General features: G+C 37.3%; 1 protein-coding gene and 1 pseudogene across 1 annotated transcript; both read left to right on the forward strand.

The window, feature by feature from the left end:
* The first annotated feature begins 2,203 nt into the window (after positions 1–2,203).
* On the forward strand, positions 2,204–23,509 carry LOC113062404 (protein capicua homolog). Its single transcript, XM_026232234.1, is given in 21 exon segments — positions 2,204–2,415; positions 2,417–5,945; positions 6,873–7,004; positions 7,156–7,306; positions 8,257–8,350; positions 8,625–8,807; positions 9,653–9,785; positions 9,899–10,186; positions 11,940–12,037; positions 13,906–14,746; positions 15,761–15,900; positions 15,989–16,149; positions 17,296–17,483; positions 17,567–17,827; positions 17,830–17,946; positions 18,785–18,960; positions 19,077–19,201; positions 19,785–19,936; positions 20,235–20,366; positions 20,458–20,583; positions 20,882–23,509. Coding segments are annotated over 21 exon segments (7,341 nt in total). The 5' UTR covers positions 2,204–2,373; the 3' UTR covers positions 21,154–23,509.
* An 828-nt stretch (positions 23,510–24,337) lies between these two features.
* On the forward strand, positions 24,338–40,431 carry LOC113062405 (glycogen synthase kinase-3 beta-like; annotated as a pseudogene).
* The last annotated feature ends 31,658 nt before the right edge of the window (positions 40,432–72,089 follow it).

Genomic DNA, 72,089 nt, shown 5'->3' on the forward strand with positions numbered 1-72,089 from the left:
ATGGCAAGAGTGCACCTCAAAAACCTACATCATAACAGGAGTTCTGACCTTTGTCTAGAAAAAAAGAGTCGTCTTTTGTTGCCTTTTTCTCTATCACACTTTAGAAATCATCAGAAACTATATATCACTTGAAAACTTAAAATCGTCAAAATTCATCATTTTAAATTCAAACATTGCATTACCATAAAATGGTGCATCTAAATCATGTTACAAAATGTGTCAGGTCATGAATTATAAAAATATCGTTTTGGATCATGCACTTTCAAGTCTATGTTCAAAAATGTGAGTCACAGCTAACAGGTTTAATTTAATGTATTTTGCTGACCTTCGTCAAAATTGACTTACAGCGCATTAGTATACATTTTACTAGTTCATTAATTTTTCTGGGGAATCAAAATCATAATCTTGATGTGCTGGTGTCATCTCTATGGTTTGAGTTTCAAAATCATTAAATATATATAAAATCACCATGAGCGGGTCTCCACCTTATGGAAGCATTGAGCATTGTCATGTTGACATCACATGACACATTGTGTCATGCAGAGTTGACTCTACTATACTTGTAATACATTAAAAAGCATAAAAAGATAGTAAATAACACAGTTGATGTATAAAATATAAAATATGTTTATTTTAATTAACATATAAACAGTTTTATTTTATGTATGGCACTTTAGAAGCACATATTGTTGGTGTGTAAGAGCATGGAATCTTGCAAGTCCATAGGGAATAAGGACGCATTGAGTAAAAAATAGTGATGTCAGTATTATATCGAACAAAGTGGTACTATTGGGATAAAAACTGAGTGCCCTTTTTAAATAGAACCTATCTATTAATTACACGTTGTGTTATCTTATATGCACTGGAATAGTTTAGTGACCCAAAATTTTACTCAGCTACACGACAAAGCAATAAAAGTCTTAGCAGGTCTTAGTACACTGTTTATGGTATAATTTTTCTTTACTGGAGGTAATATACTGCATATCTTCGATTTGCATATTGCCTACAAACTTGTCTTACAGTGCAAATGGCCAGTGTGGTTACTGTGGTTTCTGCTCACAAGAATAGGACAGTTTTTCATTGCGGACCTAAAATGATCTGTTACGTCTTCGTCAATGGCACCATGCATTGGCTTATCAAAAGAGGTCATTCATGTTCTGACCTTTAACCATAATATATTACCCCAGATAGTACACATACATCTGCAAGCTCGCTTCATCTGGGAAAGCATCTGCTGTGTACAAACATCTGATAGATGTCTTTAAAGATGTCAGTTTTCATCTTCTAAACGTCTGTTTGATGTCTGATATGAAATGTCCTACAGATGTATTGCAGATGAGCAAACACTTTAAAAAAAATACATCTTGTAGATGTAAATGCAGATGTCAAATAGACGTCTCCATGTTGTACATGTGCTATCAGGGTAGATGCACATCTGTAATTAAACAAAGACCAGTCAGTCATATTTTATATTCATAAAACCTGCATGCAGTTTTTTGAGATATTCAAAGTTTTAAATTAATTGTCATTGTGATTACACTGAATTATTTGTAATATGTAAGGCGTATATAAAATGGTTTGTGGCAAGTGTATTGAAGTGTCTAAATATATTTATACAAACGTTAAGGTTGATAAGGTTTTAAAATGGGCTTTAAACACAATCCACACTGTAAGATGTTTGGATGGTGAAGAAAAGGGTGTTTTGGTAGGAGGAACGAATGTGTAAGTAGTAATGTGTAAGGATGGTATTGTACATTGAGATGTTGTAGTGCTGTGACAGGAAGTGAGGACTGTAGGGGTGGATTGCCTCTGTAACGAATGCAAAAAGGTCATTTGAAAGAGCGAGTGAGAGAGAGCCTTAGAGTCACAAAAATACCACTGAACAAGGAATTCCCCCGCCTCCTCTGATCCAGCCAAAAAACCAAAGTGAGTGTGTGACTTGTCTGGGCAAGCATTTTTCATTTGTGTTCTTTTTTTTTTTTTTCTGTGTTAAGTTGTTATATCCACTTTTCAGGGCTATGTTTTGCATTTTCACACTTATAGAGATGTTTTGATAAGATTAGGCACTAAACATACAACTTTATTTTTGTGCACTAATTGTTTTTTTTATTGTATATGTTGTATTCATACTCCCTTCTCTATATGAGAACTGTAGTTCTGTATAACAGACTGATCCACCTCATGTGCTGTGTTTCATTGCAGGCTCTAATTTAAGAAGGAAAGCACAGCGCAAACAGGAAGAGGCTTGGACAAGAACAGAAGAAAAAGACAGAGAAGGGGCGGGATGCAAGAGGGAAACAGAGTGGAAGATATTGATAGGCTGGGACTCGCAGGAAATCAGGAGGATTAGAGACTCTCTCAGAGCAAGAAAAGATGAAGCCCATTAAAAAGCAAGAAAGGCGGTCGCCCCCATCCCACTCGCGCCAAAGGAGTTAAGAGGAGGCCAGCAGATAGTAGCCCACAAGAAGAGAAGAGAGAAACTGAAGAACAAACCCAAATTTCACCTACCTCTCCCAAGAGACATTTCTCCTCAAATTCTGACTCATCGCAGGAAGGGCCACTGAGAAAAAGTGGGTCTCCAGAAAAGGATGGCGTCCTCAGTATAGCAGTGGATTTTGGGAAAACAGAGGAATGCCCCGGGAGCTCCAAGTCTGGCGGAACACAGAGTGACAGCAACAGTAGCACGACCAGTGCCAGCAATAGCCCCAACCCTTTGTTTAGTCGTAAGACGGCCACTTTTAAGACCCGTGTGCCCAAGAAAAAGTACATCTCAGAACACTGTGCAGGAAACCATGGCAACGTCAGCACTCCCAGCACACCCCCACAGAGCAGCAGCAGCTCTCATAATGCAAGTGGTGCTAGCCAGGGCCCAGCTGCCTCTGCTGCGTACACAGACCTACAAGGTCAAAGCCAGCTGGTTGAGGACAGCATCACTGGGTACAGACACAACAATGTAACTGGGCCTACAGGTAGAACTGCAGGTGAGTGCAGAGAGAGGGATGGGGTGAGCACATCTAGCCCACAGCGTTGCTCCTCAACTGATACAGCCAGTGAACACTCAGCCGACCTAGAAGTGACAGCTTCAAGACGAGATTCTCACTCCAACTCCCAAAAGCCACAAGCACATAACACTTCAGCATCCTCACAGGAGAGCCTGTCATCTGGGTTAGCTGGAGTCCTTGCCAAAGGTCTCAAAAATCAGAGAGTTCTGGCCCGACAGGGTCCCAGATTAGGGGAAGGCTGGCCTCACGATCGGGGCCAAGAAATGTCTGGAGTGTTTCGTGCTGGAGTCGTGCGGAGAGTTAGCGAGGAGCATGGGACTGTGGAGGTGCAGCTGAATGGAGAAAAGACCATATGCAAGTACCCTTTTAGAGTGGCTTCTGATTCTGTTGACCTTATTCTTGATGCGTCACTTCCAGGTTTGGCACCGGTGGCTATAGGCACACGAGTCTGCGTCCCCTTCGGAGGTGACGAGGGCAGTGAGGGAGCGCAACAGTGGTACAGAGAAGGTATAGTCACTCAAGTCGATCCACACCCGGCAGTGTCTTTCCCGTACCGCGTTCAGCTACGGGAGGATCAATCTGATGAGAGAAAGGAGAGGAGAGGTGTAGAGGATGATGGAAGGGCTCAGGCTATTTGGGTCTCACGACAAAATCTCCGCCTCCTGGTTCCTCCATGGGACCTAGAGCCACCCCAGCCAGCAGAGCCAGGGGTTGATGGTAGGCAGGTAAGAGAAAGAGAGTGGGAGGAAAGAGATGACATGGAAGTGGAGCAGGAGGTGGTTCAACTGACTAGACCAACATTTGTTCAGAGTTTGTTGCATCCTGTGACTGTACCTTTCAGCTCACCCCATTCTTTGTCTTCTGCCGTTAACCCTGCCATCACATCTGTACTCAGTGTAGCCTCAAACAGAGACTGGGAACAACACAGAGGGAAAGACCAGGAGAGAGATTTGCATAGGCACTTAGAGAGAGAAAGGGAACGAGATCGAGATAGGGAGAGGGAGAGGGAGAGGGAGAGGGAGAGGCAAAAGTCTCATCCTCTTCATTCATCTACCCCAGATGGGGTGGACTTGGAAGTCAGCTGTCTTAGCCAGCTAAGGGATGGTGGCATTAGTGCAATGGGAAGCAAAGGTCTGGGGGCTCCTTCTCAGCATCGGCCCATTCTTTCTAAACCAAACTACCTCAGCCCTCACCTTTCTGTGGTGAGAGGGCTTAGCACCCCGATTGCACCCCATCTGCCGCTTGCTCCTCACCCAAATCACCCCCCTATGCTCCTGGGCCTGGACTCAGCCACAGGTGCGCCAGTCATCTCTTCCACATCCCAGCTTCCTCCCTTGCCCCAAACTTCTTCTCGAGGGTCCCTGGACAAGACCCCCAGCTCCAACTCGCATGGTGCTTCAGGGGTTGGCTCTGGATCCTCGTCCTCTTCTTCCCGTTCCCGCACACCCCTCACAGCCGCTCAACAGAAGTACAAGAAGGGCGATGTGGTATGCACCCCTACAGGCATCCGCAAGAAGTTCAATGGCAAACAGTGGCGCAGACTGTGCTCACGTGAAGGCTGCTCAAAGGAGTCACAAAGGCGCGGCTACTGCTCGCGGCATCTCTCCATGCGCACCAAAGAGATGGAAGCTGGAGGCGGGGTTGGCCGTGACCGGAGTGGTGCCAGTAGCACTGGCACTCTCACACCTGACCTTCGTTTAAGTGGACGCACCAGCAGCGAGTATGACTGGGATGACAACTCACGAGACAGCAGTGAAGCAAGCAGCCGTGGCGGGGACTCTCGACCACGTCTGGTGATGACTTCTCTTATACCACAAGAACTTCCACGTGACATGTCCCGTTTTGACTTTGATGAGTGCGAGGCTGCAAATATGCTGGTTTCACTTGGCAGCTCGCGCTCATGCACACCTTCATTTTCACCTGTATCCAATCAGTCACCATTCTCACCTGCGCCATCCCCCTCACCCACACTATTTGGCTTCCGCCCAGCTAATTTCAGCCCCATCACAGCACCTCTGACCCCTCGCCGCCCTCGACATCTCAGTGGCACGAAAATCCCTGGCACTCCCAGCACAGAACGTGAGCGCTACATCTCTGGCATCATGCCCACCTTTCAGACCAACCTGACATTCACTGTACCCATGAGTCCCAGTAAACGTAAGCTGGATGCCCCACCACCCCCGCTGCCCAGTGCATTAGACTATGCGAAATCTGATCCCCAGTTAAATGACCCCAGCCTCAGCCTCAACACAGCAGCATTCAGGGTTCTGTCCCCCCAAAGCCAGCCTACCACCCCCTCATCTCTCTCATTCCCTCGACAGAGGAGTGTCACAAGTCGACCCTCATCCTCTGCCGCATCCACTCCACCCCCTATGCTGGTTTCTCCCACACCACCCTCACCCCTGCCACAGGATCCCAGCTCACGTCGTATTGTTCCCCTACGTGATTCGCCTGTCATCGTTCGTAACCCCGATGTACCACTGGCAAAATTCAGTGATGGCCCCCTGAGCCGTAGAGGAAGCTCACGCTCTAGGGAGCACAGCCAGCCCCCTCACCATGCCATGGGCCTCCAGGCCCCTGTGCCCATCAATGGCGCTGCCACCAATGGAGCCGTTCTCCTTCGCAATCCTGCTCCCACCTTAGTCTTGGTGACTTCCTCTCAGTCATTGACACCTGTGGCTCCTGGACATCTCGCTCATTCAAACTCTGCCACTTTGAATGTGTCCACTTCTAATGCAACCACTGGACCTGCCCTTGCACTATTAGGCTCGGGATGTAAAGAGCAAGAGAGGAAGTCAGGTGGACCTGCAGATGCAGGTGGTGCTCTCCCACAGCCTGTGGCTTGCCATCCTTCACCCACAGCTCTGTTGCCCCTCATCCTTCCAGCCGAGTCCCCTCACCCTGCTCCTCGCAAAGACATCATCATGGGACGACCTGGCACTGGTAAGAGACCTAACATATAAACAAAACCAGTTAGAGCACTAACATTTGTGAATTATTGATTACCAATGCCACTCACAATTTAAAGTATGAATGAATCCAAAATGTGAACATGCCAACTTTTTATTGTGTGTACACTATGATTCAAAAGTTTAGGGCATAATAGGTGTAATCAGTATGGTTTAAAAAAATAAATTGATATTTTTATTTATCAAAGATGCATTAAATGAATCCTTCTCCCTGAAAAAGATTCTCACATGTTTCAGAACCAATCTCAATCTACCAAATTCTTCCAATGCCAAATTATTTAGGCAGTTCTTTTTACATGTATTTTATCAAAAATTAATTTATTGCACATTTTGTTATATATATTTTTTTTATTAAAGAGAAGATAAAATTTTTTCTGGATTAATTTGTGGTGGCCAGAATATGTTGTTTTGTAAGTTGGAGAACACCAGTAAACACTTTCTGTTTCTTCTCAAGACTGACAAACTGTGAAAATAAGGGGGCTCAGAGTGACTTTGGTATGCTGGTCAGCAGCAGGTGTGTTTGGGTGTGTGTAGTGAAGAATGAATGCACTGTGCTTTCAGGGTCAATGTTTCTTTAGACAGTTGCAGCATGTCTAAAATGATACACAGGAACTTGCCCAGGCATGCATGGCTAGAGGTTGATTGGACCGCCCTGATTCTAATGAGTACTTAATCTGAGATACACACTTTACTGGAATGACAGATGCCTTGGACAGTTACACACTTTCTTTGTTTTACAAATCACTGATGTACTGTATGTATATGAATGGCTTTCATTCAGGTTCAGTCTGACACAGAAAGTTGCTTTTTCACCAGTTCCTTCTTAAGAGAATAGAGAGGCTGTAGGTTTTGTGAAACAGTTTTGCGTGTATGTAAAAGGTTTGTCTGTCTCTTCATTTAGTTTGGACCAACGTGGAGCCCCGTTCTGTGCCAGTGTTTGCGTGGCATTCGTTGGTTCCTTTTCTGGAGACCAACCAAACAAAAATGTCAATGCAGCCTGCAGATGGCCAAACACTTGTAAATCAGGGCAAAGGTAACATTTGCAAAAAAAACAAAAACCAACCCAGAAACACTATAATTAGACATTACAGCATTTTCCTGTATGAAACTGCATAGACTATACACAAAATCATATTCACAATATATGTTTTCAGTTGAAGTTTTGAAACTGAATAAACTTGCAGAACCTCGCTGTGGAGTTGCCCTTGTGACTGAGGGACCTACTGAACACCCAGCACCACAGAGAGGTTCGCCGTCTTGCCCCCCTCCTACTGCTGAAGACCCACCCGTGGAGAGAGGAGGTGACAGTGAGACCGAGAGTGATGCTGATGACCTGTAAATATCTGTTTGCATCTCACCTCTTGACAATAAAAGCGAACATTAAAGGGATACTCCACCCCAAAATTAAAATTTGTCATTATTCACTTACCCCCATGTCGTTCCTAACCTGTAAAAGGTTTGTTACACAATTTAAGATTTTTTGAATTATAATCGGGAGGCTTGTGACTGTCCCATAGACTGCCAAGTAAGTTACACTGTCAAAGTCCAGAAAACTATGAAAGACATCGTCAGAATCTGCCATCAGTGATTCAACCATAACATTATGAAGCGAAGAGAATACTTTTTGTACACAATAATAATGGCTTTATTCAACAATTCCTCTCCTCTGTTTCTCTCCATATCATCGTAGCGTCATTTTGAAGATTATGAGCTGAACGCAGGTAGCGTACGCTCTTCTAAGTCAGCCCTGCCACAAGGTTGCGCTGTTTTCTTTCAAATCAAAGCATCAATATATGTAAAAAAAAACGTATACTTGTGGCGCCGCTGATACAGAAGAGTGTACACTGCCTGCGTTCAGCTCATTATATGTGGAGAGAAACAGAGGAGAGGAAAGTCCATGACAGATGGAGTATTTGGATGACGTCTTTCATACTTTTCTGGACCTTGACAGTGTAACTTCCTCGGCAGTCTATGGGACAGTCACAAGCCTCCCGGTTTTCATCCAAAATATCTTAAATTGTGTTAGACGAAGTTAGCTTTTACGGGTTTGGAACAACATGGGGGTAAGTGATTAATGACAAAATTTTCATTTTGGGGTGGAGTATCCCTTTAAGATTACAATATTTTCAAAAATATCGGTTCATAATGAAATAGAATATAATATACACATATGGGAAAAATATTTATTAAAAATAAATCACAATAATTTTCTCTGGATACTGTTTTTGATACAATTTTCTCTCTCTCTCTCTCTCTCTCTATTTTATTTTTATATTGTTTTTCAGTTTTTTTCCAGTTCAAGACAATGCTCCATCCATCAGCCCAGTGAAAAGACGCACACAATCTCTCAGTGCACTCCCAAAAGATGGTGACAAGAAGGTACGTTTTTATTTGTAAGTCTATTCGTGTCCAGGTCGGCTGCAATAGTGACAAACAGCAAGACATTTTGTCAGTTGCTTGGTTTGCTTTGAGTAGCACCCGACAGTCTACTTTCTCGATTTTAGTGAGAGCAGAAAAAATTACCTTGGAAACTTGTCAAGGGTTTCAGTTTACAATCATTAAGCATTGCAATCATTAATTTCCCTTATTATCTTCTGTTAAAAGTGCTATAAATATGTACACTCTCTGTCTCTTTCTCTCTCAAACCACAAAGAGGGAAAAGGACCACATCAGGCGGCCAATGAATGCATTTATGATCTTTAGTAAGCGGCACCGTGCCCTGGTTCACCAGCGGCACCCCAACCAGGACAACCGTACTGTCAGTAAAATACTGGGTGAATGGTGGTACGCACTGGGACCCAAAGAGAAGCAGAAGTATCATGATCTTGCCTTCCAGGTACAGTCATTCTGGTGAAATATTGTGAAATACTTCATAAGAGGAAGATGTCATTCCATTGTGCTGTCTTTCCTTTGAAATTAAGACGTAACGTTAAGTAAAACTGTGGTTTTGCATTTGAATTACTGATATCAGTTTTACAGTGGTCGATATACAGTAGATGCAAATATCTGGAAAGCAGGGTGGTTGATGGCCCATTTAATGTCAATATGCACTTCTATTACATTGTTTAAATGTTTTTAAAACATTACACTCGTGCTCTCTCATGCTAATCAAGGCTGCATTTGTTTGATCAAAAATACACCCAAACAATAATAAAGTTTAATTTTCAGCATCATTCCTCCAGTCACATGATCCTTCAGAAATCATTCTAATATACTGATTTGCTGCTCAACAAATATTCCTAACTATTATTATCAGTGTTAAAAACAGTTATGCTGCTTGGTAATTTTGTGTCAACGATGATACATTTTTATTCAGTTCAGAAGAACAGCACTTATTTGAAATCGAAATCTAACAAAATAAATAACTTACTGTCATTTTGGATACATTTTATGCATAATGAATAAAGCTTTGCTAAATACATTAATATATTTTAAAAAATGTATTCGAAACGGTAGTGTAATCTAAATTAATCATTCATAATTTAATAATACGATATAGTGATTACAAATATATTAAATGAAATGATCATAGATTAAAACATTTGCATTTGCATTTACATTCAATTCATGTGAAATTATTAGGAATCAGAATATGTGCATGATCTAAGTGTTGCACAGTTATTATTTATTAAGGCTGTTACTTTATTAATAACTTCCTGTCTTACTCTTGATGTCTTTTAGGTGAAGGAGGCTCATTTCCGGGCTCACCCTGATTGGAAATGGTGTAACAAGGACAGAAGGAAGTCCCTTTCTGAGGGCCGGGGAACTCCAGGGGCCAAAGAAGCTTGTGAGCGTGGCGTGTCTGAAAGCACAGGTCTGTGTGGGAGTTTGTTTATATGCGTGGGCGTGTGTTGGTCTTGTGAAAGTATGAGTGCATAGTAGTGTGAAACACGACTGATGTTGAATTAACCTTCTTTGTCTCCCCAGAGGCCCATTCCACACCTCAGGGGGCCGACCACAAAGTAGCAGGGCCCAGCTGGACTTCACCTCAGTCTGACGGTCACGGAGGATCGATGGGAGGGCAGCTTCAACGGCCTCGAGCCTTTTCCCAGAGCGCTGTGCATACTCTGGAGAGGAGGGAGAAGGAGAGAGCTCAGGAAAGTGCGGGACTGTTTCATCCCCGTCCCCCTGCTCACCCTCGACGAACGAGTGAGGATGTGAGCAGTGATGAAGAGCCTATGGTGATCTGTGAAGAGGGGGATGATGATGTCATAGGTAAATTACGTGCATCATATCCACCTAATTCTGCAACACAAATGTAAGCTATTTTCAGTGAATGTGTGACTTCTCATTGACATAACTGGAGGAATAACAAAGTACAGTAAAATGGTAAAATTATTCGCACTACAAACCAATTTGTTTATAATGCATTAAAATACAGGTTTGCAATATCGAGCATCTGTTTTGTAAAGCTACAAATAGCTGGAAGTGAATGACATGGAAAGTCTTGCACATGCAAGTTACAGTGCAAACTGCCATACTTTAATAATACCTAGCAGCAACACGGGTCACCCTAGCAACCACCTGAAATGCCCTAGCAACCATCCAAAACTCCTAGCATCATTGTGGTATAATTTGCATATGCAAGCTCCATTCATAGTTTCTTCAGAAATGTAACTTTTTAAACTAATAATCTGTCAAGCATTAAATATTGTATTAATGCAAGTTATTATAAAGTGTTGGCACAAGGAAGTCTCACTTTTTTTGCTAGGTTGGAAACCTAGGGTGATGTAACCCCCCAAAAAATTAAATGTATCTGTTTTAATTTTCCTGGATTCTGATTATTTTTGGGGTTAAATTGATTAAAAAAAATAATAATAATTATATATATATATATATATATATATATATATATATATATATATATATATATATATATATATATATATATATATATATATATATATATATTAATTTATATATTTATTTATTTATTTATATATATATATATATATATATATATATATATATATATATATTTTTTACAGTCCTGTGAAATGTTTTATTTTTCCAAAATTCTGCTTTACATTTTTAATTTTCCTGGATTCCATTTTGAATGGTTTAGCTGAATTTTTATAATCAAAAAGAATCAAATCATTTGAATTCATAACGATTTTACAACTAATAGTTTATTAAAAGTTTAAATAAAAGAGCCCTATAAAACTTTTTCTAAAATTCTGTGTTGTCTGTTTTCATTTTTCTGGATTCTGTGTTTTACAAGTTGACTATTAAAAACGATGGTAGTTAAATGAATATGTAAAACTTTAACAATTGAATGAATCTTTTCAAATGTAATCAAGTGAAATTTGAACAGTTCCTTTAATTTTTTAGGCAAACAAATTGCCACACAAAAGAGGTTGAATGTCCTCATATAGTGAGACAGCAGATGCTGAAAACACAAGCTTCACACATGCTTGAGTGTGGAAGGTGAAACAGCACAACTCAATTACACAGACACGCAGAACATGACTGACTTAAATAGCAGTCTTTTCGTGGTTTAATATTCACAGTCACTACTTCATATCGGGATTTTTGTACATTTGTACTTCTGTTTTATTGATCCAAATTTAGTCGAGACATTCCACATTATATGGTAAATTCCATTTTCATGACTGAATTACTGGATGCATCGTAGACAACACAAGACCCCAAAAAACCCTGATCTGTAGATAATGCTGTTATACGTGGAACGCACCTACCATCAGAAAGTGATTATTTTACAGCGATTGGGTTTTGATGTTACAAGTGTTTTGCGTTCCATTCTCATTGTTTCATTATTAGTCAGTCTTGACTGATTCTTGAGTCTGTGTCTCCCACGAGCTCTGTGCTCTCTGATGCACCACCACCATCCAAACTTCATTAATTCATTTTGGAAAGGCAAAATCTCCTCGCTGTTCAGTGCTGTCAGTCCCATGGGTGTGTGATTTGCAAGCGCTTGTCTCACAGCTAACGTGTGATTCCTCCACAGAAGACTCGTTTGCAGACGGCTCCATTGACCTGAAGTGTAAAGAGAGAGTGACAGACAGCGATGACGAAAACGAGCATGCAGACGAAGCTGACAGCAAGGTAACACTTAATACATCACATGAGTAGTTGGTATGACATCAGGTGTAGTTCAGTTATTGATTTATTTTAATGAATAAACATTATGTGCTACATGCAAATTCCAAATTCCTTTGGAAATCTGATTCTTATGGTGACAAAACACACTTTCCCAGTTAGCAAGTCTTGACGTTTTAAAAAAATGTCAGTGTTATTCACCTGCCAACCACATCCAGCTGTCCTATGTTGTCTTGAGGGAAGTTAATGGTTATACTGTATTGATGAAATCAAGCTCTTTGTTACCAAATATGCTTTAAATTACATAAGCCTCATTACCACAGCAATGATATTTGCTTTCATCTAGTTATTATTTATAAAACCAGATTATTTCAACATTTGTGTCTTTGGTCGCCTGGCAAGAAACTATTATTTCTTCAGGATTTCCTCGTGATGTTTTCCACGCCAATGGATTTGCAGCAGATGTCTCTGAGCGTTCCTTCTGTTAGATGGTTCACTGACCAAATTGTTGCCTTTAAGGAATATTTCACCCCAAAATTTAAATTCTGTTATTATTTATTCTCACTCATATCATGCCAAACATGCATTAGTTTAGTAACATTGAAATACTCTTAATGCTTTTATCAGTATTTTGGATTGGTTTTTATTTTTTATATATATAATTGACCCTGGAGCACAAAACCAGTCTTAAGTCTCCGGGGTTTATTCTCAGCCATAGACAAAAAAATAAATCATTATATGGGTCAAAAATATAGATTTTTCTTTTATACCAAAAATCATTAGGATATAAAGTAAAAATCGTGTTTCCATGAAGATACTTTGTAAATTTCCTACTGTAAATATATAAAAACTTAATTTCTGATTAGTAATTTAATTTTAAAGAAATTGTTGTTTTTGTCATTTTTTTTCATGTCTATTTAAAAAATAATAATTTTGCATCAAGTAAAACTAATTAATTTTATTTCCGTTTTATGTTTATTTAATAACAAAGAATTTTTTTTGGTTTTAGTTGTAGTTGACTGTAATAACCCTGTTCCAAACCTGTATTCTCAAATTTTTTCTGTTATATTTTCATGCAGCTTTTCCTAGGAAATGCACTTAAAATAAAAAATAATAATTGAGCATGAAGGTACCTCCTGGAACTGATTTCGGACAAACTTCTGAGGCAACATAATAGATTCTACAACAAATTAGAGAGCGCTTTGGTGATTGTTTTGATTAATAGGGGTTATGCGTATGGTGTAAACCTGGTCTCGCCGCTCCCGTTTCAAGCGTTTTGCATATGGTTCGTTAAATATGAAGCAGTTTTACTCAAGATGCCTTCAAAGTACATTTACATAATCAATGGCCATTACATATGCGGAATGAAATCTAAGCGTTTTTTATTATTTTATATCAAAATATATATCAAAATATTTAATAAAACATCAACAATAAAAACAGCTTTAGCTAGTTGAAATGCTTATCTTAAAAGTCCATAGATATCACTATTATTTATTACGGCTGTAAGCAAGTTCCCCGACAAGCGGAAGCGAGGAGACCTGTTTTCCGGGCCTATTATTATAAATACTCATTTCTATCAAGAAGTTACGGCAAAAGTGGAAAAGTTTGACAAAAATGGGGATTATAGTGGCAGTGGAGAATATATCTATGCTGCCTTCACAAATCGATCAGATGAAGGTATATCAGTACTCTGGATATGACACGATCATTAAATTCAGATGTGCCTCGTTGCCTTCCTGTGGGGGCAGCAATTTTCTGCTTTCCAACATGTCTTCAATATCAAATCCAGCACAAACATCAGAATGTGAATCAAATGATCAGTGTACTGTAAAATAGTGATGTTATGTCACAAATGATCTTCTTCTCTTCAGCACAACTTCCAACCAGTCCATTCTTCTTTGGGGTTGTCTCCTACTGTCAACAAAGATGACAAAGAACAGCATGAAAAGAACCTGGAGAAGAAGGAGAAGAGAGGAATGGGTGGTGCAGAGCTGGATAATGGGGGGCCCAAAGAAGGGAAAGGAGGAGGTGGTGGAGGGCAGGTTCCGTTCCATGTTAATTCGGCCTCCGTTACTGGTATAAATGCCAGTTTGCCACATGAAGCCAGGATGTACCATTCACAAGGCGCTGTCAGGATGGCCCCCACCGTGGTGACCAGTGTTGTTCGTCCCATCACTAGCACCCCTGTCTCCATCGTCAGCAAGCCAGCTGAAGGGGGCGTTGCTGTTGGGACCCTACCTCCAGACGGGAAGCCCAAGCTACTGATTGGTGCCGGTGGAGCAGGAGGAGGTGGGTACTTTCCCTCCTCTTCCCCCAAAGCTAATGGGCAAGGAAGCTTAGTTACTGGCCTAGTCCTGGGAGGAGCCTTCCCAAACCAACCCACCGTTCAGCTCATCACCCCACCGCAACCTACTCCATGCAACGGAGCCCCTAGTAGCAGTTCAGTGCCCTTTCCCCTACTTCATCACCAGTTCCTCCCTGCTGCCCCTAGTGACGGGAAACCTGTAACACAGGTTCAGTACATCCTTCCAACTCTGCCTGCAGCTGCCAATCCCAGCAGTCCCTCCTCCCAGCAGGCCTCCAGCATCCTTACCTTGCCCAGTGCCACACCCACCCACGTAAGCCTGGCCAATGGTGTACATTCAGGTGCGGGGCAGGGAATAAGATATGCTTCGGTCCCAGCAGTGGGAGGAGTCAGCCCAGGAGGTGGAGGTGAGATTTGAGGAAGTTAAATTGTGGTGAAGAAATCAGACACATGTTTAGTTAAATTCAAATTTCCAGTTTTAAATGTTTTTTTCAGGCCTGTATAAATTATGGCTATTAATCAAATATTAAAACTCATGCATCTTTTTATAGTAAGTAGTATACATTAATTTTAAATTTATTTTCTGTCAATCAGTGTAAACTACCATTTAGAAAGAAGATTATTGTTTTTATTTATTTTTGAAAAAAAAATTATTTTATGGTCACCAAGGCTACATTTATTTCATAAAAAAATATAATAATAAATAGTTTAAAACAGTAAAATTTAAGGAATAGTACATCATAAAATAAATGTGTTCTATTTGAATACATTTTACAATGTAAATCATTTATGTGATGAAATCACATTAAAATAATTGTTATATGTTGCTGAGTAACTTTTTCAGGATTTTTTGTTGAAGTTCAAGAAAGTAAAAACAATTTTTTTGGTAACATTATACATTTTTTTTTTGTTGAATAAATGTTATTATTATTATTATTATTATTATTATTATTATTAAATTAGTATTAAAAGTAATGTTGACATCTTATGTGAAATTAATAAATTTTCTATTTTCTAAAATAAAAAAGCTCTAATATTTTCAAGTTTCATTTTAATAGTTTAACCGAGCAAAACCTCTGATTGTGAATGACTGGACTAGATATTGCATTTTGAGTAAAACAAGACCAATATATGAGTTGTGAGTGAATTGGTTCTTTTCAATGACTCCGTCGAACCACTACACAAATGACTCATTCACAAACAAATCAGGGAAATTATTTTCAAACCATGTGGGTTCCCTGCAAATCATTTAATCTATCTTCATCCAAGAGAACGTGAGCTTTATTTATGCTTTTCAACATATTGAATAAGGTTTCCCAAGCTTGCACGGATCAGGATTATGCACACAGTGTTAGTGAAATGAGTTTATCAAGTCTATTCTCGGTCTCTACTGTATCAGTCCTTTTCATCGCTTTGCACAGTTCAAGCACAGTCCCCAGTGTTGCCGAACAAGATGTTAGTTCCCATGGCAACAGTGGGAACAGGAGCTACACCTCCGCAGCCGATTTCCCTGCTGGGTCCATCCCTTCCTGTTCAAAATGGCACTCAACCAGGAAGTAAGGTAGATTGGCTTGAGTTACTCTCCCGCTAAATGAACAAGAAGCATTTATTGTGTTTGCGACAGATTCATGCCCTTCTTTGCTTTCCAGGTCATTCAGATTGCATCAATGCCTGTGGTCCAAACAAATGTGCATCCTGGAGGAACAGTGGCTACCGGCAGCTCGTTTCCTGTCTCTATGCCAACCGTGACTGTCATGGCCCCTGGACCCAGCCCTCCTCAGACGGTGCTCTTGACATCACCACCTACAAGGTACTTTACTGCCCACTGTCTATTTACAGCTGCAGCCAGACATCAGCGGCAGGCTGCATAAAAGGCTTCGACTAGTCCTACGAGAAAGTCATCAAATTCTATTGCTTTAAGTCTGATTATATATTTTTAATTCTGTTACATTCAAATGTAGTTCAGTCTATGTTGAAGCCAATAAATAAGACTGATTACCGCTTATTTAACTGCTAGTTGGTCAGACTAGATCTTGAGACACTGTCTAAGAAACTGAGGCTAAGTTTATACGACTGGTCCCTGAGCATTGAAATATAACACAGTGTAACCCGCTTTTGACTGTAGGACATGTTCCTGGATTTAACAATGCACTGACAATGTTTCTAGAAGACATACATCTATATTCTTTTATAATACATATATTATTTAAGAATATAGAAGATTTCTTTCATACTGTGTGTATATATATATATATATATATATATATGTATATATATATATATATATATATATATATATATATATATATATATATATATATATATATATATATATATCATGAGCACCAACGATAAGAAAATTACTGACAAATAGGTTAGCTGAACAAAATGTTTTTAAGATTAGATGTAAAAAATGCATAATTATAATGAAAGTATTTTAATGAAAACATACTGTTAAAAATTTCTGCAAGATTTAAAAGGGGACTAATAATGTTTTAGGAAGACAAATCGAATATATATTTTACAGTTTATGTTTGATTTGTATTAAATATATACTATTTTACATTCGTTTTTAATCATTGGCATGTCGTCATGTCATTGATAACAAAGGTGAGATGAAAAATGATGAAATAATGAATCATAATGAAAACACATAATAATAATAACACTGCAAGAATTAACAATGAAACTGTTGTTTAGAGGATAGAAATCTTCTGTATTTTTTAATTGTATATATTTTATACAAACACGTTTGTGTCTAAAACTAAACTAAAACTGGTGTAAAAACAAACACTTTCAAACCACTCTACCAGTTGTTTATCCTCTGATTTAGTTTGTGTCTTGGTTAGGAGTTTGTGTCTTTGACAGGAGTCTTAAAAAAGATCCAGGTACATGTCTTTCTTGGTAAAGTCACTGTGACTCAAACCTAACTATATGCTTTGCTTACGTTGCCCAGGATCACATATGTCCAGTCGAGTCCTGGAGTTGCTGCTCCTTTGCCATTGGGTTCAACACCTGCTGTCTCTTCTACACAGCAGGCCCCATCACCTGCAGCTCCATCTTTTTTGCAATCACAGGTGGCTACCCTTGGCTTTACTGCAATTGCCCCAGCCGGTCAGGCCTTGGTTCAACCTATTGTTGCAAGTGAGTGTTATGACTTATAGCTCTTTAAACCACCAACACATATTTAACACTGCATGACAAACATCATCAAATTTCTACCGCAGGTCAGCCACCCCTCCTGGCTCCATGTCCACCCCCGAGCGGATTATCACAACAAGCCTCGACAGCCACCCATCAACTTGTGACTGCCATTTACCCCAGAGTCAGCTTAGCCGGAGGAGTTGTGTCAGTGACAGCCGTGCCACACACAGCAACTTCCACATCATCCTCAGCGCCTCAAGAAAAGACCTTTTCAGCTGCTGCTGCGCAACCACACGCGCAGACAGATGCGCAGCTGCAGTCTCAGGTAAACATGCACATGGAAACCAGAGAGGACCAGAAGCTAGAAAGGAGACTGAGAAACAGAGAGACCTGGTGGTGTCAAAGGATGGACATCAGATGCCACCTAGTGGTTTGGAGGAATCGGTGCAGCATGCACATAAAGGTAAACGTAACATCATAAACTATACAATAGTAAATTTGGTTGCACTTTATTTTAAGGTGTGCCCTTGTTACAGTGAAATTATACATTAAAGAACTAATAATTATTAACAACACAAACTTAAAAAAGGGTTCGTTTAGGGTTTGTTGCATATTATGCAAATAAAGTACATGTAACTAGTGTAACAAGAACTCTGTAAAGTGTATATCTATCTCTATCTATATCTATCTATCTATCTATCTATCTATCTATCTATCTATCTATCTATCTATATATATATATATATGTATATATATAGATATATATATATATATAGATAGATAGATAGATAGATGGATATATATATATATATATATATATATATAGATAGATAGATATAGATAAATATATATATATATATATATACATGCATATATATATATATATATATATAGATATATATATATATATAGATAGATATAGATAAATATATATATATATATATATATATATATATATATATATATATATATATATAGATATATATATATATATATATATATATATATATATATATATATATATATATATATATATATATATAGATAGATAGATAGATAGATAGATAGATAGATAGATATAGATAAATATATATATATATATATATATATACATGCATATGCATATGCATATTCTTATTTAAAAAATGTCACTGACCCCAAAATTTTAACTTTGTATTTATTTATGTAATATGACATATATCATTTGTAAATTTTGGGGTCAGTGAGATTTTTTAAATAAGCATTTGCATTACACAATGTGCTTGCAGTCCCTCAAAAGTCATGTTCAAAATGTTCTGTAGGTCAGCATTGTGAAGGGAAGGAGGATGGAAAGAAAGGGAGTAACATGGAGCAAGAGTCTGAGCGAGACATAGGAGGGGGCCTGTCTCAAACAGAGAGAGGTGAGAGAGCAAGAGCGATGGAAGGGGAGACAGAGACTCAAGCTGAGACCAACAGCAAAGACCAACAGTGTCGAGAGGTAAGATGCTTTTCTAAGTTATGCAGTCCAACTTTTCTGAATTCACTAAATTTGCTAAATTAAGTTCGGACACTATAAATAATTTTTTTAAATAAATTTTTTTTTTTTCCTTTCAGGCAGGACGCAGGGAAGCTTCTGTTTTGGACCCCCCACAACCCCCTTTGCAGACTGACCCTCCATCTGCTAAAAAGACCAAGTTCCGCCCACCTCCACTGAAAAACACAACTGATGCTGGCGACAAGTGAGTGGCATGAGCCCAGATCACTCAACAGCTGTATTATTTGAAAACACTTTGTAATAAGCCAATGACATGAAGATTATAACAGTTTCAACAGGTAGCCAAAAAACATAATATGTGCATGTTCGAAGGTGTATTATATTCTTGGCCAGTGCATTGTAAGTGTGTGGTCAAGGTTATATACTTAATATCCTTACTTTACTGTAAAATTAACACATCATAGTTTTCAAGGTGATGGCAATAGACCTTTAAATATATCTGACATCAAACCAGATGTAATATTATTCTTTTAGCTAGCTACAGTTTACTAACTTCACTTCAAGATTCTCTTCAAACTTTTTCTCAGCCATGACAGTATTTGACCTGGAAGGGAAAACTGACTGTAGTGCACATTTATGTCTATGCATTGTAACACATTTGGTTGTTGAGCTTGTTTATCTTTCAGGCCTTACACCAGATTGTTAGACATTATTTAGACACGTTCCTCCATTTCCGCTTGAATCTTTCTGCTCACACCATTTACATTACTTCTCTGCTGATATGCCAATTATTTCATTCTGTAACAACTATATTTGCTCTTTCACAGGGCACTGTTTGGCTCCTCTTTTGAAGAGCGTCTTAAAGAGCTGCCGGAGTTCAAGCCTGAAGATGTGCTGCCCTCTCCCAATCTACAGAGTCTAGCAACTTCCCCTAGAGCCATCCTGGGCAGCTACCGCAAGAAGAGGAGGAACTCTACAGGTCAGAGAAGAGGAGAAATATGATGAGAAATAGTAGTTTCATACACCACAATTTACTCCATAAAATCTATATTTACATTCATGCATTTAGCAGATGCTTTTATCCAAAGTGACTTACAAAACAGCAATTTTTCAGAAAGCCAACAATATTTTTAATATACAAGCCTGGTTTATTAGACAGCTAGATGAGGAAGTGAGCTAGAGAAGGAGGGTAATGCTTCTAGATTCCTTTTTTCCTACCTTTAGCTTTTTGTGTGATTTTGATCCCTCCTTTCATTTCTTTTCTTCCCGTTCAATAGATCTAGACTCGGCCGATGACCCCAGTTCACCTCGGAGGAAGAGTCGTCGCCTGTCCAGCTGCAGCTCAGAACCCAACACGCCCAAGAGTGCTGCCAAGTGTGAAGGGGACATCTTTACCTTCGACAGGGCTGGTGAGCTCATTTTTATGTCTAAACTCAGTCTCGTGAACCCATGCATTAAGGTATTTATTTATGTGTGTTTCTCGTCTTCTGTGTTTATCAGTTGGAGAGACCGAGCATATTTTAGAGGAGTTTGACCGCGTGCCACCTTCCTCTCTGCGTAGGATGTTGGACCAGCGGCGTGCGCTCGTCATGCAGCTCTTCCAGGAGCACGGCTTCTTCCCCTCAGGTAACATTAAGTTAGCCATCTCCCAGCATCGCACAGCCAGACTTGAATTAAAATGATACTTTTTTAAAAAGTCTACTTCAAATAAATGCTGTTCCTTTGAACTTTCTATTCATCAAAGAATTCTGAATTTTTTTATAGTTTTCATAAAGATGTGAAGCAGTACAATTGTTTCTAACATTGATAATAACAGGAAATAATTGAGCACCAAATTTGCATGTAATAATGATTTCTGAATAAATAATAAGCATCAGCCATTGTTGTGAAGGCAGAACGTAGCATGCATATTTTTTTGTTACAGCGCAAGCCACAGCTGCCTTCCAAGTTCGCCACTCGGAAACATTTCCTAGCAAGGTGTGCCTGCAGCTGAAGATCCGCGAGGTAAGGCAGAAGATCATGCAGACCGCGGGCAGTTCTGAAACCATGGGAGGTGTGGCTAGCGGAAACTCTGACTCCGCCTCTACTCCCGGACCATCCAATCCAATGGCCAGGGAGAATTCCGAAGCAGATGAGAGGGGCAGGGCCACGGAAGAGCCAAAGAAAGATGCGGGCGATCCGCAGGAGTCGAGATGAAGAACGACGAGGAGAACAGAAGGATGAAAGATGAATGTAGGGATGGATTATAGAAATGTATAAACCCATTCCTGCTGGCGATATACAGTACAGCACTTATGTGGATTTTGCTTAGTTTCTAATCGAACTGATTTCGTTGCCATTGCGTACACTTCGTTGATGTTCTGTTGTTACACACACACACACATACAAACACACACACTTTATGCAATTACATAATAATATCACTTTTCCACATTAACGACTTGCACAAGAAACTAGAACACGCAGCGCATGAGGTCGCACTCATTTGCATATACCACTCGTGTTAGGCCGTCATTGGTCCACCTCTGCATTAGGGCGTGGCTTCACCTTCTGTCAGAATTTTTGAGCCCTTCAATGCTGCACCACAGGCAGCACCAAACCAGCCTGTCTGCACACACTCAGTAAAGCCCCCTGCGTGGGGCCAGCACAGATTTTTATCGAAAGGACTGAATGTTTTAGAAGAGAAATTAGACTGTTTTAGGTACCGTTAACTTTCGATCCAAAACGGGGATGGGGTGGGAGGGAGAGGGAGGGAGGGTGTACAAATGCGCTTGCACTTTCATTTGTATAGGCCGAGAGGAAAGCAATAGCCGGGGGAGGAGAAGGGTCTTCGTGCGAATGTTACACCTCCGTGAAGGGGTACATGCATCGGCTGTTACTGTTCTTCAGCGCGGGCTGTAAATTCACAGTTTTTTTTTTTTTTTTGGTCCCAGAAGCAACAAACGTAAAACTTGTAATCACGTAGACCAGCAGAGCAGAAAACAGAGGCTACGGCGACCGCCACAATCGCATAAACAACAACAACAACAACAACACAGCACATTCAAAAGTGAGAGAGGAAAACATTGTCCAAACGTCGAAAAGAAGACGCAAACGAATAGAGACACTACCCCTCTTCGAATCAACGTGTAGTCATGCTTTGTCGTTTTGTTGTTGTGTCGTAATGGTGGAACTGACTGATATCTTTTTGTATTAGCTTGCGCCTCTCTTCTTCTTCTTCTTACTCTAGTAATATTTTCAGCATGGACTAATCCAGCTATCTAAGTGTTGGAGCGATTATGTAAAAAAGGAAAAAGACTCTTTTATTTTTTTAGCCTCTTAGCTCCTCTTCTCTGGCCGCCGACTTAGGCTTTTCCCCGTACACTGTATATATATATAACCATGATGGCTGGGGAGGGGGGCAAGAGGGTGTGTTCTTTTCCTCGCTTCTTTCTTGCTTTTTTATATTTCAATCAGGTGTTTGCACAATATGTGGTCCAAGACCATGATTTAAATCAGGAAAGTATTTGTTTTTAGATATTTAAAAACTAACTAACAACTTTGTTCCATTGTGTTCGATTCTCCCTTTCCACATCCTGCAAGGAAAGCCCTTATATTTTTCATCTCCTTAATAGACTATTAACCGAAGTGTTGATGGAAAGCGCCACTTTAAGCACTGGTTTGGAGTCAGAGTAAGCGTTGTAGTCTGCGACGACTTTTTCGCAAGGGAAAGCTGACTCGAGACCAGCGCTAGGGCGGCATTTCTCAGGATCTCCTCTTTCTTACTCTGCCTCTTCTTTCATTGGTGCAATAGAACGTGGGTGGGGATTTTTTTTTTTTTTTTAAGTAGACGAGTGACCTGTTAGTGCCATAGATTTTCACTGTACAAGCTGTAATAAAAATATATATTGAAAGGAGAGTAGAGAGAAAAAAAATCAATGAGTATCAAGAGAGAATTCCAAACTGAACAAACTAAAAAAAAAAAAGTAACCTAGCACTTTCTTGCGTCTGGTTTTGCTGAAAGAGAAGGAGTGTAGAGTATAAAAATGCTACTCAGTCTTCACTTGAATGTGTGACAATATAAATGTATAAATATACCTATATATTTCTATATATGTCTATGATATATAGATGTCTGTGTGTGTGCGAGCGTATGTGCGTATACATTTCATGCACCCTGACAAATTAAACTTACTCCAGAGAAAAGTCTAATTATATTTTCCTTCCCGAAAATGCAGTGGCACTGCATTAAAAGACTGTTAGCATATGCCTGAAAACCGGTGGCTACTGATGTGTGTGAGGAGAAATTGGCATATATAACCATTCAACTCAATTCTTAACTTAATTTATCTGCCCTTTCTTAGCTTCAACAGACAAATGCTTGCACACACACACACATACCTGCACATGTATGCGTGTACAACTTATGATTGTGTATCCAATAAACTGTCTTTACTTTGGAGAAGGAGTTTTAGAATGAGGAAGGTGAGTGCAAACTCATCAGCAGGCATGTTGACCATGTGCAATATTTCTAAACAAGAGATTATTGAAAAAAATTAAAGATCTAACACAACGCTTGGGATTTTGTGTAGTTCTTTTTTTCGCAGAGTGATGTGTTATGTATAGATGTGTTTTAGAAATTTTAGATGCTTATGTTCTCACTATGATGGGGTGTGTTTATTAGATACACGTTGAATGCAGAATCCGATCTTGTTTGTAAATTAAAACTTAAATGAGTAAAATAATATCTATACTTCAATTTTATACTTTTATTTGCTTATTATATTAATATTATACAGGTTTATTATTATCTATTTTAATATTTATTTTTATCTTTATTATTCTTCAAGTTTTAGAAGGTTCTCAATATGCTTAGATGAATAGACACACACACACAGAGAGAGAGAGAGAGAGAGAGAATAAAGCATATTGATATACAGTGTTGATCTTGAATTTTTTAATTCAAATTAGATTCACTTTTCAATATCGAGTTATTTCTTCATTATTATGTTCATTAAAATTAAAGGCATTTTGAAAAAGCATTTTATTATTATATTATCTATTTTAATATTTATTTATTACATTTGTCAGATTAATGATATGTTATATGTAATAATGAATAGCTCTTTTCCTTAATATTATCTATCTATCTATCTATCTATCTATCTATCTATCTATCTATCTATATATATTAAAATGCATTTTAAGTCAATTCATTTTTAAATATTTATTTTTAGTTATTTCTTTACTATTACTACAACATTATTAGTATCATCATCCTCATCATCATACAAAAATAACTAATCGTGCATGATAAAGTTAAAGGCAGACAGTGTCCCTCTCATCAGGTGTGACTCCTGATCCTGTAGGTCAGAATCCGGATCAATAAAGCGCGCCCGAACTGCATTTCCCAGGAGGCTGCGCGCGTTCTCAGCGCGTGAGTGAGTGGGTGAACGCTGAGGGTCGCGACAAAAAGGTTTGTCATCCTTTCGTTTTTAACCCAATGTTTCACCCCGCACCTGGCCACGTCGACGAGGGAACCGCTGATCCTCGCCACACAGCCTCACTTTCAGTCAGATATGAGCGGCAGCGGGCGGCCCAGGACGACCTCGTTCGCTGAGCCTCAGGGGGCGTCCGGAGCCGCTGCGGCATCCGCCGGATCCGCCGCTGTCGTGGGGAGCAACGCAGGAAAGCCCGGGGTCTCCCAGGCCTCGGCGGACAGTTCATCTGCTTGCGCAAATTTAAAACTTTCTAGTGAGTATATAACGTTAATCCAAGTTATCTCAGTTATGAGTGTTTAATGCACATATCGTGTATGTAATTAAACAACGCACCCATGTTTTCTTGATGTTGACAGTTATGTCATCTTAACGAAACTAGCCTATGCTAACCTTGGAAAATGTTCGCAATTCTGATTTAAATTATAAACCCAGAAAAACTGACTGTGCTTCAAAACCAGTAGAGGACATTTACAGAAAATCCTACGGCGTTACCATAGTACAGTGATGCTAATACTATGGTACTTTTATATAACATGGTACTGATTTCTGTATTCATGTGAATTGTTATTTACAGATATTTAAAATAATACCATGGTGCTGACAAATGAAATAGTATTACAGTTATCCCAAACTAAAAATAACATGATATTAGCATGGTAAGATGTCTAAAAACATAATAGTACCCTAGTTAGTTGTTAAGTGTGAATGTTTATAATGTTGCCTAAGTAGGCAGCACACTAGGATTGGAAAAGGTGTCATAAACTTCTAAGTATAACTGGTTTACAGCAACGTTTCTTCAAGTGTCTGTTATTAAAGTGATTGTTTAAATGCTTTACTAGGCAATTTATTAGGTTGCAGGGCATGTTGAATAGGTGGTAACTACCTTTCCTGACACACTCACTGTCATAATGTTCTGTGTGAAGGACAGGTCAGGTGCACATTTAGTGATATAAAAGCCCTGTTTCCTTTTGGTTTCACTAATACACTGTTAAGTACACTTGCATGAGACTTTTCTTTAAGTTTATGTTCAATATGCATATCAGTCTACAGCATTTGTACCACTAGAAACCTTGTAGTCACCGTGATGCGTACAAATAAATAACCTTTTTAGTCAAAATATATGCGTATATTTTCTTAACATTGTTTTGAACCAATAAACCCTTTAAATGCCAAGTACTAGGTAGGAATCTGTTTATTTTAGAGAACAGCATCACTCTCTGAATGAATATAGATGCTGAGAGAACATTGTCCCCCTCAGAAATTTCCTGCCGCATATTTGTTCAGATCTAATGTCTCAAATGTTTGGTAGGAGACAGTGGGAAGGTGACCACAGTGGTTGCCACCCCAGGCCAGGGCCCGGACCGTCCACAGGAGGTGTCCTACACCGATATCAAGGTGATCGGAAATGGCTCCTTTGGGGTGGTGTATCAGGCACGTCTCATTGACAGTCAGGAGTGGGTGGCCATCAAGAAGGTACTTCAGGATAAGCGATTTAAGGTATGACACAGTCCTAAACACACGCAAGCAAATAAATACTCGTTATACTACAGGGCCGTTGAATGCTTGAATCTGATTGGCTGATTAACGTTTTGAGGTTTGCTGGGAAATGCACGGCATAGTTTGTAGTTCCAGACCACTCTCTTGACCGCATTACAGTTCCATATCACTTCACATAGTAAAACCGTAATAACTGAAATTACAGGACTAACCAAAACAACAACATGACAGACTATGACTTTGTCAGACGAAAGTAAATACACATGACATCTCTCACTAGCGAGGTAATAACAGCGCTGTTTAGAGACGCTGCTGCGGAAGACTGTTGAGGGACACACAGAGGAAGCCTGATTCACACACGAGCTCTCTCTCTTTCTCTTTCTCTGTGTCTCTGTCACTCTCGCTCTCTTTCTAATAACTTCATTAATAAATGCATTAGAATGCTATCATCCATTACCAGCTTTAAAATTACTTTTTAGAACCAGCAAAAGAGGCTTGGATGAGATGCGGAAGAAATAATCCTACCTTTAAGTATGAAAACCAGACAAATGCTTTTAAATATTTCATCAGATCGATGTCTTGAGGTGTGGTAACCATAGTAGTGTGCATTATTTTTTTAATAATTCAACGGCCCGTCCTCAGTTATTCCTTAATTACATTTTTTTTTTAAGAGTTATTCCTGTGTAGTGAATCATAACTACCTAATTGCGTTACTTGGTACCAAATTCAATATGTATTTTCCTGCAAAACTTCTAGTCTACCAAAAAAATTTCATAAAGCACTGTAAACCTTAAGTTAGGAAAACTCAAAGTGAGGTAGTAAGTAACTTCTAAGTTAATAGTTCTTTACATTTTGATTTTGCATCACACAAATTAATCTAATTGCAACTGAAACTGAATTAAACTAAATATCGACTAGCTCACAAACTAATTTTTTTAATTGCATAAACATCATATTAACTGTCAAAAGAAAAAAGAAAAACATCATCAAAGTAGTCCATGTGACATCAGAGGGTCAGTTAGAATTTGTTGAAGCATCGAAAATACATTTTGGTTGGAACGACATGAAGATGAGTCATTAATGACATCATTTTCATTTTTGGATGAACTAACCCTTTAACACTTACTGTGATCCACTAGTTGTATATGTAAAGATTACTTAAAAACACAATGTATTACTTAAACTGTAAGTGTCTATTTCTTTGTGTGATACCTGACAGTCAACTGATGCTTTATACTAATTGGTAACAGTCTTGGGTTAAGAGACCTTTTCACTCTGTATTCTGATTTGAATATCTCAGCAGAACTTTATACGACCAACAACACCATCTATTTCCATTTCCATGACCCACATGTGCTGTCCACTACCAAAGCAAACACTGTGCCCTCGAATGAGGCACTTTAACGCAGGCTGCTGTAGGGGAGTTGTACTGTCGTGACTACTTGCTTGTAAATATTGTGACTTCTCTTATTCTTGAGAGGTGCTTAACAGTCTTTCTTCTCTGTTCATGAAGAATCGAGAACTTCAGGTCATGAGAAAATTGGACCACTGCAATATAGTGAGGCTGCGCTATTTCTTCTATTGCAGTGGAGAGAAGGTAAAGGAACTGTGACATTTGTTGCATCTGTTGATCTATATTGTGACTTTAAAGTGAAATCAACATATACATTACTGTTCAAAAGTTTATAATGTATAAATAGAAAACATTTATTTTTAATAGTAATAATTAAAATTATTATTATTTTTACAGTATTGTTATTTTTTTTTAATAATTGCAGCCTTAAGCACAAGAGACTTCTTTCAGAAACAACTTTTGACCTCTAAACTTTTGAACAGTCAATTATGTCATGTAGTGATGTAACGATTTGTTAAACTTTATTTTTGATTTCATGGTTCGATGATTTTTTTTTTTTTTTTTACAAAATGAGATTTAAGACTGATTATAAATTAAATGTATCCTTTTATTATTGCTTGGACAAAATGCTGCACATTTCTTTGTGAAATTGAGATATAACACTATAGAAATATATTAATATAGCACTTGCATATTATTGCTCTTTTGTCAGTTTGATTGCTTCTGTTGTCCTCATTTGTAAGTCGCTTTGGATAAAAAGCGTCTGCTAAATAACAACATTTAAATATAATTTAGATGTAAATAACAAAACTAAATAGAAATTTTAAAACAAGCCCCAAATAATAAATAAATAACAAAAATAAAATAAATCTCTTCATATAAACAAAAGTTTTGTCTGTGCTCTTTCCATTTAAAATGAGAGACAATCACTGCATTTTAAACATGATCCAAACAAAGATGCTGCATACATGCGACATGAGCAGATTTTAATCGAAATTAGATTGTTTCATTTCAAAATCTGAAGCAAAAACAGATTGGTTTGACTTCAGTTTTGTGAAACTATAAATAAATATCTGCATGAAACAGAAACGGCAAACGAGCTAAATGAGATGCAGATTCACTCTCTGCCAGCAGGTGGAGCTTAAAGCGTTTCCTTGGTTTCGTCTGTAAACAAAGCAGCGCTGCACTTATTAACTTTAATATGCGTTATACAGAGGCAAGATGCAAAGAAAAAATCTAAACTTTTCTAAAGAGAGTAAGTTCCTCTCGGATATATATTCATAAAAACTCCTATCCCTAGTTAAATCACGATTTGTTTAGCATCTCAACCGATTTGAACAGTCACATATTTGAATCGATTGTCAACCGGCAATAATTGTTAAATCCCTAATGTCATGAGAACATCTGCTGAATGAGGTTCAAATTGTTGTAGTTAAAACAATAACGGTGACTCTTTCCATTCTGATAGACTGTTCTATGGACAGAAGTATGTGCTTGTTGAATGTATGGACATTGATAATGAGTTTGTCCTGCTATAATTGCTTCCACACTTCTGGGAAGTATTTTGGTTAAATGTTAAAATAGGGATACAAGGATTTTCCTTCATAGTTCTGGACACGTAATGTATTTTGGTCAGGTTTTTGTTTGTCATCAGCTACAGAGGCTCATGTGTCTTTCTTTCCACAGAAGGACGAGGTTTACCTCAATCTGGTGCTGGACTATGTGCCTGAGACGGTCTACAGGGTGGCACGACAATTCAGCAAAGCTAAAACCATTATTCCTATCTTTTTTGTGAAGGTAAAGTTGACTGAACAAACATTTCGACAAGGCAACACAAATCAAAACTTACCAGTTTTATTCACTATAAAATGTTTTAGTCTTATAATCCACAATGCTGTTGGTGAACTATATTTACAATATGTGGATCGATATGCAAACACAAGCAGCTTCCAGTTAGGCTAAAGTTACTTCAGTTAGAATTGTATTAGTTGGCAGAATAATTAATTCGATCATAATAAATAAATGTAAATTTTAAACAATAAAATATTGTAATTTTTAAATAAATTTTATTGTCTGCTGTTTTATTATATTTCTTTTATTGTGTCTTTTATCAACACAGCCTCTTAAGGTTTATTGCTTTAATAATAACTTTTCACACCTCTGAGCAAACTTTTGTTTTTGCTGACATAACCATATGGACAGGAAATAAATATTAGATTAAAAAAAAATTACATCCTTTGTTCGACAAGTCCGGTCAAGTCATGATGGATAAATTAAAGTCCCACAACCCACCATACATTATTCCCGCTTAATATTCTGATTTTGAAATTTTTTTTAATGTATTTTTAAATTTGCCAGAATGTCAGAATATTACTGAATTAGTGAATAATAATGTTTAATGTACATATTAATGAATAATAATATAACAATGGAGGCTGATTAAGATTTAGCCTTTTTCTTTAATATAAAGAGATTTATGCTTGTTGTTCTTGTTTTCTCTTAGGTGTATATGTATCAGCTTTTCCGCAGTTTGGCCTACATCCATTCCCAGGGTGTGTGTCACAGAGACATCAAACCACAGAACCTTCTGGTGGACCCAGAAACAGCTGTTCTCAAGCTCTGTGACTTTGGCAGGTCAGTGCTGAGAGAGAGAGAGAGAGAGGGCGGGTGGATTTGATGGCTTCTCTAATGTGTCCTCCTGTCCACCACTCAACATTATGTTCATTTTTAATGGGTGTTACACTATAATAGTCATTATATTTTGTAAGTGTGGGCCTTAGTTGGTGTCTAGATTTGATGTGAATTGGGGATGCATTATCTCACCCTGCCTTCGGCCTTTGTAAATCATGTTTGTTTTTTGATAGTGCATTGTTAAATATGTTAGCAAATGCCATTGTTCTTGTCCACGGCTCATTGACAAAAGTAATATGCATCCAGATGTTGATGATGCCGATCTGATGGTCTCTTTGATGTGATCCTTTGTCCTCCAGGCCAAACTCAAAAAAGCTGCTCCGTCTTTTTTCAGAGCTGTTTTTATGAGAACCACTTGAACCGTTGGATGATTGGCAGACATGTCTAGCACTGTAATCCAGACCACATTAGTATTTAATTTGTGATTATGTAAGGTTCTTGATGGCATTCATGCTTTCTTTTGAGGGATCATGAATACTGCATTTTGTGTCTGTAAAAAGTGAATAATTTGGCGACTCAAAGGCTTAAAAATGGTTATTTGGCCGAGTGGAGAGATGCACATCACTCTGTTTGAAAGTGAAACAGCTGTTTTGAATTTAGAAGCTGTTTTCCCTGCAGTTATTTGATTCAGAAGTTTTTTAGTCCATTCATTTTTACCCGCTTTATTTAAAAATTAAAATTAAATACAGAAACTTTTGAATAATAGTGGTGAAATACTCTCTTTTGTACTGGGATGGAGGGAGATTTTTATGGTGTTGAGCTATATTAAGTACTTGTTTTATTGAGGAAGTATAAATCTGTTATTTGTTTCATACTGACTGTCTGATTAAAGTTTTTCTTGTAATTCAAATCTGTCTCTCTCAGTGCAAAGCAGCTGGTGAGGGGTGAGCCCAATGTCTCTTATATCTGCTCACGATACTATCGCGCCCCTGAGCTCATCTTTGGTGCGACCGACTACACCTCTAACATTGACGTCTGGTCGGCCGGATGTGTGCTGGCCGAACTGCTGCTGGGACAGCCCATCTTCCCTGGAGACAGCGGTGTGGACCAGCTAGTGGAGATCATAAAGGTAAAAGTGACCCTTTACTTTTGAGATGTACTTTTAGATTCAGTTCCACACTGTTAGGCAAGAAGATTTATGATGTCCCCAAAGGCTTAGTTTTACTTAATCAGCATCAAACTGAGTTTATTTAGGCTACTGTTGAAAAGTATGGGGTCAGCAAGATTTTTAAAAAGTGAATATGAATGCAGTTCTTTCTACTTACAAATGCATCCTAAAATTATTGTATCAAAGGTTCTTCAAAAATATGAAGCAGCACAAATGTTTACAACCTTGATAATAAGATGTTTCTTGAGCAACGAAACAATATATTAGAATGATTTTTAGCTTGAAAATTCAGCTTTTCATTAAAGGAATAAATTACATTATATAATATATTCAAATAGAAAAGTTATTTTAATTTGTAACAATATTTCACAATTTACCTTTTGATTTTTTTGATCAAATAACTGCAGCATTGGTGAGCAGAACAGACTTCTTTTAAAAACCCCAAAAATCCATGCTAGTTTTTTTTTTTTTTAATCAACCATAAAGTTTCTTAATAAAAATTATTATTATCATACATTTTATTTTTTTTACCTTAACCCATCATTCCTCACAGTTGTTTCTGTGTGTCCGCTCAGATACTTGGAACACCCACAAGAGAACAGATCCGTGAAATGAACCCGAACTACACGGAGTTCAAATTCCCACAGATCAAAGCACATCCATGGACCAAGGTAAAATCTCTCACAAATATGTGACTCGCATCTACAGCCAAAGCAATGCGGTATCTGTTAGCAGTGTTACAAAACTGGCTTATAAAAACTTTTGACAGTCTGCAAGTTTACTGCTTGTTCTGTCCAAGAGACAGAAAGAAACCATCACATGACTGACATGTAAGGGAACGGTATGAATGTCTTGCATTAAATTTACCAAATTCAGCAGTCGCAGTTAATGTTTATTTATCTTATCTTTGTGTATATTCTGTAGTTTCTAAATCGGTGTAGTCTTAAAGGGACACTGAGTAGGAATTACTCCCATCTAGTGGTGAAATTATATTTTGCATTCAAACTAACTTTGCTCTCCAGCGCCTCGCTTTTTCAAATGCGCGTTGCATCTACGGTAGGCGATATGTACCAAAAAGCTTTGACAGGATGTCTTCTAATAGCACTTCGTCGAGTTTTCCTTCAGGTGAACAGGTGTGTTATTTCAAACAAACTGCAACATGACAACTAAAAAACGAATGTTACAGTATGAATTACTGACTGTGGAAAACATGAAATATTGTAATTAGTAGTTATGTCTAATTTATTCGTTATATTTTATGAATTATATACATTGTTAGATATAAAAAAAATATTATAATATAGACTGTAACACTGACTTACCTGTCGAGAAGAAAACTGGCCACTTCAGCGTCTCTTTTGAAATCTTTATCCAGCATTAGCTCTTTCCACCTAGAAAAAGCTTCCCCTACATTAACTCTTGTTTTCTGTAATCTACGGTCACGTTTCCTTTTACGTTCTATTTTTGACTGTTTTGGCGACGCTGTTTTCTTCTCCTGTGGCGCGGCATATGTATGGTCCATAATAAGAATGCAATCCAGACTTTTAAACTTGCCGGTGCAGTTTCAAGCGCCTCTCACTGCTCTGCACCTGCGTTTCTGGCTCTGACCGAAAACGCGCTGTGGAAACGCGTTGGCTTAGTACTTTTTGTCCCTCTCTGCTATTATAGTTTTGCAAGATGGCGGAACTACATGGAAGCCTCCGTCAACCTACCCGTCCCATGTATATAAAGATAATTAATTCTTCATTTACAAGGATTAGTTTAAACATTGGCATAGGTATTTGTACACCATTGAGGGCATATTTATGAATAAAAATATTGATTTTAGATAATAAAATACCTAAAAAGTTACTTATTGTCCCTTTAAGTTATGTTAAGCAATGTTTTGTATAAGCAGTGAAGAAAATGGCTGACTTGTCAAACATCCAAAAAGGACGTTTTGCAGTATCAACTTTGAAGGTGCCATCTGTCATGTCTGGCAAAAAAATCAAGTCATACTCCACAGTCCATACCAGATGGGGGCAGTATGCCTCAATAAAGTGAATTGGTCAACTCTAGAGTAACAAACGAGAAACGGCATAGTCTTTATGCTCCGCCCCTACCTTCACAACAACACTACAGCCATAGCCGAAGCCTAAGAGGACGTTTTGCCTCCAGAGGAACATTGGGTGATGTCAAGTGATTTTGAAACATGACATCTTCACGCTACTCCTCTTCACCTTTACCAGTGAATATGTTCATATTCGTTTTGTTCATATTACATTTTGAGTTGTATATACACATTATTTGAATTAAATTAATTTGACAGACAGCATTCTGTCAACATCATTGGTAAACATCAGACAGCTGATCAAAGCTAGCGCCAACCAACGTAACCAGACCTGCCAACTCTCAAGCATTCACCGTGAGACACAAGCAATTGATTCTTTTCTCTCGCTTTCATGCCACACATCAATTTTCTCACGCACAGAAAAACCACGAAGCAAAGAGGACACTGAGACCAACATACTAGACAGAGCAGGTTAGTTATGATATAAAAAAAATGGGTAAGTTATAGCTAGCTAATTATCAAACGCAGCTACGGTTAGCCATTGCTAACATTAGCACGTTTATCGAACAGCCTTCGATACATTTCTGTTATAACTTCCCGAAAAAAAATACACAAACATATAAAACAAACTTCTAGCGAAATACTAACAGCATCTAACTTACCAATCCAAAAGAAATGTTGCAAGTTCGGAGTCGAACCTCATTTCTTTCAGGTCCATCAGTTGTCTCCAGCGATTGAAAGCAGTGCCGATGTTTTTTCCCTGTAGCGGGTGGTGGTCTCTTGCCAAGGGCTTCAGCCATCCTTCCGCTCTCTTCCCTGAACTGAAATGAAGTAGTGTGCTGTACTTTCCACACGATTGACATCAAGTTAAAGTACACGCCCACAAGCCGTGCGAGTTATTTGTGTATTACAGGTTGACTGGTGGTTATGTTGCCCGTATACCGCCTCCTATGGCCGAAACTGGTATTACGACACCTGTTGGGCCGTGGCTAGTAATGCTAATGCTAATTAAGGTTGATATCTCTGTAGCACTATACCTTGACATTTTTTTTAATGACATCGCCCATATTCTCATTCTTTTGATGCGTGTAGGTAATTTTTTGGATATTTTTACCTCAATTTTTGCGCATAGCACCTTTAAACGTTAACAGTCCAATTGTTTGGTGTTTTAAGAACAGTCTTCATGATTGACTGTGTACACAAAACATGGCAAGACATCATCCGAGAAGAGGGATAGAGCACAAAAACTGAAGGTGAATGATAGGGACCATCAAACACTATGAAGGTTTGTGTCTAAACGACACAAATTTACTGCAGTAAAGTGACAGCAAACCTCAGTATTCACTTTTCAAGATCCTGTTTCAAAAAACCAACAGAGAAATCCACAAAGCCAGCGTCAATAAAAAGAGCTGCAATTAGGGCTCATTTATGATGCAAAATCCACTTTTACAAGGAGTCTTCATAAAACCAAACCAGGCTCAAAAAACGAGTGGTTTCGATCATGTCTGCAATATGACATCATATTGTGGTAGCCCCGCCCACTGCTATTGACTGACAGGCACGTATTACCATATCCTCAGCTCTCAGAGTTGTGCCACGTCTGCCATTTTGTCTGTGTGCGACCGGCTGTTTCACAAGTATACAAGTATATTATATCCAAGTACATAAATGATTCAGACTACCATTTCGAGACCTTCTGGTTCATTTGAATCGGTGCTTGATCTCAAACGAGTTAAATATTGTTTCTTCTGCTGTCCGGTTCGTACATGTACAGCATGTACAGCATGTTGCTTCTCCTCTCTGGTTATTGCCATACGCAAAGCGGAAATGTCTAGGCTCCATCCCCTTCTGGAGTCAGACAGGAAGTTGCAGCTCATTTTCATGTAAATGAACACACCGCTTTTTAGACCCGCCCCAAAAATTACACTTTTCAACACGATCTGTACGGTGTTTTTAGCTGAAACTTCACAGGCACATTCAGAAGAGCCATAAGGTTAATATAACAGCTTGTAAAAAGGGGAATAATAGGTGCTCTTTAATCACAGATGCCAATGCAAAATATGAATAATATGGTGCCGTGATCAGAAAACCTGGACCGGTGCAGCACCAGTATGAATTTTGACAAATCACCTGACTTGCATTTTATCAAACCACTGTTGACCATTTTGAAGAGAAGAGTGAGAAGCCAATTCAACATCTCTGAAGCAACTGGCTGATGTTTTGATAGACCGCATTCAACTGGAGATTGTTCAAAAGATGTCCAACAGCTGTCTGATAACTTAAGTTCCGTTTCTTTTCGTTGAACATTTCTCTTTCTTATGTCATTCCTCCACAGGTGTTTAAACCCCGAACTCCGCCTGAGGCGATCGCTCTGTGCTCTCGGCTGTTAGAGTACACACCAGTGACACGACTGACTCCGCTCCAGGCTTGCGCTCATGCCTTCTTTGACGAGCTGCGCCAGCCTGGCACCCGTCTGCCCAGCGGTCGAGAGCTGCCTCCGCTCTTCAACTTCAGCACCACAGGTGAGGCACAGGAGCCTTTCACGCGTATCCTTTGCAATAAACTTCTCAATGATTGCGGCCAGATGTCATCTCAACAAAACTGATGTCTGTGGGATTAGAGTCAGTTTTAGCCTGATGTTATTCCATCTCAGAACAAGGATCTAGATCGGTATTTAACTCGCCTTTACTGTAAGTTCAGCTGTGAGAATCATTTATTGGAGACATCAGAAATCCCTCCCCAGTGCACTCAGACCATTTATTAAAACTGCTCTACAGGAACAGCTTGTACAGAGTTGAAGCAGTCACACAGTAAGATAAAACTACCTCATCCACGCCTGCCATGATGAATGAGCGTATACACCCCAGTCTGTAGAGGTTAGCCAATTATTTACATACACTACCATTCATAAGTTTGGGGTCTTAAAGTGACAATAAAGACATTCGTAATGCCACAAAGATTTCAGTTTCAAATAAATGCTATTCTTTTGAACCTTTTATTGATAAAATCCTGAAAAAAAATTATATTCTACATTTATTTCTACAAATATAATAAGCAGCTTAACTGTTTTCAATATTGATACTAATAATAAATGTCTCTTGAGCAGCAAATCAGCATATCAGAATGATTTCTGAAGGATCATGTGACACTGAAGACTGGAGGAATGGTGCTGAAAATTCAGCTTTGCATCATTGGAATTAATTTCATTTTAAAATGTCAAAATAAAATTGTAAAAAATTTTAATATTACTGTTGGGTGACCCCAGACTTTTAAAGGTGGCGTATCTAAATAAAATAAAAAAAGATCTGTCATTGAATGCTCACCATCATGTTTGTGTATGACGTTGTTCTGGACACTTTTGATCAGAATAATGATTTCAGTTTCAAATGCTGTATGACTTCAGAGGGAGTCCTGTGGAACACTTCATAATCATTTTGATACTTTTACATCCTTTTCTGAAGCTTGACAGCTTAATGGAAATTAATTGCATTAGTACAAATTCTTTTTGTGATCTGCAGAAGAAATAAAGTAATACAAATTTGGAAAGGCATGAGTGTGCATAAATTATGACAGAATTTTAATTTATGGATGAACCATTCCTTTAATTCTGAGGTTTAGAGAGAGAGGGCAGCAAATGGTCATGTAATGCTAAATTACAATGAGGTTTGATGCTAGAAACCTTGACTAACATAATTGAACTTCAGGGAAGAAAATGAAATCCTACAGAACAGAAGCGATTGAGAGGAGACTAGCAGCACTCTACTTAGTCCCTCCAAAATATCCTGTTGCGTTTCTTTCTTTTATGGGTTTGGTTTTCTCTGCTATTGCTTATTGGAGCAGTGCTTGGACGTTTATGTATTATTTTATTCTTACCATTCAACCCAGAGATAGTTTGTGTGAAATGTTGCTGCTCTTAAATGTGATGTTTGTTCTTCTCAGAGGTCTGTCTGTCAGCAGAGTGTGTTTCTCTTTATTTCAGAGCTGATGATTCAGCCGCAGCTCAATTCCTCTCTCATTCCACCTCATGCCCGCGCTCAGACCGTAGCTTCATCCAACGGTAATGCTGTGATCCTTCTCACTGATTGCTCTGTTAAAACATTAAATCAAAGCTCACTTTATTAACTTAAAGTTTATAAAGCCTTCCTGTTCTTTATAGTGCACAATTATTCATGAGGATAATGCTTCGTTTCATTATCTTTCATAGATAATAACTTTCCCTGCTTCTGAAATTACTTTTCTGATGTAGTAACGCCCTTCCTGGGTATTCATTTAACTCCTGTTAACTACAATTCAATACAAAAATATTTTTGGAAAATTCTCTGATTCTCACCAAGGCTGCATTGATGTAACCCAAAATACATTAAAAACGTATATCATTACAATTAAAAATAACCGCTTTCTATTGTAATGTTTTTAAAATTGAATTTATTCCTGCAGTGCAAAGCAGAATTTTCAGAATCGTTAGGGCCTTTCACAGCGCAGGAACCTTTTCATAGTACCAGAACTAAACGTGGAACTACCCACTTTTGGGCGCTTTTGCACCACTGGAACTAGGTGTGATTTTAGTACCACAGTGCCTTTTTGGAGAACCAGATTACAACTCCGGAGCAGGGTCTAACCAGCTCAACTGGGAATTAGGTAGACATTGATTGGCCAGACGTGTGTGAAAACGCCTTCACCCATCATGATTTAAAACGCTGTGTAGCATATTGTAAACATTGTGCCAACTTATTTCCAAGTATGATGAACAGCGATAAATATACGGACGCTGAAGTTCTTCTTCTATGTTAATATTGTTGAACGTTACGCACAAATGACATCCGGATTACGTCACGTCCTAGTACACACGTCCAGTGCGAATGCAACCCTTCAAATGGTACTGGGAAATAGTTTGTGCAAAATCGTCCCAGTACTGTAATACTGTACATTTAGTTCTGGAATTAAGCGGTGCGAAAGGCCCTTTTACTCCACTCTTCGGTTTCACATGATCTTTCAGAAATCCTACTAATATGGTGCATAATATTTTTTGGAACTGGGTTTAAAATTGTGGTTTAAAAAAAAATCAGGATTCTCTGATGAATAGAAATGAACAGTATTTATTTGAGAGAGTACTTTTTGTAACATAATAAATGTTTTTACCATCACCTTTGATCAGTTTAGTGCAAAGTACTGTCCCCAAGCTTTTAAAGACTGTAACATATTTAGTGTTTGTATAGACCAACGCTACTTTTGTGTCATCGAAGGTTAACGCCCCTTTTTGGGGGGAAAACAAACGGATTCCCCTGATACAGAGCTCGCTATAGTTTCTTGATAGCAAAAATGGCAGAAACACACACACTCTCTTTGCCAGCCGAGGACCGTGAGAGGTATTTAATGAAGCTACTGGATATGGTGTTTACAGAGGTGTCCCTTTGAAATGATCGAAAACTAGATTAATGACCCCACGCAGTGGACATCTAACGTTACCATTATCTCGTGGAATTACCAAGTAGCCTACTTTTGTCATTAACACAATCCTAGTATGATAAACTAGACGATGAGGCCATGTCAAGAGGAGTCGGTGGTTTACTTGGATCATATTTCACTTGATTTAAGCTATTGACAGTTTTTTTGTCGACTAGCTATACTAGTTAGAAATACGAAGCTGCTAGCAGCTACGTCATTAACGTTAGCTCTCATTAGGAACGCTACCTTGGCTGTTCACTGATTTTACGTTTGAAATATTCGCAGGCTAGGACTAAACCATATCTGTTTGAAATTGTGTCTGAAAGGCCTGTACACATCAGAAACAATGAAAAACAAAAGGTCCCTGGAGAGAGTTCTGTATCAGGAATCCGTTAGTTTTCCCCCGAAAAGGGGCGTTACCCTTCGATGACGCAAAAGTAGCGTTGGTCTATGTCTTGTGTTTGCTGATCACTCTGACGAATGTCATTTTTCTATGTCGTCTTTTTGTTTGGTCCTCTCTCTCTCTCTCTCTCTCTTCTCTGCCAGATGGCTCTGAAGGTTCTGTACAGCCCGGATCCACTCTGACCAACAGCACCTGAGGCTGAGACTCAGAAAACAAGCTTACACACCACAGCATCTGAGCCATCTCCGCGCACATCTCTCCCTCTGACAAACACACACTCTTTACCTCATACACGGCCTCTCCACCCTATTCACCGACTGATTCTGGGGCCACGCTTTGCAGAAACCCGATGTTAGTTTGCTGACTGTTAAACAAACTTTCAGTCTACTGAGAAACGTACAGGACACACACACACTCCGACACACTTCCTTGCAACAAACAACAACAAAGTTATACTGCTAGTATTTGCTTCAGATAATAGTGGTAGTCATCTCTGGCTGCCTACATCCGTAGTAAAGCTCCCTTGCACCCATAATGCAACACCACACGTGTTTGGAGGTCAATTATGATTGGTTCAGTAGCTAGGGGCAGGTCCTCTGTCTCTCTCTCTTTTTTTCTTGTTTTTTCTTAATTTATTTAAATCAAAGTTATCAGTGGATGTTTTCCCTTGACTTGTATAGAAGAAACACTCTCATCCCTCTCAATATTCCTATCAGAGGTAAAATACATTTCGTAGGGAACAAGCAGTCACGGTAAATGGTGTATCTTGTTATAAATGTCAAGGAAAAGATGCGAGACTAACTGTGGTGGTTTTATACTGTTTTATTGTATTTAAAAAAAAAAACGAGAATAATATCTTGCTTTTACCTTCCAGTAAATATATTTATTCTTTTAAGATGATGAATTGAATGGACTTTTGAGAAAGCATCTGCAGTTGTTTCCAGTGAAGAGAAGCCAGTATGGAAAAGGTAAAAAAAAGCTCTTGTTGACCATAAGAAAAGGAAAGAGGTATGCAAGATAATAGCCTATTGTTGTACTGAACTGAAGTGACTTTATATTCCCAGGTATTTATTTCTCATTAACGGTTGATGATGCTCTGGGTCTAGGCTTAATTTATGCTTGTGAGATTAGTCTTCATTCGTTCAGTCTCACTTTTTAGATGATGTCAGGTCTGAAGACTGACCCATGCGTCATATTTGAGTGTTTCGTTTCAGTTTAAACATTCCCGTCTATGCCATTTTTACAGTAGATTAAGCTACTCCTAAGGATTTGTGGTAGAACAGTTCTAGAATGTGTTTGTGAATCTGCACACGAGTTGAAAATTGTAACGTCAAATGTTCTCAGTCAACTGTATCAATTCATAAACTGTCCGAAATGACTGATATCTTTTGTTTTTCTTGAGAACATATGTTAGCCTGTCAATAAACCCTCTACTCCTCCTTCCAATCTTCTGTTATGCTCGTGCTGTTCTCCTGTTCTTTTTCATGTTGTTCAGTTGGTGTGGTTCGACCAGGTTTCTCACACACCTGTATGTAAATATACTTCAGTTTTGGAGCCCTGTGTAAGATGTAAATATCTGTACGCTGTACCACTTTTGTGTTTTCATTGATGTCTTTCTCTCCCTTCATCTCTCTCTTGGGCGCTTTTTTTCTCGTAACTCTGAAGAGCTCTGTCTTTTTTTGTGTGTATGTTTAGCGTACTGTATGTCAGTTCATAAGCTCAGTACTTGATCGGTGAAGGTTTAAATGTTTTAATAAAACTTGAGGTGCATGTCCGACAGGGTCAGGCTTTGTTCTCTACCTGACAGTTTGAGCATATTTTTGCAAAGGTGCCTTCATGCTCATATGCTCTGTTTTTCATGAAAAGAACAGTCCGGTCGGAATCGGCTGCTTTGTGGCAGTTTTGCTAATTTGGCTTGAAGCCTCAAAGACAGTGGACTGTGTTTATTCTTTAATATGACAACTGTCAATCAAACCCAAGGCATCATGTACAGTGCATGTACTGTTAGAAAAATATGATATCCCCTTTAAGGCTTGTTTAATGAATTGAGACCAGTCTGCAAAGTATCTTCCTATAACCTTAAAACTTTCTGCCTCAACATTCTGGCCCAGGGGAATCGTGTCCTGAGACAGAGAGATGAATGGAGAGAGCTTGTCAGAATAAATTGAGCTCATTTCAGAAACGTTTCAGAGGCAGTGCTGAGTGTGTGTTTGCTGGAAGTTCATTTTTACATGCGTTTTCTGTTTAGCATGACTTAATTTACCATCTATTTGAATACATTTCTGGTGGGTCCCGAAGTGTGAGACTACGTTGAAAACGTGCAATGCAAAATCTGTTTGCTTTAAAAGTTTATTTAGAATTTTAGTCTGACTTTTCAAATAAATACAGATTTTTAAATTATTAATGTAATTTACATAATTGCAAATCTATTTTGTAATGGAAACTACATGCAAAAGTGGTGTTGAACTTATAGTTTTCATAATTTTAAATTCTATGTTTGCTAATGGGAATACATAATACATAAATGCAAAACGGATACATTTTTAATTCTGTTCTTAATCTTTTGAACCATGCAGAATGTATATTCTTGCCGTCCCTGAAATATGTATTTGGTAAATTTTTAATTAGTTTTTAATTTTAAAAGGGTTGTTTGTCATTTAGCAGATACTTTCTTGCCCAAAGCAGCTTTTAATACAGGACCGGCAGTCTGGAAGTGACCTGGTGTGAAGGAATATCCTCAAGGGAATTAAAAACGGTGAGTACAGTATTTCACAGTATTATTTTGTGTCAGATTTTCCATGTGCGGTTTGTTGCAGAGGGTGAGGACATTACATACTAGACAGGACCTTATTTCTAAAGCTAGTGTCACTAAAACCTGTTATCGTCCATTAACCGTCATGTCTTTCCAAACATGCATGATTTTCTTTCCTCTGAGGAGAACAAAATGAGAATTTTGTGAGTCTCCCACAGATAATACAAGCAAACCAGGACCTTAAAACCTCTATAATCTCATTATAATTTCCACATATGGTGGTCTTTTGTGTAATCCGTCTATTCTTTTGTAACTTGAAAATCATACAGGTTTGAATCAGAGTAAATTTTGACTTTTTTTTTTAAATTATTGAAATATGCCTTTAAGCGATATTAAGCGATTAAAGCAAAGCCATCTTCCGTTTCCAATACAAAGAGTTTAAAAATATTTTTGTTTCACCTTCCAGCCTAAAACATTTTCAAAACAGATTTTTGTAAATGAGCAATAAAAACAAGCATGCACCAGAGGGCATCATCGCACAAATGTAGGAAAGAGTCAACAATAAACATGCTTCCATTCAATTCTGTTTATGGAGATGATTTTTGAGGAACTTTGCCAGTCTGATGCGCCGTCGAGCACATCAAATCTTGGCCTCACCGCACGCATTAGCATGCAACGCTGATTGTGTTAATAATTTCAGCCACCTCTGGCTCTTCCAGATTATCACTGTCTGATGTGCGCAAGCCTTAAGAGACTGTTGCCAGGAAACAACCTGCACATTAATTGGCAACATTTCCAATAATTCAGTGTAATTTGTTCCGAAAGATCGACTCGCTGGTGCTTGTCTAGGTGGTGTCAGTTTAAATGAATGGAAAGCCAGGGAAAGTTTCAGCTTCCCGGGGGAAACGGCCCTTTTTCACATTTGTATCTGTGTTTCTATCCGTGTCCAGCTCTCAGCTGTTGGCCATTACTGACAGCACTGACCCATCATGCATCTGATACTCTCTTCCACCGTTTAATACTGTGAGCTCTGAGTAAGCATGCGGACATCAGGGAATTCTACTATGCATTCAGTCTGTATTCTGTTTATGCTGATGTTATTGTACTAAATAAATAAATAAATAAATATATATATATATATATATATATATATTTATTTTATTATTTTTTTTTTTTGAAAATTACGGAAGAGGATTAGGGCCAAGCATTTGATTGAAGAAGGATACAATAGAATTTTGGGGTAAGATGGGCCTCCCAGTATTGGCACATACAGTAAGGCCCAAAGTGACATGTTGCTGTTGTTATAGTGTTATTTTTAGAATGTCATGCTTATTATAATTGAGTGGGTTATTATTGAGTATTTCCATATGCGTTTCAGACATCTTTGCTTTTATAGGTTAATTGACTGAAAATTTAATTTGCATTCATAGTGTTGCTATTATGCATATTATTATACATTATTAAATGGGCAGATGTGCATGTTTGAATAGAAGTCATGCCTTTCAGATGAGTCTGTTTTAGTGGGATTCTGATTTGTCTTTGTTTATTAATGTAGTATTTGTATTTATGTTGCACTACATGTGTTGGTATGACATTTAATATATACTGAATATACACACGAATACATGTAGTGCAAATAATTCGATTGAATTTATTATAGAGGATTTGAAAAGTGGGCTCTTGTTGAACGTTTCAACCCAATACCTCTCTCGCTTTCTACATCAACATGATTTTTGACCTAAAATTATTTTATTTTATATAAAAAATGTTTGGCAAAAAAAACAAATAGTGCACTCTGAAATCATATTTTGCTTTGCCTTTAACTATGTTTCATCTTACATACAGTGTATTTAAATGAGACATTTATAAAGCTTAGAAACATTTTGGCACTGGAAGCTAATGCATGCAAGTTCCTCCCACTTAAAATATTCTGAGCTGTGTGAAAGAAAAATAGTCAGGTGTCTAGGAAAAATATTTTATCTTTGATTGAATTAAATGAAAGCAAAAAGGTGCTGAATATCTCCTCCCTTGTTCGGCACGGATTTTTTCCGAAGAAAGGAAGTGCACGGCTCAAAGTGCACGAGGAGTCATTTGGTGGAAGTGGAGGTGGAAAGTGTTTTACCAAAGCATTCGTCCATAATACAGTGGATCCTTTGTATTTGTTATTCCGAGACGTAAGAAAAGGCCGTGTGGGAGTGAGTCATTAATTAACTTTAGCAGTCTAATGAAAGACCTCTAAGGAAAGAAACACACTAATGAGATTAACAACGGTGTTAATAAATGAACTTCAGTATAGCTCTGTCAGTCACAGTCGCCGCTGACACCAATTGCTGCTGTTTAGCAAAATCACTTCACGTCAGTCCGGCCTGTTATCAGTGGCCGTTTCTCTATCAGAAAATATGAGCATAAACTCGCTTGTGAGGTTTATGAATGCAGTTGATCATTGAATGAATAGATGTTTGTTATCATTATGGCTCTTCTCTTTTCTCTTCTTTTTTATTGTATGGTTCAAAAGCTGTCAATAAATGAACAAAGTAAAAGTGAGACTTAATTTATGTAACACAAACAGAGGGTTTATGTGGATTGTTGAAATGTAGGAAAGGCTATAAAGCAGAGCACTGGACTGAAATGGCATTTTGAAGTAGTTTTCCTGGTCCGCAGTGACTGATTTCAGCTTTATTACCACACCTTTCACTTCTTAAATTATATTATGTAAATGACAGGACAGAAAAAGTAAAATACAGTGTGTAACATTTTGTGAAATTTGCTTAATTTGCATATCAAAGCAGTGCAGATTTTCAATGAATAATATTAAATGAAAGACATTAAATGAAATATGATTTGTTGAAGTCACCTGCAAAATGTTAAGAATACTTATTGTTCATTTTATGTAAAAGCCCTGCATCTTGAAGAAAAAAAAACTACATCTTTGCAGAAAATTACCAAATTTTATGAAAAAAGTTCAAAAATATCAATTAAAACTTTCCATCACACAAAATGTAAATATTTACAGTTATTATTTAACAAATATACTTCTAAAGCATTTATTCATCTTAGTTCATGTCAGTTTCAACATTTACTAATGTATTATTAAAATCAAAAGTTGTGTCTTTTGATATTATTTAATAGACATGAGTTAACATGAACTGACATTGAACAGCTGTGTTTTTATTCACTTAAATTAACAAAGATGAATACTTTTCTGTCACTGTTTGTAAATGTAGTAAAACACCCACAGGCCACTGTTCTAACCTTGAAATCAGAAATAAAGGTGGTAATGTGTTCAGAAACATTGTGAAAATAGATTGAAAGCTGTACAAATAATCAGTCTCCGAGGAATATAGGAATCATGTCTGTGTGGCAAGACATCTTAAGACAGATGCTACAAAATGCACATATTTTGTGAGAAATTGTGACATGTCCGAGAAAAACAAGCACTATTTTTGGAATCTGCACACAAAAATGAGCAAGAAACAAGTATTTGATTGCATTTGGTAAGTAAATGCAGGACGATGATGTACAGGATTTCAAAGGTGCCTGGATCGTATACCTTTTTCAATTGACGCTGTACATCCTTTTTATGCTACAACTGGCTTGTGTTGTTCAATCTTTAAAAATCGGCGTACTTTTCATGCTTTGTAGAATTATGCAAATTGCCTTGGCCTTGTTAGTGTAAATAGTGTGAGCTCTTGGCGGGTGCTTATAATAATAATTTATTTTTTTAAATAACCCTGCAGATTTTCATTCAGAGTACTGTCCTGATCGTGACTCCAGACCGCACCTCGACTGTCTGTTCCTGATGAATTGTTTTACTGTTGCTGATGTGGCACTCGCCCATTAGTATTTTATTCTGAAACCACAGACAAGGAACTGGAAATGCATTTGTCATAATAGGACGCATCAAAGAATATCTTTCAAACATTTATTTGAACAATGATAACATGAATACATCCTGATGGGAATGTTGTTGTTTACAATGGAACATTTACGAAGTCTGTGATATAGTTGAATAAATTTAAATTGTTGCCATTTGTAGTATAAACATGTGGGTACTTTGCCTAGAAGTTTAAGACGTAGCCAAAAGAAAAAGGTAATTTTAGGCGCTGAAGAAAAAAGTGTTACAACCATCCCCGGTCTCCCCTACTTAAGTACATTTTTCAAGTATCTGTACTTTACTGGAGTAGTTTTATTTTGAGTAACTTTTACTTCACTACATTCCAAAGCATAAGATCGTACTTTTAACTTCACTACATTTCATAAAACATATCGTTACTCCCTATAATATATCACGTGCTCCGACACGCAGAATTAGTCTGATTCATCATGAACGAACTGAGTCTTTTCAAAATAAACTTTAATCGGATCGCGAATCACACCAAACGATTCGTTTACGAATTAGAATGATCCGATTGTAGCTGTTCTGGAGTCGACCTCACTGATTCAAATGAATCGTTTAGTGCGAGTCTCCAGAAGTAAGAACCGGCAGATCTTGTGAGCGTGCGTGCGTCTGATGTTGCTAAAATTAAGTTATTAATGTCGAAATTTAGGATTGGTTATTGTAACTGAAAATCATATTTAGGTCAAAATTGTCAGTTGTTTGGGAACAAAATCAGCTGTAAAGAGTGATCCGTTTAAGCCCACTAAAATGCTTCAGTGCAAACGATGCAGACACATCAATCAGCGTCTCTGTGTTTTAGGTTAAAAAAATAAAATAAAATACCCTTAAACTAACACAGATTAATTAAAATCCAAATTCCCCGCTACCGTAATATTAACAGTTTTATTCAAATGTCTAGCTAACAAGCTTGTTGGTGCTAACTTGAGGTAATTTTGATAATGTCCAAATATTTTTATTCAACCACCTATATATATATATATGTATCTAGATTACGTCTAGGGACAAAAGAAAGGATGTGATGTTCAGAACATGGTAACTACAGTAATTATCAAAGAGGGGAAGAGATGCACCCCGTTTGGCCAGGGGTGTTTTTACACCACAGACAAGGTTTGAGAAGGAAAAAATCATTATGAAAATATAATTATATTTTCCTTAAAATGTTCTTCCTAACTTCAGGCCTTATTATCATGTCATATATAACTGATGTTCTGTAAAACCACAAACTTTAAAACACTTTAAAACACAAGTCCATATCAGCAACAAAAATATATCTTGACTCCATATAGTGGTTATTTTGGAAAAAAATCCCAGGTATTTTGAGCAGTAGGATTATAAAAAATAAAAAAAGTGCTAATATAAAATTAAATTAGCCTATATAAAATTGCAAACATCTATCTTTCAGTACTTTTTTACTTAAGTACATAACAAATTGAGTACTTTTGTACTTTCACTTGAGTAAATTTGAAAAAGGAGTACTTTTACTGAAGTAATATTTTATTATACGTATCTGTACTTTTACTCAAATAAAAAGTTACAATTAAATAAATAAACTTATCAAAGAATCCTGAAAAAAGTATCACAGATTCCAAAATAATATTTGGTAGCACAACTATTAATAGTTCTAATAATAAATCATCATATTTTCATGATTTCTAAAGATCATGTGACACTGAAGACTGCAGGAATGATGCTGAAAATTACAGCAAATATTTTAAAGGATATTAAAATAGAAACCATTATTTCATATATTCTATTTTGATAATTTAGAATTATATTACAGAAATACAACCTTTTTTTGTTTCAAATAGTTCATTGAACAATAATAAATGAAGTACCTGAAGCTGACAATGAAGTAATGTATAATAATTAGCAAAGATGATTAATTTAGCGCTGTAAACGCGCGTGTGAGGGGCGGAGACGTGCCGCGGAGCGTCAGATTCGCGTGAGGACCAAACACAGCAGAACGGTAGGAAACTTCACTCCTCTTATTATTTCTCTTTTACTATAGCGATTTATTTTTAGATGCGTGACCTGAGTCTTTCATAGATTTGTAGAGTTATTAGAGTAGAGTTATTAGATAAATAAAGTTGTTTTTTTACATTCTTTGGTCGAAGTTTTCAGATCGGCACTTCGGAGCCTGTTCGCGACTCGGTTGATTCAGATCGGCACTTCGGAGCCTGTTCGCGACTCGGTTGATTCAGATCCGCACTTCGGAGCCTGTTCGCGACTCGGTTGATTCAGATCGGCACTTCGGAGCCTGTTCGCGACTCGGTTGATTCAGATCGGCACTTCGGAGCATGTTCGCGACTCGGTTGATTCAGATCGGCACTTCGGAGCCTGTTCGCGACTCGGTTGATTCAGATCGGCACTTCGGAGCCTGTTCGCGACTCGGTTGATTCAGATCCGCACTTCGGAGCCTGTTCGCGACTCGGTTGATTCAGATCGGCACTTCGGAGCCTGTTCGCGACTCGGTTGATTCAGATCAGCACTTCGGAGCCTTTTCGCGACTCGGTTGATTCAGATCGGCACTTCGGAGCATGTTCGCGACTCGGTTGATTCAGATCGGCACTTCGGAGCCTGTTCGGGACTCGGTTGATTCAGATCGGCACTTCGGAGCCTGTTCGCGACTCGGTTGATTCAGATCGGGACTTCGGAGCCTGTTCGCGACTCGGTTGATTCAGATCGGGACTTCGGAGCCTTTTCGCGACTCGGTTGATTCAGATCGGCACTTCGGAGCTGTTCGCGACTCGGTTGATTCAGATCGGGACTTCGGAGCCTGTTTGAGATTTTTTTTAAATTCAGATCTGGACATCGAAGCAGGAAGTGTTTGTCAAACAGTTAATTGGTGATAAATGAATATATGGACTTGAGGCTTTTTTTTTTTTTTTACCTGTCGATTCGGCATGTACATGGACCCACACACAAAGGTGGACACACTCTAGACTTAATCATCAGTAGAGCTCTAATGTTGTTGTTTACAATGGAAAATTTACATTCGAAAGCAAAGTTCTGAATTTTAAATCAAAGCATATCATAAGATATAAGACATTGCAGAGAAAAATGTCAGTCAAGGTTAGTTTGATAGTTTTTGAGTAAGCACACAGAAATGTGTGTGTGTGTGTGTGTGTGCGCGCATATATTCTGTTGAGTCAAATGAAGCTTTCTGTGATGTATGTTTATCTTAAAAGTGCTTTAATTGTGTCTTGTTTGGTTGTTATGGCTAGGTGCTTGTGAAAACAGACTGTCTGCTTGATTTCAACAGTGGTGGACAGTAACGGAGTAGCTTTACTTAGTTACTGTAGGGGAGACCGGGGATGGTTGTAACACGGGGAGAGTTGTAACACTACCAATTCCATGAATCAGGGACAAGATAGGAGTCATGTGACAATTTCAGTTTCATCAGGCTTCCTTTACAATCCCACATGGAGGTTTTCCAGTCTGTGTTGCTATCTCTCCTGAAGCTACAGCAGAAAATCTAATTCTGAGGTTAGAAAGTAAAACAAAATAACAAGATAATATTTTGTTTAGTACTTCTACCGTTGTAGATAATGTTGTATGAGTTATATCAGGTCAAACTGTAGTTTCTCTAGTAAAGAATGGTGTATCAACCTTCTGCCAATTTCAAAGCAGCATGCTAATACAGCTAAACAATGGGTGACAGTGAAGGGGTAGGTTGTAACACGTGTTTTGAAAGTGTTACAACCATCCCCTTACATACAACCAATAACATTTTTGTGATTTTAACAACACTACAGAATACCTAGAACCAGAGGGGTTACCAGGATGTCATGTTTGGGGGGGCATTTGGCTTTTTTGGGGGGGCAACATAAACAACTGAAAAAATTGAGCACAAGATTAAGCTATACTACACACAATCTGTTTTAGTGCATATCTTTTTCTAAGCCAGGAACCCAGAGATAGGTACAGGGCCCCTATTAGACTATAGGGCTGTCACATAAAAGTTGGTTAAACCCGGTCAACATTAATAATATGATGATGATATTATTATTATTATTCACAGATTCATATATAGAATAGATCACGGTGATTGCCTGATGATGATATTATTATTATTATTCACAGATTCATATATAGAATAGATCACGGTGATTGCCTGATGATGAGTGACCGGTGTTTGCTTGTTAGAAGACTTGCTACACGAGTAGGCTTTTTTAAAATGAATCTGAAGTCACGTTTGTATAGACAAGAGGTAAATTAATTTGTTTCTTCTAAGCTGTTCCAGACGTAGGTGCTACCATAAATTCGCCAGTTAGCCTCTAAGTTTCTTTGTGAATGCGGCCCCAGGTAAAAAAAAAAATGCATATGCTCATTTGAACAGTATGAGAATAGTATTTGAATGGTATTCTCTGGTTGTAAGTGGCTTGGGATAAAAGTGTCTGCTAAATGAATAAATGTAAACACGTAGGCCTAGATAAAAGAAAACATATTAGGCTTTACAGGGGGTAAGAAGAGTTGAAATAAAAGCTATTTTTGTGAAACTATAAGAATTGAGTTTATGATGTCATTAGCAGAGGCAACATAACTATTTTTAAACATGGTTTTATTTTTATTTTATTTGTTTATTTAATTTTATTTATGATTACTGGTGCTTGCCATAGGCAAATGTAATAATTATTTTACAGGGCTGTGGAGTCTGTATGGGTTTGTTCTCCCTCAGCTACACTGTAAAAAATTTCCTGTAGAAATTACAGTAACTTACTGGCAGCAGTTTGCCAGTAACTTACTGTAAATTAAACTTACAGTAAAAATACTGTATTCATATTTACAGTACCATTTAACTTGCTGTAAATGTATTTGCAGTAATATATTTTTTTACTGTAAAACACAATTATGTTTTTTTTCTCCTTTTATATATTTTAATACAATAAAATATTACTTTACACTGTGAAATTTACTGTAATTGGTTCACTTTTATTATGTATTGTAAAACTTTACAAATTATTGTATTTCAACAGGTCTCATGTCTCAGTAGTAAAAACTATAAAAAGAAACAAAAGACTGTTTAACTTCTTTTATTGGTTTAATAGTTAAATTGTAATACTTGAAATAACATTTTAATATTCTTGCAGATTGTACTTTCAGTTTTCCAAAAACTTGAATACATTTCATTTATACATAAAAGTTTCATATTAAGAGCATTTTAAAACAACAGACATGAACAGATTCAGTCATAAGAACAATCTTAAAAATTTACTAATTCAGAAAACTCCTGTGTAGAATGTATTTGCTCTTAGTAGCTTAATAGTTTTGCCAGCTGAAATCCACAAACTCCTTAAAGGGATAGTTCACCCAAAAATCTGAATTAGGTCATTAATAACTTACCCTCATGTCGTTCCAAACCCGTGAGACTTCCGTTCATCTTCAGAACACAGTTTAAGATATTTTAGATTTAGTCCGAGAGCTCTCAGTCCCTCCATTGAAGCTGTGTGTGTGGTATACTGCCCATGTCCAGAAAGGTAAGAAAAACATCATCAAAGTAGTCCATGTGACATCAGAGGGTCGGTTAGAATTTTTTGAAGCGTCGAAAATACATTTTGGTCCAAAAATAGCAAAAACTACGACTTTATTCAGCATTGTCTTCTCTTCCGGGTCTGTTGTGAGAGAGTTCAAATCAAAGCAGTTTGTGATATCCGGTTCATGAATCATTCGATGTAACCGGATCTTTTTGAACCAGTTCACCAAATCAAACTGAATCGTTTTATACTGTTCGCGTCTCCAATACGCATTAATTCACAAATTACTTAAGCTGTTAACTTTTTTTAATGTGGCTGACTCGTGAACTAGTCAGTATTTTGTTCGTTATCTGGCTCAGCTCGGTGTTCATCTTCAGTTCTCTCCTCACAGCAGTTCACCGGGATATTGGTTTGTTTGAACTCAGAAGTGTCAGCCACATTAAAAAAAGTTAACGTTAAGTAATTTGTGGATTAATGCGTATTGGAGATGCAAACCGTTTAAAACGATTCAGTTCGATTTGGTGAACTGGTTCAAAAGGATCCAATTACATGGAGTGATTTGTTCGCGAACCGGATATCACAAACTGCTTTGTTTTGAACTCTCTCTCACAACAGACACAGAAGAGAAGACAATGCTGAATAAAGTCGTAGTTTTTGCTATTTTTGGACCAAAACGTATTTTCGATGCTTCAAAAAATTCTAACTGACCCTCTGATGTCACATGGACTACTTTGATGATGTTTTTCTTACCTTTCTGGACATGGACAGCAGACCGAACACACAGCTTCAATGGAGGGACAGAGGAGATAAATGGAGGTCTCACGGGTTTGGAACGACATGAGGGTGAGTTATTAATGGGTGAATTAATTTTTTGGGTGAACTATCCCTTTAATGAAGGAGGATACATGAGGGTTCAGACCAGAGTTCTTCCTTTGCACCATCTTCCCACTTCTTCTGATGACGTGGAACTTTGAGGAGCACTTGCTGTTGTCAGGGTTATCATTTAACCTTTACATAACAGAAAAAAAAGTTAGATCATTTGATGTGAACAATGTCTAACAAAACAACCAAATACTCACAACACAACCAAATACAGAGATGCACTGCAAATGGCACAGCACACAAAGGAAATATTTCCAGGGGACCCAATATGTGACGAACCCGGATGGAGCATGTTTAGTACTCAATGTCTACTTTTGTTTTCTTGCAAAAAATACAGAGATTACATATTTATGACATACAACTTTACATACAATATAAAAAATGTAAAAAGAACATGAGGGTGAGATATTAATCTATACATTAGTAACATTGTAAAAAAAAAAATAATGTTATGTTTAAATAAGTTTCATAGGTAAGAAATGTAAGGTAATGTAGGGTCCAAAGATGAAACAGCTCATTTTAAAGTTGAGACACACACAGATAAATAAAGCATATTACGAAAACTTTTTTTGTTTAACCCCTTACTAGTAACCCCCCTTTTTGGCATAGAGACCGAAATTACATACCCAAAATAAAAAGGTTTCTGCTCATGATTCTTTCTGACTAGATATATAATCAACCTTTGTTCACAAAGCTGACACTTTAAAGTTTACTGTTCAGGAATCAGAATCACTCAGACTGTTATGATAATAGAGATATATAAGCTCAAACATAAAAACAAAAATAAAAATATTAAAAACATATGTTTTAAATGTATTTAAAAAAATGTTGATGTAGGAAATGAGTTTGAAAACACAGTGTAGCTAAGGCCACACGTCTTCCAAGACTTCATAAAAATTTCATAATCGAATCTGTAAAACTGTGAATTTTATGAAATATTTTCTAAGGCCATGTCATGTGTGTTTTTAGAGAAGGCTAATCAGATTGATTTATGGCCCTTGTCATCTCTGTAAGATCTCACATGTAAACTTTCCTGTGCTCTTTGTGTATGTTTCACTGTTGAAAACTGCCCGAATCATGATTGTATTGTTCTCCCCAAACGGTTCTTTCACACCTCCGCCAAGTATGACACATTATCCGCATTATTCTTTTATCATTATTCTTTTGTTTTTATTCCACCTTTATTAGCCTTGATTGTGGTTTTTCAGGCTTTACAAAGCAACAAAGCAGCGATCTCACTTCAGTCTCTCTTTGCATTTAGCCCTTATTTATCAAAAGTCTTACTATAAAAATACAACAAAACATTTTCTTACGACCTTACGTGAATTATTGAGACAAAAATGCATTATGAAGAAGAAAAGCACCTGCTATTAGTAGCATTGGTGCTAACGTTAGCATCAAGCTACATCTGACAATTTATGAAATTATTAGTACACTTTTACTCAAAACTCACTTTAAACCCCGATCGAGTGTTTATAATAACTTCCTTTAGCGATCAGGGGTGGACTTTGGTCGTTTACTGTTGTAAAAATATGTTATTTGTAGCCTTTTTCATCGCTGCACAAGTTAGCATTTCCGATGTACATTTTCGATTTTTTTTTATAAAAACGCCCCAGATCTCAAGAAATTCTCATACCAAGCTTTACTATCGTAATCGCGGGTTTATTATTCGTATATTTTGTGTGTACAGAGGTGTTTCAGTGTTGTTTTGGCCAGATAACTACCAGGAAGTGTGCAGGAAGCATGTGACACGATGTGGCGGTGTCCATATATGACACTCTAAGATTGACACTTGCAAGGCCCAATCAGAGTCTGAGTCACAAACCGCACGAGCTGTGACTACTGCACGCACACAGAGATCGCTGGGAGAGGCTGTTTATCATCTGATCGCGTAAATCCGTGGAAAATGAATAGAAATGACGATTCTGTCTGAAGAAATATGAAGTAAACATCAGTAAATATATCCATATATCTCCGCAGATATGCATCTTTGGTCTGTAAATCCTTATTGACGCTGTTTAGTGAGTCTATGTGAACACAAATAAACCGCTCTTGACGTGACTGAATATGAGTCAGTTGTGAATTTCTATTCAAAATGTGGCATAATACGGATTTATTATTTTGCACTCCTGACATAAATCACTAAATATCTGTCACTGCAACAATGTTTTATCAAAATATTGGTCAAATATCGAAGCTTGAGTCTTTAAACTTTCCATTGATGCACAGTTTGTCCAGATGAAGTAAGACAGTGATGTTTAATGTGCTGTGAAAGTGAAACAATAATAAACTGGGGCCGTCAGCGATGTTTGCACGCAAAGGGGTTAAATGTATTTATTTGCAACAGTTATGTTAACAGCAATAATAAGACATTTATGTCCTAAGTACAGCTATTAAGCTGATAGACACCATGCTGCTTTGTCACGAGAACATCCCAGGTTAAAATAATGAGGAAATTACGTTGGCTAAATCCGAAATCGCCCCCTTAACACTCATTCACTCATTTCTACATTAGTCCACTAATACGGTTCACTTGAAGCTGTGAATGAATTCGGACAGCCGTTGATCGCGCATTGGATGTACACAGTCGGGTTCGTCACTTACTGGGGTCCCCTGAAAACATTTCCATTGTGTTCTGTGCCATTTGCGGCGCATTTTCGCGAACGAGATTATGTTATTCTCCCGATGCTGATGTACAGAACAAATGTTACATTTGAAGTAGACATATTTTTCTCTTGGTTGTTTAGTTTCCTTAACTTTATGTGTTTGCGGTAACGTTAAATGTGAGACTGAGGGGCGGAGAGCCTTTGGAAAGTGTATGAGCATTCAGGACCTGCACACGAAAACCTTAAGTTCGCCGTGTTTTTATGCCCTTTGGCATGATTAATAAAGGCGTATAATGTCTCCACAGAGACGCCAGTGTTTGCACACGACACGAACATTGCGGGTTTTACTCTAGCACTACAAGCATGACGTGCATTTATATGGGGTAATCGGTTAACAGCAAGCGATAATAGCGGGAAAAAATCCGACTGACTTTAAGCTAAATCCACGAAAGCTTTGTTGTTCGGCTAACAGTTCACATGAACACTCACCAGCTCCTGGAGTGGTCAAACCCAAGGCAGAGACCCGTTAATGTCCATATTTTGACGGTGAAACGTTCAGAAAAGGGAAAGAAAGGAAAGAAATATGAATGTTTGCACAGTGTCACCACAACTCTCTCTAGCTCTCTTCACAGCATAAATGTGAGGTGACTGCGCGCCATACAGTGGCAGCGTTTTTTTTATTTATATTTTTGTTTTAGTTAAACCAAAGATATAATATATTTAAAGTAAAAGAAGTAATATTTGTACCCACCTTTGCATCTGACTGGTTCTTTTCGCATCTGTGTGTCTTGTTTTCTTCTTTCTCCAAGTGGGATATAAAACTTGATCTGTGATTGGTCAGGTTTCGCGCTCATTTTTTCTTTACTGTATTTAAATTTACAGTAAATTAAAAATACTGTAATTTAGTGTCGCCAAGAGGGTATTCCCCAAAATGTTACTTTAAAATACAGTAATATGCTGTATAACTGTCCTACAGTAAAATACAGTTCATTTTACAGTTAAATACTGTTAAATTTACAGACATTTCTAACAGTGTAGGGGTGGGTGATATAATAAAAATCTAATAAGTCTGTTTTTTTTTGTTTTGTTTTTTTAGAAATCATGATTTTATCCTGATTCTTTGTCATGTTGGTTTTTCTATTTTGCAAGCTGTTTGAGCATCACAGCCAAACTAATTTCCCTATTATAAAGCATTTTAAGGTAACAAAATATGAAAAAGTATGGGGGATATTTAGGCCAAAGTGCATGGGTGAAGATAAAAATCTTTGTCATTATTTTATCTTAGTTATTAAAAAATGAGAACAAAGATACACATTAAAAATACAGATATTATACAAACAAACTGTTTTATTTTCAGGTACAAGAGATGTATTTAGCAGGAGCATTAAAAAAATAATAATGAACAAATATAAAAATAAAACACTATATACACTAATTCCTAAAGCAACTGTATTAAAGTTTTTTTTTTTCAGTCAAGAGTATTGAGTGATTTTTCTCTGTGGGTTTTGTGTTTTATTAACATTAAAGGAATAACTCCCCTAAAAATTTTAACAGTGAAGAAAAAAACCTGAATGAGTTTCCTTCTTCTGCTAAACATAAGCGTTATTTTGAAGGTAGAAAACCAAACAGTTGCTGGTTCACAGTGACTTCCAGAGTATGTTACTATCAAAGTCAATGTGGACCAGCAACAGTTTTTTTACACAGATTCTTCAAAATATCTTATTTTGTGTTCAGCACAAGAAAGAAGTTAATATAGGTTTTGGACAACATGTGAGTGTATAAACAATGACAGAAATTCAATTTTAGGGGGAACTATCCCTTTAATTCACACGGCAGCATGTACTGCCTACTGTCCCTTTAAGACCTGCATGCATACATACATCCATCCTCTTTCAGTTGTTTACTTTCATTATAGACATATCCAACTTAGTCAATACATAAACCTTGTGTGTTTCGACAGTATTAGAACAGAACATAACTTAGTAATCAGGCACAGTTTGAAGGGCTTTTTCGTTTTCGTGTCGCGCTTTGTGCTTAGAAAAACCGAATGTCAGAAAAGCACACGAATAAAACTTTTAAATAAGCAGTAAGGATTAAAAAAAAAAATGTGAATAAGTGCAGTATCCTGTGAGAGTACCGCTAAGTAAAGAGTACCGCTTAATCTTGCGCTCAATTTTTTCAGTTGTTTATGTTGCCCCCCCAAAATGTGCGCTGCGGCACAATACAACAATCTTTCTTCAAAAGCAGATCGTGGAGACATTTTTATCGTCCACAACCAAAAATATTAATATACTACCCTCGGCAGAAATCGCAGTCGCAAGTCGCAGAATTCTCTGACTTTCAAAAAACCCTGTTTCAGTCAAAATCACGATGTTCCGCTCTCAATGCACTTCGATCCCATACGCTGTTTTGGGACGGCAACTGGAGTGGAAAAGCTCATTTGTGCCACCCTTGTGGACACGCCACTGCTCGAAGGCTCTGCCAGGTAAACATTTCATTGGCGTTCTATTCTCACATGATGCACTTTTTCTGAGCCCATAAGCCTGAAGCGCGCGTGCGCACTGTCAAACAGCGCCAAACAGGATTTTCTATGGGTCAGACTTATCTGCTACTGATGGAAAAAAATGCACAAAACAATCAACTTTTAAATGTTTATTTATCATCAGAGGGACAGTCCGTTTCTCGGGGAGGCAGGGCTTATCCTAGGGGAGGCACTGCCTCTCCCAGCCTCCCCCTAGACACGCCCCTGGAGAACTTGGTTGGGAAAAATAGATATTGGAGTCGATGCTAGTCTTTTAAAAAGAGCAGCAGAGAAAGTTAGGAAAGGAAAGTGTGTTGGGCAGTGGCAAAAATCCCACGGAATCTGCCAATGTAAACTTGAACAGATATTGGCAGAAATATAAAGAACTGAAAGACCAGGGATTGAGGGACCTTCCTCGTGTAGGATACTACAGTCGTCACCAGGTCTTCACCAGGGAGCAGGAGGAGTCTTTGTCATAAGCCAGAGAAGAAAAAGGCAGGGCCTGATTGGTTTGGCTCGTTTATGAAGCGGAACCCCAGACTTTCAGTGAATTTTTTTTTTTTTTTTTTTTCTTGTCACCATCGTGACTGGTAAAGAATGCATTTCATTTGTTCATTCTCTGGAGTGGGGATAAACGTACGTCTGTTAATTTGCACACACACACACACACACACACACACACACACTAGAAGTAGATTTTTCAAGTATCTGTACTTTACTGGAGTAGTTTTAATTTGAGAAACTTTTACTTCACTACATTCCAAAGCATAAGATCGTACTTTTAACTTCACTACATTTCATAAAACATATCGTTAATCCTATAATATATCACGTGCTCCGACACGCAGAAGCGGTATCTGATTCATCATGAATGAACTGAGTCTTTTCAAAATAAACTTTAATCGGATCGCGAATCGCACCAAACGATTCGTTTACGAATTAGAATGATCCGATTGCAGCTTTTCTGGAGTCGACCACTCACTGATTCAAATGAATCGTTTAGTGCGAGTCTCCAGAAGTAAGAACCGGCAGATCTTGTGAGCGTGCGTGCGTCTGATGTTGCTAAAATTAAGTTATTAATGTCGAAATTTAGGATTGATTATTGTAACTGAAAATCATATTTCGGTCAAAATTGTCAGTTGTCTGGGAACTAAATCAGCTGTAAAGAGTGATCTGTTTAAGCCCACTGAAATGCTCCAGTGCAAACGATGCAGACACATCAATCAGCGTCTCTGTGTTTTAGGTTAAAAAATAAAATAAAATAAAATATCCTTAAACTAACACTGATTAAATAAAATAACTCATGCATGTCCAAATTCCCCGCTACCGTAATATTAACAGTTTTATTCAAATGTCTAGCTAACAAGCTTGGTGCTAACTTGAGGTAATTTTGATAAATAATGTCCAAATATTTTTATTCAACCACCTATATATATATATGTATCTAGATTACATCTAGGGACAAAAGAAAGGATGTGATGTTCAGAACATGGTAACTACAGTAATTATCAAAGAGGGGAAGGGATGCACCCCGTTTGGCCAGGGGTGTTTTTACACCACAGACAAGGTTTGAGAAGGAAAAAATCATTATGAAAATATAATTATATTTTCCTTAAAATGTTCTTCCTAACTTCAGGCCTTATTATCATGTCATATATAACTGATGTTCTATAAAACCACAAACTTTAAAACACTTTAAAACACAAGTCCATATCAGCAACAAAAATATATCTTGACTCCATATAGTGGTTATTTTGGAAAAAATCCCAGGTATTTTGAGCAGTAGGATTATAAAAAATAAAAAAAGTGCTAATATAAAATTAAATTAGCCTATATAAAATTGCAAACATCTATCTTTCAGTACTTTTTTACTTAAGTACATAACAAATTGAGTACTTTTGTACTTTCACTTGAGTAAATTTGAAAAAGGAGTACTTTTACTGTAGTAATGTTTTATTATACGTATCTGTACTTTTACTCAAGTTTATTTATTTAATTTAAAATTTTTATTTATCAAAGAATCCTGAAAAAAGTATCACAGATTCCAAAATAATATTAGGTAGCACAACTATTAATAGTCAAATAATAAATCATATTTTCATGATTTCTAAAGATCATGTGACACTGAAGACTGGAGGAATGATGCTGAAAATACAGCAAATAGATTATATTTTAAAGGATATTAAAATAGAAACCATTATTTTATGAAGTACCTGAAGCTGACAATGAAGTAAATGTATAATAATTAGCAAAGATGATTAATGTAGCGCTGTAAATGCGCGTGTGAGGGGCGGAGACGTGCCGCGGAGCGTCAGATTCGCGTGAGGACCAAACACAGCAGAACGGTAGGAAACTTCACTCCTCTTATTATTTCTCTTTTACTATAGCGATTTATTTTTAGATACGTGATCTGAGTCTTTCATAGATTTGTAGAGGTATTATAGAGTTATTAGAGAAATGGAGTTATTTTTTACATTCTTTGGTCGAAGTTTTCAGATCGGCACTTCGGAGCCTGTTCGCGACTCGGTTGAGTCAGATCGGCACTTCGGATCCTGTTCGCGACTCGGTTTATTCAGATCGGCACTTCGGAGCCTGTTCGCGACTCGGTTGATTCAGATCGGCACTTCGGAGCCTGTTCGCGACTCGGTTGATTCAGATCGGCACTTCGGACTTCGGAGCCTGTTCGCGACTCGGTTGATTCAGATCGGCACTTCGGAGCCTGTTCGCGACTCGGTTGATTCAGATCGGCACTTCGGAGCCTGTTCGCGACTCGGTTGATTCAGATCGGCACTTCGGAGCCTGTTTGAGATTTTTTTAAATTCAGACCTGGACATCGAAGCAGGAAGTGTTTGCTCAACAGTTAATTGGTGATAAATGAATATTTGGACTTGAGGCTTTTTTTTTTTTTTTACCTGTCGATTCAGCATGTATGAACCCACACACAAAGGTGGACACACTCTAGACTTAATCATCAGTAGAGCTCTAAACTTCATCCATTGTTATTAAGGACGTTATTCATAACCGTACTGAAAATAAGTAAATATTGTTAGCTGATGCTAACTGTCTAGCTAACAAGCTTGCTGGTGCTAACTTGAGGTAATTTTTATAAATAATGTCCAAATATTTTTATTCAACCACCTATATATATATATATATATATATATATATATATATATATATATATATATATATATATATATATATGATTACATCTGGGGAGAAAAGAATCGATGTGATGTTCAGAACATGGTTACTACAGTAATTATCAAAGAGCCAGGATGCACCCCAGACGAGGTTTGAGAAGGAAAAAAATCATTATGAAAATATAATTATATTTTCCTTAAAATCTTCAGGCCTTATTATCATGTCATATATATATAACTGTGATGTTCTGTAAAACAACAAACTTTAAAATACTTTGTTCTTACTGGTGAAAATCAGATGGTCATCTCTGTTTTCTCTCAGGTATATCACAGTGTAAGCTTCACAGTGAACATTACTCTCGTCAGTGTAGTCCATATCAACAACAAAAATATATCTTGACTCCATATAGTGGTTATTTTGGAAAAAATCCCAGCAGTAGGATTCGAAAAAAAAAAAAAAAGTGAAAAATTATAAAATTAAATTAGCCTATATAAAATTGCAAACATCTGTCTTTCTGTACTTTTTTACTTAAAAAATTTAGTACTTTTGTACTTTAACTTGAGTAAAATTGAAAAAAGGAGTACTTTAACTGGAGTAATATTTTATTATACGTATCTGTACTTTTACTCAAGTACTTGATTTGTGTACTTCGTCCACCACTGGATTTCAACCACTAAAGATGCACCAGAAAAGACAAAAAGGTCTAAATGATTATGATCATTTGTTATACGTGCTAAATCATCGATTATAGAGGTTCTCAACATTTTGTCTAAAACAATATTCAAAGGCCCAATTATTCAAATTTTGTTTTTATTTTAACAAATATTTGACTCATTTCCTACTAATATTTCAGATCTTCTCATAACTAAATTCATGAAATTCTTCATAGTTTTAGCTTATTTTAATGTCTTTTTTTTCTTATTTTAAAAAAAAAAGTGATTTTGAGAGTTTTTTGAGAACCACTGGTCTAATATACACCACGCTTCAGATATTAGCTGTAGCTGGATTGCAAGCTTCTATAAGCCTTCAATGATAGTGAGTGTAAATGGTTGTCTTGTGTGGTTTAAATCTAATGATTTTATTTAACAAGCAGCATTATCCAGGTTTATCCAGCATTACGACCATAGCTAAATTTTTACTTGAAGTTTTTAAGTTTTTAAAGGTTTTTGCGAATGCTTGTGCTTCTACTAAGATGTTCTGGTTGGTGTCTGGTGGTTGTTTAATGGCCGAAGTCAGAAGATCCCTCACTAAAGGCTCTGTATGGTCCCTCATTCAGAATAAATATAAGGCCAGAAAAATGCTCTTTTATTTCTCTAGCATGTTGCTTAAACATTACTGTAAAACATGGTCAGTTATGCAAATACCCAGTAGTGAGACACCGAGAATGCATTGTGCGCTTTTGTAATAAACTGATTTTGGACACATTTAGCCTGCAAACATTAAGTGTACTTGAGTTTGATTTGGACTAAAGGCTGTTATTGTCACTACACTACACTTTTAAAATAAAGCTTCTTTATTGGCGTCTATTGCCTGGTTACATGTGTCTTTGTCAGTCCAGTCATAAGTGGATGACATTAAATACAGGTGTAAATGGTAATATAAAACATTTTGAGCTTGTCCAGAGGTATAGACAAATGCTTTTTATTCAGTTGCTTTCATGTGGGGTGCATGTGTTCGAATAGCCACGAAAGGCCAACTACTTCAGATCAGTTGATACCTTACATTTTTTATTATAATCATCTCTACACATAAACTACATCAAACCAACTTAAAGTCAAGTTGAATTGCATGCACTTATTTTGATAAGTTAAAGTAATCTAAAAACATAAGCTGGCATGACAACACAGATCATGTATATATTTTTTTATGTTGCACTGATCAGACACATGCGCATTGTGGGATGTGTTTTGAGAAAGCCAATTCCAACCTCACTTTGTAGTGCCGAAATACATAAGGATACCATTCGTATCCTTTCCATTTGCTTCCTTTCCCAGTCGCTCGTAAGCTTGGTAATGGCAAGTCAGATTCATTTAATCGTGTTTACTGCGCTCAGCTCTCTCATGAAAGTGATGTAGATTGTGACAAAATACTAGACGAAATCCAACACAACTGGTCACAAGAGACTCATTATAATGCACACAAGACCTCATTTGACTACTTGAAAATACATCTTAATACCTGGTGAAAACAGAGCCTAGAGTACCATGAAGAATCATTCAAAAATATAAATTCTGTTATTTATCCAAACCTGCATGACTTTCTTTCTTCTGAGTACAAAAGAAGATATTTAGAAGAATGCTGGTAACCAAACTATTGAAGGTATCCATTGGCTAACATAGCATGGGGAAAAAAATACTATGAAAGTCAATGGCTACCATCAACTATTCAAGCGAGTAGCCTAAATGTTTTCAGAATTTTCATTTTTGGGTGATTTATCACTTTAACTTTAATGGAACTTTTCCATTGCACAAATAGAAATTTGTAGTTAAAAAAGGTACTATAATTTATTAAAATCTTCTGCACACTAAGAAAATGTTTGTTCTATAAACTGTTCACTGAAAGGTTCTTTGGTAAAGCAAAAATAGTTCTTCCATTGCATAATTGTGGAAATAAACCCCTTTTGGAACCCTTATTTCAAATCCATCACTTTAGCATAAGCAATAAGTATTACTAATGTTTGTCATAGCAATAATATAGTATGCCTTTAAATCATGTAACAACATGGGAACCCAGTCAAATGAAAATGTTCTACTTTCTTAAAATAATCTTTATTAATTTGTAGATGGTACTGGTGTCTATCACAAGTTATCACATCGTAATAATAACAACTAATCACTATGGTGTTTTGGTTGATGCTATGGTTACAAAGTTCATTTTTATCTTTTTCTAAAGTGGTTATGTTCATAAACATTGTTATGGCAACCTGAGAAATGAGATACTTTAGAAAAAGCAAGATGAAATGCTTTCTTGTTTCTCATTCTCTAGTGAAAACAGGCCGATGGGAGAAAGAGAAGAAGGTGAGTCATGGCAGGCTATCAGTCGATTTGTACGAACATGCTCGGCTAGTTAAAAACCCATCGTTGTTTAAATCAACAAAGCAGCTCTCAGATATATTTCTCTAATATGGGATTTGTGTGCGGAGCAGGGGCGGATCTACTGGGGTGGCATTAAAAGAAAGCCTTGCCACCCCTGCTGCCACTCCAGTTGGCAGCAACAAATTAAAGGTTATGGCCAATTTGAAAATTTACTAGCGATTAGTGATCCCGCTCCGAACTCCCGAACTGATTCAAATGATTTGCGATCCCCGAACTGACTCAAATGATTCGCGAACCCGCTCCGAACTCCCGAACTGATTCAAATGATTCGCCATCCCTAAACTGACTCAAATGATTCGCGAACCCGCTTTGTGAAAAAAAAGTGACCCAAACTGACTCAAATGATTAGCGATTCCCATAACTGACTCAAATGATTCGCGATCCCGCTACGAACTCCAGAACTGATTCTAATGATTCGCGATCCACATAACTGACTCAAATGATTCGCGATCCCGCTCCGAACTCCCGAACTGATTCAAATGATTCGCGATCCCCATAACTGACTCGAATGATTCGCGAACCCGCTCCGAACTCCCAAACTGACTCAAATGATTCGCGATCCCGTTACGAACTCCCGAAATGATTTCAATGATTCGCGATCCCCAAACTGACTCAAATGATTCGCGATCCCGCTACGAACTCCCGAACTGACTCAAATGATTCGCCATCTCCAAACTGACTCTAATGATTCGCGAACCCGCTTTGAACTCCCCAAATGACTCAAATGATTCGCCTGACAGAAACGGCAACGTCTTTACTACAACCTGTCAAAATAAAATTTTGACGTAACTTAGAAGAAATTCAAACAGAAATATAGTACTATTGCACAGTAGAGTATGCTATACTTCAAGTATTAATAAAAAAAAAAAACAGAAACTCTGGTTACAACCCACCAAAATAAAAGTTTGATATAACTCAAAGAAATTATGTAAGAAATTGCTTAGTAATATATACTTAAAAAAAGATATACTAAAACATTATTTTAAATGAATATCACACAAGTTTTCATAGAAGTTTTAATTTAAGATTTATTTTAAGATTTTTCCAAAACAATTTCTAAAAGTACATTTGTGTTTGTGCCTATAATGTTTATTTATTTATTATTATTGTCAGCTAATAAAACCTATGCTTCAGGGACCATATTCATATAACATCTAAGGCTAAATGTAGTCTAGACTGGTTGAGTTAGATGATGATTAACACTAAACAGTAGAAAATCAGTTGAGTCTCCCCAGCTGAAAATGTCATTGGCTGTTAACATCTTGTGTTTCTTATAAATTGACATATTGATAACACTGAACCTTTTATAACGCTCTTAATTACATGTCGATGCATACTGTATGCATTAGTGAGTGTGGTGGTGCTCATGGGGTATGGTCACTTATTCCTTAAAAGAACTGATTCAAATACAAGACATTGATTGCATGAGATTAAGTTTGTAAATGACAGCCTGTGCACTTTTGTAGTGTGCACATTTATCATCAAACTGTGATAACTGTGACTAAATTCAATATATATATATATATACGTCTGCCATATGTTGCCACCCCTCAAAAATTCCTGCCCCCTTCTCGCCACCCCATCAATATTTTTCTAGATCCGCCCCTGGTGCGGCGCTACGGATCACAATGGAAAAACGCCAACAAAAGCACCCATATCTAAGATCTCTCGTGTGTTTGTCTATTGTATGTTGTTCATTAAATTCATTCACATTGACTGCGGAAATTACACCTGTATCTGCAAGCACAAGGCCTTTCATTGTAATCTGGTGTTTCTGCACGGCAGTCAATCGTACAGGAAGATAAGATCAACCTAACCTGATCTATTGATTCAGTATGACGGGATTCACAAAGTGAGACTGACAGAAGAACACAAGTATTTCTTTGTTTTTGTTTTCATGTTGCTTGTTGTTGTCTTCGCTGTACATATGCTAGCGGGGGTGGTTAGCCTCGTCCACCGCCAGAGCGTTGCAAAACGGCCATCTGTCTGCGATGTCTGTCAAAACACACAATCCAATAAGAAACGCAATGTAATTCACAGGAGGCCTTTCACACCTCGAGACTCCAAAGGGAGCGCAGACATTTCTCAGGTTTGGATAGTGTCACCAAAAAGCTGTCGTTTATCCTCACTGAACGTGTGCGTAGCATGATAGCGGGTATTTAGCACTCGTAAAACCAATCCTATTTTGTGGATGTGTGTCATGTAATCATTATCGCTGTCTCTCACGCATTATTCATGTTCACTGTATTTGGATAATTGTTTGTGTGTGTGTTTCCAGGTCCACAGGGATGGATGATAATTCCTTCCCCTCAACTTTTGGCAGCTGTTTGAATCCCTGGAGGAATTTCACATGTAACTTCTTTTATACCAGTATCATAATGGGGCTCTTTAACATCTGCTCAGCCTCTGAAACATCAGAATAATGATTTTAAACAGGGTTTCTGTGGGTCTTAAAACATCTTTACAATTCTTAAACATGACCCTAAAAGTCTTTCTGTCTTACTCACAAGCCACAGTCTTTTTTTGCACTGCAAAAATGAATATCTTCCTCTGTATTTTTGTCTTGTCCCACATGGAAATTGTGTGTTTTGTGGTTGAAATGTCTAAACATCCTTAAATCAAGATTTACATTTAAATGAGATGGAAAATGAAGTCATGTTTTCTGAGAAATTGAACAAAATGATGTTAGTTTATGCTTGAAACATGAACTAATATCTGTCACTGGGTTAAATACACTTTTCTTTTCCCTTTGAATTCAACTGATTTTTTTTCAAGCCTTTCTGAAAATATTTGTTCTTGTTCTCAGAAAATCTTATGTCATATTTATTCTCTAGTTAATGTATACTGATTCTTTTACTTGGAAAATGAGTCAAAAACACTGAGAAAAACCACACTTTTTCCAGTTTGATCAGAATTAACCTCTAACAAAGATCTGTTGAAAGTTGTGTATTCAAACTTTTAATATCGCTAATTGTGTACATCCTAGAGGTAAAGAGAAGGTAAAATGTTCTGATTTTATTACATTCAAGAGGAGTTGTTAAGCCTCTTAGCTATAATTAAATCACTTATGATAACCTCTACGTAACAAATTTGGCTACTTTCAGTTCTTTACCTGAATATCAAGCTAATTATAGTAAATTACCTGCAAGTCTAGTAAATTATGCTTAATAAACAGTTATATTAAAGTAACTGGATATCAAGCGTCATTTACCAAACTTCAGGCCTCAATTGCTAACAGCTTCCGCCAACACAAACCGTCTTTTGGCATTAAAATGGTACTGTCAGGTTTTATTAAAGAATTAGCACTGAAAAGGCATGGACAGTTATTTTTGTGCCTGACCTTATTGAATATGCAGGAGTTTCCCTTTCAGGCACAACATTTATGTTAGGAGAGTATTAAAATGAATCACACAATGCGATTTACTAACGTTTGCAATCATCAAATTACTGGTATTTGCGCTCCTTAAAAGCATGTGTTAAAGCAGAAGCTAATATGCGCTGCTCTTGGTAGATTGTGTTGGCCATTATGGAAATGATCTGGCTGCATCTGTGTTCTTTAATTTGCGCATTGTCAGTAAAACACCTGCAGAAATTTCCACTCAAATTAGCGCTTTTTTGGGAATTGAGTGGTAACGCTAATTTGCTGTTTAGTAAATCTGGCCCTTAATGTATATTTATGTTCATTAAAGTGGTTTACTTTCTTTAGAACTGACTGTGACATTGGTGGTGAGGTTTATTATCTCTTGTGACATGATCTGGACAGTTAAGGGCATTTTACCTCACTTAAAGCAGCTCTTTACACACACTGTCTTTATGTGTTATGAGCATCTGGCTGTCACAATGTCCTCTCTCAATTACCTTTCTGAATTTTCTTCTAATTAAGGAATAGCCTGCCTGCTCATAATTTGGCATGAAGTGCAATTTCCAGTGTTTATTAGGATTCATTTATTTATTTGTGAATAGTCCCTTGTGAATGGAGCGGATGTGAGCGTAGCACACATTTTCTCCATTTTTGAAAAGAATTGAATTAAGTTGATTAATGATTATTTCAGCTGCTTTTATTTAATCTGGCTAAAAGGAGACAAAATCATGCTATTATTCAGCTATTGTGTTATAATAAAGTCCGACACATTTGTCAAAACCCAAGTGAAGTTTTTGACCCATCGGCATTAGTTGAATTGAGATTCTTGTCTAAATCTTTTGATTTGTTGATTGCAGACATAGTCCTGATTCACCTCAAGCTGATTATCTCTGACAGTGGTGTCAACGAAGATGTCAGTGTGGACATGAACAGCACTATATACAGGTATGAACAGTGTCCAAAAGGTTCATTGAAACCGGATTCGAAGCTAGTTAATAATGCTTATGTATCTGTAGTGGCCACAGGAGGGTGCATGTTATTATCAGGTGTAAACAGAAATCGGTCTCACCTGACCACTTGTGATCGGATTTTAATCCCAGGTGAAAACATGGCATGGTTTATCTTCAGCACATCCTCTCATCCGTTACCGCTGTCAGGAGTTTGTTTCTGCCCAGGTCTGTCAGAGCAAGACTGCTGCAGTTCTTCACCGCCGCTCCATCTATGCCTAGGATTTTGAACAAACCCACTACACTCTCAAAAAAAAAAACCTCAAAGCTCTCACCGGGGCTCCAACCTTTCAAAATGTATTAATACGTACCATTTAGAAGTAAACAAGGTACAAAGGTATCTTTTGAAAGCATAACGCCCCAGTGACAGCTTTTGTACTTTTTTGTTTTCTGGGAGTACGACCGAGGTCAATACAGGATCCAGGAGAGAGCTGAGAAAATGCTGCCAGACAATCACAGCCAATCAGAACATAACTGATTTTTAAGATGTCGTGAATAACATCAATTCTAGATGCCATTATTGGCACGTTTCTATTCAAATGTAGGTATGTATTAACACAATTTAAATTAATCACAATTTTGGATGTGATTGTTGTTTTTACACACAAAATACACACTTCTGGATAAAAGTTTGGAAGTTCGGAGTTCGTAAGATATTTATTTTTTTAAATAAGAAGCTTTTTATGCTCCCCAAGGCTACATTAATTTAATCAGTAAATACAGTAAATACAGCAATATTGTAAAATATTATAATTTAAAATATATCGGTTTTCTGTTTGAATGTATTATAAATTGTAATTTATTTCTGTGATGCAAGGCAGAATTTTAAGCATCATTACTCCAGTCTTCACTTGATCCTTCAGAAATACTGATTTTGTGCTCAAAACATTTATTATTATCAATGATGAAAACAATTGAGCTATTTAACATTATTATTATTTATCAATATTTTATATATAATTTTATAAATTATTTTAATATAAATATTTTATACTATATCAGATTGTTCAAAGAAGTTGTGCGTCTCAATATTTTGTTTTTTTCAGGATTCTTTGATGAACAAAGTTCAGTGAACAACATTTATTTGAAATGGAAATGTATTTTATTGCATCAAAAGTGTTAAATTAATCTTTAAAAATATTACTATTCATATTACTGACCTGAAACTTTTTAATGGTAGTGTAAATCAGGAACAAAGTTATAATAGCATATATTTAATTAATGCCATTATTTCTTTGGAAGGATTTTAACATTGTGAAGCAGACTTATATCTTTCACTCTCTGTGGCATGGAGCCACATGCAGAGTGATCTGTCAAATGAAATATATACTGTAGCTTTGCAAAAAAGGCCCAAAATATTATTTCTGGAACCGGCATCCAGACTGTGCACTTCAGGGCCAACCGAGCAATTGCTATTGTGATGGATGGTAATGTTTAATGGATACTGTCCAGGTATATTAGAGCACCTCAGGAGAGAGGCGACCTGTCAGAAGACAAACAGAAGCCATGTTTGAGGATCCCACAAAAAGAGCACAGAAATCTGTATCTATATCTCTTCATCTCATCATGTTTCATGGCCGTGATGCAAGCGAGTATTTTATGCACCGCTGATGGAAACCTCACTGCTACGAGATGTGCCATAGGTCATTTCCTATAATCTGAGATCGGGTCCGCCACTGACTTCCCCTATAAAGATGCATATTGTTGAGGAAAAACAAGAGTGGATGGAAGAAACAACACTGGCCTGTAAGTAAGCGTTCACTCAACATTTAGTTTCCATGGCAACAGTAATTAAACTAATGAATAGGACTGAAGTAAGAGGCTGTTATAATGATTAAGGTCACTTCAAACAATATGACAGCAGTCTTATTCACAGGCCACAGTGATTTCGTTGTTGGCAGAATGGCTTACAGAAAGTCATTACACATGTATGGGGTCGGTCAGTAATGTCAATTATCATCTCGTGTCAGTCACATTATAAATTGTACTAATGATAATGTAGGTGCTAATGATTTCAGCTGCTGTGACACAAGCAGTATGCAATCATTTGAGATGCTTGCAGTATATGCAGTGGTGGACAATGTATACAAATCCTGACCTTGATTTAAAGAACAAAAAGCTCTGATGAAAAAATGTGCCAGTACTTCTAAGTACTTATTTACATTTTTATTTATTTTTTGTTCTAAGTAAAAGTACAAGAAGTATTTACTTTTGAGTGCACTACCATTCAAAAGGTTTGGGTTCAGTATTTTAATGTTTTTGAAAGATGTCTTCTATGCTCACCAAGGTAATGTTTATTTGATTAAAAAAGTAAAGTATGAGTTATTTTACAATTTTCCATTTTCTATTTTATTATATTTTAAGATGCAATTTATTTCTGTGATACAAAGTTAAATTTTCAGCATCTTTAATTCAGTCTTTAGAATCACATGATCTTTCAAAAATCATTCTCATATGCAGATTTGCTGCTCAGGAAACATTATTTTTATTGTTATTATTATTATTATAAGTGTTAAAAAAGTTGTGCTGCTTAATATTTTTGTGAAAACGGTCATGCATTTTTTTAAAGGATTTTTGCAGTGAGTTGATGAATATAATTAAAAAATTAAATTAATAGAAGTCTTTTGTAAAATTATAATGTCCTTTCACTTTTCATTGATGTCAATTTCTAAATAAAATGATTCTCTTTAAAAATAAATCTCATCAAACAAACAAACTTCACATTCTTAAAAAATAAATAAATAACAGGCATGTCAAATATAAAGTTGATGTTAAGTTAAAAGTAAATTATTAAAGACAAGTAAATATGCTCTGAAATGTAGTGAAGTAACAGTTTTCTGAAATAAAAACTATAGTTCAAGAGTTGTCTGGACCTGTTTTAATGATGCATTTTTCTCCTTTTAATAGTTTTGTAGTCACTGCCCATTTTTCAAAACATGACGAAAGCAACTCTTTTTGGAACAACACAAGGGGTGAGTAAATGCTGACATTTTAGGAGGAAATATCCCTTTGAGTTTTGCTCAAAACCACAATCTTAATACCTCATAGCTTGCAGGGTTTGCAACCTTTCGTTTACCAACACAGTATACGAATGCAGTTTATGCATGACTCAAACCTCCTTTGGCCTAGTTACACGACACCAATAACCTGCGACAGATTCGAGGTCTAATCGAGTTTAAACTCGCTGCTCACCCCACAGTGCATCTCCTTCAACCGCCCACACAAACTTCCGCTCATACACACTCAGTTGGCCGCTGCAGATAAACATTGGCAGGGCTGGCCATGCAAACAGGCCAGGCGAGCACCCATAAATTAGGGTGTGCAAGCGGAAGTAACAGTGCAAGCAAAACGACTCATTAACTGTGATCGCAGGGGGTTTCTGATTGCACCAGTGCAGTTCTGAGCCCCAACGCTGTGTGTCCTCTAGTAGACGTGTTTTGGAGGGTAATAAGAGAAGAAAAAAAGATGAGTGGTGTAACAGAGCCTTTGTCTACGAAATAGCTGGAGAATCGTTCAGGCTGCTTGATGCAAATGAATCCTAACTGGTTTATAGTCCATTTTTTAAATGACAGAGCCATAATGAACTTGTGCAGTTAAAGCCAAAGCGGCTGAATTAGAGTGTAAAAATCCTTTTGCAGTTTTGGCTTCCCCAGAATAATTGGTATGGTACAAACCACATCTTTGTTGTGCTGATGCAAGAGTTTGCAAAAAGATTTGTTTAATTATTTACTTGAGCTTCAAACATTACATAAAGCGCTCTGAGAATGTCTGCTGACACATTGGTGCATGGTGCAATGTCCTCTCCATTGGTATGTTTCTATACAGGCTTTACATTTCAGTCAGCCTTAAGGGATTTAAAGAGATCCTAATGCAATTTTAACATATCCGCTAAAGATGCATTGGTTTGGTGAGTTACACACCAGTGCTCATTGCAGTGCGGTCTGTGATGAATCCTTCCCTCGCTACGAGCATCTCCCGCTGCACTCGCTCTTACGTCAAGGTCAGAAGGAACATGTTAGTCTTGAAGGAGAGAGAATTAAAAAATAGTTCGGCCTGATGTCTTAGTAATGAGTCATACACCTTAAAGGCATAGTTCAGCCACAAATGAAAATGGCGTATGTTATTATTTCTTCAGCGGGGCAACAAAAGGAAACATTTTGAAGATGAATTCAGTATTTGTTTTCATGCAGTTACAGTGAAAATAATGGAAGATTTTTTTAAAGAATAATGATGTTAATTTAAAGCTGGCATATGACTGGAAAAGTCCACTTTAGTGTCACTTTATTTTATTTACTTATTTGTTATTTTACGTTTCATCAGATTTATTGCACTTTTAAGCACAAACCAAGAGAATATCAACTTGC

Source organism: Carassius auratus, chromosome 44 (assembly GCF_003368295.1).
Source record: "Carassius auratus strain Wakin chromosome 44, ASM336829v1, whole genome shotgun sequence".
Classification (NCBI taxonomy): Eukaryota; Metazoa; Chordata; class Actinopteri; order Cypriniformes; family Cyprinidae; genus Carassius; species Carassius auratus.